The sequence below is a fragment of the Apodemus sylvaticus genome, chromosome 4 (assembly GCF_947179515.1).
Source record: "Apodemus sylvaticus chromosome 4, mApoSyl1.1, whole genome shotgun sequence".
In the NCBI taxonomy this organism is placed as follows: domain Eukaryota; kingdom Metazoa; phylum Chordata; class Mammalia; order Rodentia; family Muridae; genus Apodemus; species Apodemus sylvaticus.
In genome coordinates this window covers 27,900,361-27,972,449 of record NC_067475.1, presented here as the reverse complement: position 1 = coordinate 27,972,449, position 72,089 = coordinate 27,900,361, and positions in this window count along the sequence as shown.

The window sequence follows — 72,089 nt, the reverse complement described above, 5'->3', positions numbered from 1 at the left end:
GGTGGCAGTTTCCTCTCAGCCTTCACTTTTTGCTCATATGCAACCCGAAAGTGAGCCACACACTGAGTTACGGATTATTCAAAGATTTTCATATGAATAGTCACCCATTGTGTGCTTTTAATTGCTCAGGTTATATGTAAGACTTCAAGACAAGCTTTTTCCTCAAAGCACCTCACTCTCCATCCTTTTGTTTCTTCTATTTTGTTCTGAGTTTTTTCCCTTGACATGAGTAGCTGTGCCTAATGCAACTCCCCTTCAGTCATCTTTTGGAAATACCTTCCACTAGTTGTCTCATCATTGGTAGACATGCAAGTTGGATGAAATAAAGGTTAAGTTTTTCAACTTAAACTTCAACAACTCTCCAACAGCTCTAAAGAAGCAAGGACAATGCTTTGACATTGCAGTCTGGTTTGCCATATTGATATTAAACACTCTTAGTGAGAATTTGGCCTATGATCCTCAAGATGACCTCAGAGCTAGGCAGTAGGAAATGAGGTGGATTAACATATTATAAAACTCTCTGACTTACATTCCTATGGCCTTTCTCCCTTTGATTAAGTGCCTACCTATCCAGGCAGTATAGGCACGCAGTAGTCTCAGAAGTTATGATACATTTTCTTACTTATTCCATTCATTCTTTGAGACTCAAGACTTAGAAATTCTTGCTCCAACTTTAAAATTGACATTTATTATAAATATTTAAAGTATTTTGGTTTTGTCTTTTAATTGACTTTGGTTTGTGAATATCTACTTTAGAGCCCAGTGATGTTTCCATACTGAGGATAGTTATTATGTCAGAGAATGGTTGCAATTAAATGGCTGTCAAACAAAAAGTGGTTTGTTAATGTTGGAAGTCAATGAAAGGGATAGTAATAAGATAGAGAATGTGTTTACAAAAGGCATTCTAATTGCTGTAACATTGCATCCAGGGTAAAATATTTAAAAAATCAATAACAGATTGCAGTGGGCCTGCGGGCCACTGATTTTGATATATACCACTATTAATCTGGGACTAATGTTTTAATGTCATCTGTCCCCTCAATACCATTCACTTATAATTATAACACTTTTATAAGTGTTATACACACAACAGTTTCTTTTAGTGGATTTAATTTCTAGCATTTAGGATCATTACTCACTAATATAAGAGATACTTTAAAAAATCTTCACTTAGCAACCATAGTCAATCTGATTGCCAAGGTCACTCTAACAGGCAAATTATACACTGGAGAGCCTCCTGGAAGGAATGGTTCCATTACAGATGAGATGGAGACCACTAAAGAAAGGCACTACCATTCAAAATGCTGAATACCACTAACCTTAGGGTGCCCAACCCCAATTGATATATCTATAACACAACTCTTGCACCTAAAGTTTAGAGACCATGGCAGAAGAGGGGACAGAAAGATTTGTAAAAGCCAGAGGGCCTGAAAGTCTACTGTGAGATTGTATCTCCAGATATAACAAAGAAGCCACATGAACTGAATCTCTACAGTATATACTCATAACCAAGACTTGAACAACAGTTGACATGCCACACAAGGTAACACCCTAGATAAGGAACTATAGCCAGTCAATGATTGCTGTGAGAGAGGGAATGAATCTTGGTTCAAGTATGTACGCAATTTGCTATCCAATACCAAGTGGTCAGCCCTAAGATCATTGCATACCAATGACACTAAGTGGACTCAAAGGTTGCATTTATGTGCATGTATATGTGCACCAATGATACTTTAAAAAAATAACAAAGAGAACAATAGAGATGGTACATTAAACCAGGGGTAGAGTTTAGAGATAGAGGAAAGGAGAGTGGAAAGAGAAAACAGTGTATGGTTATAGAGGATTTAAGACGATCAATAATATTTTGTACATACATGCAAAAAATTCCATAATGAAAGCAATTATATTGTACAGTTAATAAGCACTAATAAATATAAAAATATTAAAGAGATGCAAATGAGGAGCAACTACATGAAAAAACGATGAACATATTAAGCTTTCAGAAGAACGCAAATCAAAACTATACTGGGATTCTATCTCATCCTATACACAGTGGCTAACAAGAAAACAGAGCACAATAAGTGTAGGAAGATTTGGTGCAGAGTTATTTAGAACACTGTTGGTAGGCATATAAAGTAGTGTAGCCTTTTTAAATCAGCTCAGAGCTTGCTCCATAAACTAAAAATATCATAACTTAGGAAACACCAATGTTCCAGCAAGGGCTTAGGTTGTAGCTCAGTGGCATGGCCTGCGATTGATTAGTATGCCTGATGTCCTGAGTTTGACAGCTGCTACTGAGAAAAGGGGAGGCTCAAAATGAGGCTTCTATTGTGTGTAAATTTTGGGACCACTGTAAAGTCCAAAAGTAAAATCAATGCAGAGACCACCTGCACAATTGATTAGAGAAAACAACACTTAACTCATGCCAAGTAGGAGCATCGTGTATATTTTTCTCATCAAAAGTGATTTTTATTAATTACTAATGTTGGAGCCCAGCTCACCATGGAAAGCGCTACCTCTGGGCAGGTGGTCTTGGTTGGTATAAGAAAACAGGCTGAGAAAGCCCTGGGAAGCAAGTTAATAAGCAGTATCCCTCTACGGCTTCTGTTTGAGTCCCTGATTCCAGCTTCCTGCCTTAAGGTACAGCCCTGTCTTACCTCAGTGCTGTGGAAGTGTCCAAAAATAAACCCGTTGTTCCTGAAACTGCTTTTGGGCAGAATGAGACACTACAGCAATAGAAACTCTGACTAAGACACATGCTAAATTTAAAATGCAAGTCAATTTGTCTGAACTGACCTGGGCCTATAGAGCTTTATAATGAGTATACTATATTAAATAACTATGTTATATATGACAATAATTTTTAGAGTCAAAGATGAAAGACATACTGGGTAATTATTAGATATTTCTAATGGCACAGCTCACCATGATTCCTTTCCTTCAGGAATGATATTTGTCATTTGTTTAGCTGCCCTCATAATTAATGGAAATTACTGAAATATGTTGCATAGAGATTAGGAATAAAAAAAATGCCCAAAGTCTTCGTTTCTGTATAGTATTATATTACTGCAACTCAGTGTAATAAAGCCAAGTGAGTAAATGAATAAATCAATAAGACGACAGATAAAGATAGAAGTGTGAGATATTTTTGGAAGAAAGTAACAAAAAATTGTCATTATTAGTGGACAGTGTTAGTACACCCACAGAAAACCCAAACAGAATTTATAATTTGCTGTTATTTAGTAAATAATACATTTGTATTACTGTATGCAAAATGATGTTATACTTCTAAATATGAGTATGAGAGAGAAAAAAATTATTAAAAGGGAAAAATAGATGCTACCTTAATCATAAAATGTTAAAAAAAAACTTTTTTCATATTTTTATTCAATATATTCTTTATTTACATTTCAAATGATTTCCCCTCTCCTGGATGCCTCCACCCTGAAAGTTCCATAAGCCTTCTTCCCTCCCCCTGTTCCCCAATCCACCCCTTCCCACTTCAAAACAAATTTTACAAAACATCTCTATACTAAAATGTATATAGTTCTATACTAAAATGTAACATAATATGTAATTTAAAGGACCACAACTATTTAATATGGTATACCTTTAAGGATAGTGAAACATATCACAAAACTTTTAATTCTCTCAAATTGATTAATGTCTTTATGTATGAAGTTATAGCAAATACATGGACGTATGAAATACATAAAGTGTCCAGTTGGCAGGAGGCAAATGTTGAGGTTGGCAGGACGCTTCAGTATGATATTTTGCTGCATCTGCTAGACAAAACAAACACTATGTCTCAACATGACCAAGTACAGGAAGACACACAAAAGGAACTTAACTCACTGCATCAGGTGATCTCATGAGCATCATCTTAGTTAGGGGGTCTAATGCTGTGACAAAACACTATGACCCACAAGCAAGGTGAGGAGAAAAGGGTTATTTGACCCATACTTCCACATTGCTGTTCATCATCAAAGGAAGTAGGGACAGAAATGCAAACAAGGCAGGTTCCTAGAGGTAGGAGCTGACATTACGGCACCCAGGGCTACCACCCCAGGCATGGTACTACCCACAATAGGCTGGACCCTATTGATGACTAATTGAAAAATTGGCTTACAGCTGGATCTCACACACATTTCTCAACTGAGGCTCCTTCCTTTCTAGTGACTCTAGCTTGTGTCAAGTTAACACAAAACCAGCCAGTACAAGCTTTGATCCTCGTGTGAGGTCTCACCCAAAAGGCTCCAACTTCCCTCATCATTGTAATGGGGCTGGGTTTCCAAAGGAGGATTTTAGGGAACACATTCAGATCAGAGTAACAGATAAACTTAACACGTTTTCAGTTACATTTCTGACACATTGTAGCCAAATATAGGTGGATTATAAAATTCACACCAAGAAAATTATGAAGAATAAACACACCAGAATAGAGACTAAAGAAAGACATTCACATGTCCATTCTCCTGCTTTACAATGGCGAGAAAATGAGTCTAGTCAAAAAACAGTGGCAGGAAAATTTAGCATATAAGTTGATGAGAAACACAAATTTGTAATTAGGTATGGAAGGTACAATGATTGATGCTTTAGTAGAAAACAGGTGGTTGTGATCTTGGGATAAATAATCTTGAAATTTTAGCTCAAATTTTTAACTGATTAAGGTAAACAGAAAGTGGCTGTTATATATGATCTGTTTAAATGATTTTAATGGAGTGAAAAATTTGCAAAGTGAAATGTGGTGTGTATGTGAGTGTTTGTGTGTGTGTGTGTGTGTGTGTGTGTGTGTGTGTGTAAAACACATGTTTTATGATACATATGAAAATGAATAAAGACAATATCAAAATGTCAAGTACCAGTTTCTTCATTAGAGGTTTCTCTCAGATTAGAAATAAAGGTATGAAATGTGTTCAAATATAGATTAAAACACAGATGACTACCTGCTCACCAGCAAAGTTACATCAGCAAAAAGAGAAGGTAGCAAATGCTAGTAAAATACTAAGCAGCTAAATTCTTTTAAACCTGGTGAAGACTGATATTTATTCAGCTGCATTGGGAAATAAGGATGACCTACTAAAGTTTTGCCTATCATAAATGATTCAGTAACGTCACAGTATTTTATACACATGGAAAATTCATAACCATAAATATATGTCCCAAACAACTGAAATTTTGCCCATTGTATGTATGTTTATATGTATGTATGTATGCATGTATGTTTGTATGTATTATTATTATCATCATCATTATTATTTTATTTCTATGTTCTATTGGACATGTTCTGTGTTCTATTGGACAATGGCCATGTAAAAACTAGCTAAAATAAAGCTAGATACTACTGGATCACACAACATATGTACACAGGCATGCACACTGTTTGGAACTCAGCATTACAAAACTTTCTTCCCTACTATTAAAGCCCTAATTTTAGGATCAGGGAGTGCATTCAGCGGGTAAGAATACAACCTTGAGAACCAGAGTTGAATCCAGAGCTCTCACAAAGCAGTCCAGCATACTTACCTGTGCCTGTGACCCCAGAATCTGGGGCAGAAATAAACCAATTCTGAGAGCCCTGTGGCTTCCGGTTCAGTGAGGAATCCTGTGTTAAGGCAAAGAAGTGGAGAGCAACAGCAGGAGAAATGTAATATCTTGTTCTATGTTCTCCAGTCTCTACATGCTCACACATATGTGTATATGCCACCTGCATACACCATATATATATTCACATATGCACATATATATGTTCACATATGCAAATAAATAACTTGTGTCAAACACATATTATGAATTTTCAAGTTATTTCTGAAATTTAAAAAAGATTTAGTACATAGCACAGCTAAGCAATTTTTGACACAACTATAAAATGTTTACCAAACATATATTAAAATGCTAAAGTTTGATAAATTTCCTAGTTGGGTTTCTATGATGTAATAAGTACCATGAACAAAAGCAACCTGGGGAAGAAAGGGTTTATTCGACTTATGCATCAGGATTACAGTACATCATGAAGAGAAATCAAGCCAGGAACTCAAGCAAGACAGAGGCCAAGGAGGAGTGACCTGCTCCAATGGCTTTCTTAGCTTGCTTTCTTATAGAACCCAAGACCACCTGGCCAGAAGTAATACCACTCTCAGTGGGCTGGATACTCCAATATCAGTGACTGATAAAGACAATACCCCACAGAATTTCTTACACACCAATCTTAGAGAGACATTTTCTCAATTAAGATTCCCTCTTCCTAGATATGGCTAAATTTGTGTAATATTGACAAGAATTGATGGTACAAGAATAATCTACCCAGATGGACACACATGCACTTCAAGAGAAAGTCTTTTTTTATGTACACAGGTGCCTATTATGTAATATGGAATGGAGTAGAGAAAAGAAAAGTAGAAGAAACAATATTGAAATATGTGACTATTTCTTTTGATAAATGTAATGATCATAATCTAGATGACTACAAGAAAGAGATCCCAGAAGCTAAGCTGAAGTTCTCAGCTAAAACCTAGATTCTTCAAATCTATTTGTTAATAGTTTCTTGATTAACAGATTTTTATGGTCAATGAATTATATATAACTGGATATAGTGACTTTAGAACTCTTAGCCCCAAAGCTTAACATATATAATGAAGTCAAAATATATTAAAGTCCTAAATGAAGAGGAAGTGGAATTCAGATACACCAAAACCCAACCTAAGCCTTTTTTGCCTAAGAGACATTTGCAAACTCATTAGATATAGACTTTGGTTCTGATGACCTTCCAAGATAAAAAGGGATGCGCATCCTAATACAGACTGAAGAAGCAATGAGTCCCTAAATTAGAAATCAAAGGAAAACACTCACAGTTGAAGAAAAAGCCCCAAGGGAACCAACCACAGGCTGCGACTGTGTGCTCAGCCACATTTATGAGTCCCCATCCATAAAATGGTTTTAAAACAGTTCTCAACTCTGAATGCCTTCAGGCGAACAGCAGACATGCCCAGGCAGATCCTCTACAAATGGGTTTTGAAATGGTCAGCCCAGGGTCAATGATAGAGAGTGCATAGGAAAATAGGAAACCTTGCTTGAGAATGAACTGAATCGACAGCAGGAAAACAAGATAGGTGAAAACTCCACAGTAGAGGGGAGCACAGGTCACTGAGACAAACAAAACCCAATAGCAAGTACACATAAAACAAAAGAAAGGCTACAGAATCAGTGGAGGAAGGGCATTGAGCATTTGAGAGGAAATTGATTAGTAGTACTGAAAATAACTCTTCAGCATCAATTGAAAATAGAAAAATAATTTACTGAGTGGATATTAGAGCTCTTGAGTTTCACTATATCAGAATAGGAACCTTTGTTACAAGGAAATACTAGTTGAACAAATATATAATTTTGAAAAGCTCATGAAGTTTTAAGGAAACTGAAACTTACAGCTGACTTCTTGTAAAAATCTGTAAGTAGCTCTTGCAAGTATGACTTAACAGTCCAGTTTGGAAGCTCGATCACCTGGCCAAGGCACCACTCCCAAGGGAGCAGCTTACCTGAAGCCACAATTCGAGATAGGTGGAAAAATTATCCCTTTGATGATATACTATACCTTTATTTCCAAAATTTCTGCCTCCTAGCACAGTGCCCATAAACCACAGTGGACTGGGGCTCCCCACCTTTCTAAAACATGAATCACAAGGCACAGCTTTTCTTTCTTTTCTGTCTCTTTCTTTCAGATACTGAAGAACCTACAGATGCCTTTTCTGATACCTTGGGCTTTCACAGTTACTCCAGAGGCTCCCTCATCATCATGTGTCTGCTCATCCATCTTTATGGAACCTTAAATGTTATCACCATTTTCCTCCTCTACCCCATTCTTCTCTAGTCAGCCACCAAGATTTACAACTTACCTGACCTGGGAGTATTTCTTTGAGAGCCCTAATATTTCATTTAACTCCTTTCTTAAATTATTTTACAAATCAAACTAAAAATGTCATCAGATAATGTCTTTGGTCTGTAGAAAAGGTTTCCCCATCTTACTATTACTGCCTCTCAGATATACTGTAAAGAAGTAGAGTACCATGAATCTGCTCCTCTGGGCATTTCAAAGACTTGAGCCAAATGAAGCGAGAGAGCACAGGGATGGACTGGTCAGTCCCATTGCTCAAACCATGTGATACTCCAGGGTCTTTTAGTTTTAGTCTCATACCTATGTCTAGGCAGAGGTGCTGACTTAGGAGTTGACAAGAAGCAGGAACTAGAGCTTGCTTCTGATATTCCTAGCCTTTAGCATGGACATTCTTGGAACTTCTCTTTGCAGTTCCTACTGCATCTGACCAGTTCTTATCTTCTATTCTAATTACTTATGTGAAACCCAGATGAGAAACTGGAGCCTCCATATTTTCTCTACAAACTGGTTTGAGCATGCTTCATTTTTTGGTTGTTTGTACAATATTCAGCTAGGGTCAGAGTTCTAGGCTGTCTCTGCCAACTGTCTTCTTTCAGCTATTAGCCTTGATGTTATTTATTCCAATCTCTATGCTCCACCACATACATACCTATACACTATGTCTGTTATACTGCAGTAGGCACCCAAAAGGAAGTGCTTTCTTGGAGATTCTGGGTGCTGTTTTTTTCAATCTCTTGGGCCAGTGGCACCATCAGACAGCACAGAATAAAGAATCTTAGAGAGACCAAGAGGCACCATATTGATTATTGAACTAGCCAGGAAGCAAGCCAATAAGCAGCATTTCTCTGTAGTTTTTGCTTCAAGTTCGTGATTGATTCTTATTATGACTTCCCTCAGTGATATTCTACAACCTCAAAGTATAGGACAAATAAAACATTTCTTTCTCTAAGCTGCTATTGCACACAGGGTTTATCATAGCATCAGGAAAGGAAACTAGAACATTATACATATATACCCAGTTTATCGTCTGCCTCCTTCCCACTCAATAATATTTATTATTTACATAAATGATGGACACAGAGTATGTACCTAGACCTTTTATGTGGGAAGAAGGTAACTTATCAGAACACAAATTTCCCCAGCAGGTTCATTATATCAACCAATTGTGGCTTTCTCATTATTGTTGAGTTACTTGCAGTGAATAAGAAGCTCTGGGTGTATGCCCAGGAAGAAATTCGAATGGCTGAGAAGCACCTTAAGAAATGTTCAACAGTTCTTGGGGAATGCAAATCAAAACAACCCTGAGATTTCACCTCACACCAGTCAGAATAGCTAAGGTTAAACACTCAGGAGTCAGCAGATGTTGGCGAGGATGTGGAGAAAGAGAAACACTCCTCCACAGCTGGTGGGATTGCACGATGGTACAACCACTCTGGAAATCAGTCTGGGGGTTCCTCAGAAAACTGGACATGACACTTCCGGAGGACCCTACTATATCTCTCCTGGGCATATACCCAGAGAATTCCCCGGCATGCAATAAGGACACATACTCCACTATGTTCATAGCAGCCTTATTTATAATAGCCAGAAGCTGTAAAGAACCCAGATGTCCCTCAATGGAGCACTGGATACAGAAAATGTGGTATATTTACACAATGGAATACTACTCAGCAATTAAAAACAATGAATTCATGAAATTCTTAGGCAAATGGTTGGAACTGGAAAATATCATCCTAAGTGAGGTAACCCAATCACAAACGAATATACATGGAATGCAATCACTGATAGGTGGACATTAATTAGCCCAGAAGCTCTGAATTCTCAAGACACAATTAGCATATTGAATGATTTCCAAGAAGAAGGAAGGAGAGGGCCCTGTCTCTGAAAAGACTTGATCCAGCATTGTAGGGAAGTACCAGGTCAGAGAAATGGGAAGGGGTGATAGGGAAATGGGCAGAGGGAAGAGGGATTATGAGCCCAATGGGTTGGGGGGAACCGGGAAAGGGGAAAGCATTCGGAATGTAAACTAAGAATAGAGAAAATGAAAAAAAATTTTAAAATCACTTTTAAAATAACTACTAGGAATTGGTTGTTGTCAAAGCAAAAATTTTCAATGTCTTGTTTAATTTTTGAAATACAAATACATATCTCAAACGTTAGTTACACAACTTTTTATAAAGATCAATCTCGTGCCAAATACTAACAATTTATAGTTTAAAAAATTTAAACAATTTATAGTTCATCATTATTATAATTACCAGAAGCAAGCCAGAAGCTAACATTGAGAATCTCCACTTTTATCTTGAAACAATGATTCTCACAAAAACCAGTGATCACTCCTAGACCAGACTAGAGGACTGCAAACTCCAGTAATCTTCTGGATTACTGCATCCCATCCCCCTGCATCCACTCCTCTACTTTCCCCCTCTCTTAGAATTACAGGCATGCATGACCATACAGCTTTTTATATTTGAATGCTGGCATCCAAACTCAGAACCACATGCACATAAAGCAAGTGCTCCACTGAAGGGACCATCTCCCTAGGCTGAAATGTGTTCAAAAGCTTTGATACTTGTGAACATTTGTTGTATGGCTCCTTAAATTTCAATACCTATAATCAATACCTTCAGTTTATGTCAGGATAAAATATTGGGAAGCAAAATAATTAGAATCATTATATAATAACATGAAAAAATATGGCATATGGAAAAGGCTGTGGAATGTTATTGTTCAGACACATTGGATTAATGAGCACTGGTTTAATTAGTTGTTATTACCACAATGGGATATATCATGGTGAGATGCCCAGATGACTTCTGAGAATAATCAGCACCACTGAATAAAGTCTCTTATAAGCTAATATTTTTCTGTATTCTCAACAAAAGTATCAAAGCAAAATACTGGTTCATATAGTAAAACACATAAATATTTCTGTAAGCATACAAGGATGTATCGTATGGATGTAAATTTTAAAAAGAGCTTTGTGTACATTTACAACCTTTAATGCCTTTTGCCTGACAACTTTCAAATTTGTTGATTTCTCCTAAACTGTTTGGGGTGTTGCTGGCTTAGTGATGGTTTTCAAACTAATCCCCATGCTGATCTAAGCCAAATTTCTGATTCTGTTTGAGAGACACTAAGCAAATTAGGTGTCGATTGGGAAATGCTGCCATCCCAACTTGGCAGGATTATAGCATTCAGTGAGACCTGGATTCCTGAGCTATAGTTTTGTGCACCAAGCAGGGAGCTCATAGTACAAAGAATAGCAGTATAGTCTCACACAACTGCAATTACTAATGATAAATACATGAAAGATCCAACTAGCACTTGAATGTTACTCTGGTCTTTCAAAGTTGTCCTAAATGCAGCATATGCAGAAGTGAATTGGGCAGAGCAGCAACTAAATTTAGTATGTATGGAAAACTATGATCTCGATTAAGAATTGCGTATAGTTAATGTTATTTATTGAATAAGAGTTAAATAAATTTATTTTTAATGAGAGTAATCTACATTAATATCTATTAAGTTTGAAGTTAGATAAACAGGAAGAATATAACCATTTTAATGCAAATAGTGTATGTTCTCATATTGATAGTTTCTTTTCTATAAATGAACAAAATATTCCATGCCCAAGTCGCTAAAACAAGTCACTATTCCACTCAAAACTCATGTATTCAGTGCCAATTTATTTTATTGAATTATGTCACTCTAACAAACTCCATGTTTTCTTTGGTCCAACATTATTTTTTTAATTAAGGAATACTGCCCTTGACAAAAGGTGGTCAAAGAAATGTAAGACAGAAAATAAAAGATTTTAAATAAGTGACCCTGAGATCTAAATACCAGAATAATTAAATTTAAAAAATAAAACATACAGCGAAACAAAACTAAATTTCATACAAAGTTAGCTAGAAATCTCAACAGTTACAAAGCCACTTCTTTGAAATATTGAATAAACTTATGAAATGTTAGAATATTTGCATTTGTAGCTCAAGATACTAAGTTCTATATAAAAGAATGGGTGGGATTTTCTTCTAGGATATTAGATTTAGATAGTCATGAAATATATATAGTATTATTATTGTGTATTATTCACAATGTTATTGGTATTAAACATTTCAGTGTCACTTAGGATGAATTTTAATAATTGGTTTTTAATTATTGACTTGTCATCAACATGTCTTAGCTGCTAACTATTGCAAATACACTAATGTTACCAGTCTTACTGCATTTTATAGGTTACTTTTTCCCCTTAAAACTAAAGGATTGTGATAAATGTACACCAGCCATGTGTTCAGCTCTATCAGCCAGCTTCATGTTTTTGATAATTCTATTTTCATTATCATCATCATCATCATCATCATCATCATTTCCAGAAAATTTATCAGAGATTCATGGTCTTTCATGCTACTTTTCTAATGATTTGGGCACATCACGAATGTGTCATGTAGTAGGGCAAATTTAGTATATAAAGTGTGTGTTCTGACTACTCCAGACAAGCGTTTCTCCATCCCTTTCCTTAGTCAGCTTCCCTACTCACACCTTGTGCACAGCAAGATTGAAATTAAGCTAGTTGCCCATCCTAGAGTGGCCCTAATTTTTGAAGTCAAACGAAGAGTCATACCCCTGTCTCTAATTCAAGATGTAGTAGTGATCTATCTTAGTAGGAAAGCTTGCCACAAACTAAGAACATGCCCAAACTATACCTCTTGTGCCAACGAATCAGCCAGCATGACCCAAGTGTATACACGAGTAGAAATCCACAGTGAAATGCTGGCCACACTGGGAATAAAGAAAGGGATAGGTAGTATGGAAGAGAGATCAAAGTATCCACAGAAACCAGAATGAGGACCAAACTCTCTTAAATGATATGAAGACTGAGGCAGGCCAGGAAGCTACTGAAGAAAAAGCTGGACTTTAGCGTAGGTTGACTCATTCAACTTAACATAAAATATGAAGTCACCCAGCCAATGGAGAAGATGTAGCACATTATCTGGACAATTTTTCTAAGAGCATCAATGAAGGTGGTGTCGCTTAGCAAGACCATTTTACTGCAGATGAAACTAGAACAAGATATCAACTAGGGTTTTCATAATTAGAGAGAACTTTAGCTGGCTTCAACGTGCAAATACACTCTGTTACGTTTTGATGAGTTTAAATTGAAGTCAGTCTTCATTTTCTAAATATTCAGGGGCCTCTGAGAACTATCCTAAATCTACCCTCCACATTTTATATAAATGGAAAAGCAGAGTGAGGGTGATGAGTGCACATTGGTTTGCAACAGAGTCTACTAAATGTTTTATGCTTGAGGCTGCAGTGATTGCTAAGAAAAAACAGTTCCTTTCAAACTTTACTGTTCATTGACAATAGCCCTGCTTACTTGAGTTATCTATCAAAGCGTACAGAGATGGCCATTATCTTCATGGGTTGCAACATGGCAGCCTTTCCACAGCTCAGGGAGCAAAAAGTGGCCATAAATTTTTGTGCCTTTTTACTAAAGATATATATTTTCTAAAATGATAGTTGTCACAGAGAGATGTTTCCCCTGATGAATCTGAGCAAGCTAAATGCAACCCCTTCAGAGATGACTCATGATTATAGATGACTTGAGAACATTCATGCAAGGAGGTCAGAATAGTCACCTGGGTAGCAGTCATTGACATAAGCCAAGTGCAGAGATGCTGTGGGATGCAGGAAATGGCCATAGATCCTGTGTACCACTTAGAGAGGTGACTCAGTTGTTAAAGTCATGATTTTCAAAAGGTGAGGGAGACAAATGAGACATTGCTTCTTGTGAACAAGCAAAGGAAGTATTGTTTTTCCTTTTTACATTGCTTTACATTGGTTGGTTTTTGACACAGAGCTGACTGCAGAGAAAGATGTCATTGGCATTGTCAAAATGACAATAAATACAATATGAGATATGTTGAGTTTTTAAGGCAGCAGAAAGCTTTGAGAGAATTGACATCTCTGTTTAAAAGCCCCCCTCACTGTAGGCTAATGCACCCAGACAGCATCATCATGCTACACAGAATTAGTCATGAAAGAAAATCACTCAATAATGTTCTTACTTTAAGGAACTGCCAATAGCTGCCCCCAATTTGCTAACACTTATCCCGTCAGCACTGAGCAAACTCATGTCAGGGTTCTCCAGTAGTGAAAGTGTTCATAAGAGTTGCTGAGGGTTCAGAAAATTAACATTTTTTGGCAATGATTTTAAATTAAAATACTTTGGCAAGTATTTTAAATTAAAGCGCAGACTATATATAGCTACAGTGCCATTGACTACTTTGTTGACTATAGTGCAGTGTAAGTATGTCTTTCATGGAAAATAAAAATTGTGACTTATATTACTGCGCATTTGCTTTAGCAATGGAGTCTGAAATCGAATGTCAATATTCCTAAGATATGCATTTATTTCAACACAAAATGTTACATTTGATGTATTGTTTCTACCTTCTCTAAGTGAACCAAAACCTGGGTTCCTATTTGTCTAGATATTACCAATGTTTATTTAAATTCACTTTATTCTCATTAACAAACAGTATTTAAATGTACATGTTTTTAAAACACTGTTTTAGAGATATTCAACAATAGGATATTGGAAATAAAACAGCAATGTCTAACTTGACTATTTTCAAAGTGTTGAGCCTGTATTACTTGGTTATTTTGCTTTTCACCTTTCTCTTCTCCATTCTTTGTCAGCAGTTTCCTAAAACCAGGAACTGTCTTGCATTATTCATATTCAGTGAGATTAGCATATTTCAGAGGGGGTTATTAACTTCATAGCTCTGCTCTCTTATATGGGAGTGCAATTATGATCTTTGAACACTTGCATCACTCAAAATGTTCCTGACACCTCTTGCAATGTTTCTCCAGATGACTATGATATACTTTTACAATATTATTTCTTTTATTTTTAAGGTAATGATATAATTATATAATTTCCTCCTTCCCTTTCCTCCCTCCAAACTATACCCCTCTTTATTCTCTTTCAAACTTCTGGCCTTTTTCCCATTAATTGTTGTTTTATATATATATATACACATATATACATATGTATATGTATACACATATATATCATATATATACACATATATACACATACATATGTATATGTATACACACATATATACACATACATACATATGTATATGTATACACACACATATATATAATATATATTCCAAAATACATAAATATAACCTGATAAGCCTGTATAATGTTACTTTTGTGTATGATTTCAGGGCTCACCCTTGGTATTGGATAACCAATCAGTGAGCTCTTCCATGGAAAAGTCTGTTTCTCCCATTCTCTGCATCCCTTAGTTGTCTGCAGTTTTGTGTAGAGTTGAGGCCTCGTGGACTTCCTCCTATCCACTCTGGTATATCCATTGCTGTTGCCCTTCTTCAGCTCATGTCAGGCAGCCACACTGATACAACTTCATGGATATTACTTCTGACAGTGCTCAGAGATGGTTTTAGCTTCTCGAGAATACACCAAATCATAGAATAGGCACTTTTGTTTAATTTCCTTTAGATAGCATGAACCTTTCAGAGATACACCCACACTGTATCCATCAGACATTATTACATTTATTTCTGAGAGGTATTATTTTACATGTATAAATCATATTTTTCACTCACACTGCATTGACCATATGTATTATGATTATTGATAATATTTGCTCTTAACTTATGTGTAGATATATGTCTTTAATATGGGACAGATGCCTGTTAGACCCATTTTTTTTCTTATAGACTCTGACCCAGTTTGCAATAATGAAAGTCAATCAGTAGATAAAAATGTCACATTCACTAGTGAGACAGTTGTGGCTTTGATGGCATTTAAATATTATGGTCCAGAGCATAGTGAGTGGTCCTCCTTACACAGCACTGTGTTACAGAAGAGTGGTCCTCCATACACAACAGTGGATTACAGAGGAGTGGTCCTCCTTACACAGCAGTGTGTTACAGAAGAGTGGTCCTCCTTACACAGCAGTGTGTTACAGAAGAGTGGTCCTCCGTACACAACAGTGGGTTACAGAAGAGTGGTCCTCCACACACAACAGTGTGTTAAAGAAGAGTGGTCATCCTTATACAACAGTGTGTTAGAGAAGAGTGGTCCTCCATACACAACAGTGTGTTACAGAAAAGTGGTCCTCCTTACACAACAGTGGATTACAGAAGAGTGGTCCTCCTTACACAACAGTGGGTTACAGAAGAGTGGTCCTCCTTACACAACAGTGTGTTACAGAAGAGTGGTCCTCCACACACAACAGTGTGTTACAGAAAAGTGGTCCTCCTTACACAACAGTGGATTACAGAAGAGTGGTCCTCCTTACACAACAGTGGGTTACAGAAGAGTGGTCCTCCTTACACAACAGTGGGTTACAGAAGAGTGGTCCTCCTTACACAACAGTGTGTTACAGAAGAGTAGTCATCCTTATACAACAGTGTGTTACAGAAGAGTGGTCCTCCATACACAACAGTGTGTTACAGAAGAGTGGTCCTCCATACACAACAGTGTGTTACAGAAAAGTGGTCCTCCTTACACAACAGTGTGTTACAGAAGAGTGGTCCTCCATTCACAACAGTGTGTTACAGAAGAGTGGTCCTCCTTACACAACAGTGTGTTACAGAAGAGTGGTCCTCCTTACACAACAGTGTGTTACAGAAAAGTGGTCCTCCTTACACAACAGTGGATTACAGAAGAGTGGTCCTCCTTACACAACAGTGGATTACAGAAGAGTGGTCCTCCTTACACAACAGTGGGTTACAGAAGAGTGGTCCTCCACACACAACAGTGTGTTAGAGAAGAGTGGTCATCCTTATACAACAGTGTGTTACAGAAGAGTGGTCCTCCATTCACAACAGTGTGTTACAGAAGAGTGGTCCTCCATTCACAACAGTGTGTTACAGAAAAGTGGTCCTCCTTACACAACAGTGTGTTACAGAAGAGTGGTCCTCCACACACAACAGTGTGTTACAGAAAAGTGGTCCTCCTTACACAACAGTGTGTTACAGAAGAGTGGTCCTCCATTCACAACAGTGTGTTACAGAAGAGTGGTCCTCCTTACACAACAGTGTGTTACAGAAAAGTGGTCCTCCTTACACAACAGTGGATTACAGAAGAGTGGTCCTCCTTACACAACAGTGTGTTACAGAAGAGTGGTCCTCCTTACACAACAGTGTGTTACAGAAGAGTGGTCCTCCATACACAACAGTGTGTTACAGAAAAGTGGTCCTCCTTACACAACAGTGTGTTACAGAAGAGTGGTCCTCCATACACAACAGTGTGTTACAGAAGAGTGGTCCTCCTTACACAACAGTGTGTTACAGAAAAGTGGTCCTCCTTACACAACAGTGGATTACAGAAGAGTGGTCCTCCATACACAACAGTGTGTTACAGAAGAGTGGTCCTCCTTACACAACAGTGTGTTACAGAAGAGTGGTCCTCCTTACACAACAGTGGATTACAGAAGAGTGGTCCTCCTTACACAACAGTGTGTTACAGAAGAGTGGTCCTCCATACACAACAGTGTGTTACAGAAGAGTGGTCCTCCCTACACAACAGTGTGTTACAGAAGAGTGGTCCTCCCTACACAACAGTGTGTTACAGAAGAGTGGTCATCCTTATACAACAGTGTGTTACAGAAGAGTGGTCCTCCTTACACAACAGTGTGTTACAGAAGAGTGGTCCTCCCTACACAACAGTGTGTTACAGAAGAGTGGTCCTCCATACACAACAGTGTGTTACAGAAGAGTGGTCCTCCTTACACAACAGTGTGTTACAGAAGAGTAGTCCTCCCTACACAACAGTGTGTTACAGAAGAGTGGTGCTCCATTCACAACAGTGTGTTACAGAAGAGTGGTCATCCTTATACAACAGTGTGTTACAGAAGAGTGGTCCTCCTTACACAACAGTGTGTTACAGAAGAGTGGTCCTCCATACACAACAGTGTGTTACAGAAGAGTGGTCCTCCTTACACAACAGTGGATTACAGAAGAGTGGTCCTCCTTACACAACAGTGGATTATAGAAGAGTGGTTTTCCATTCACAACAGTGTGTTACAGAAGAGTGGTCCTCCATACACAACAGTGTGTTACAGAAGAGCATCCTGTGGAGCAAGCCCATTCAGTGGTCATACAGAATGGGGAGAAAGAGCACAGAGAACTGAAGTGTAGGATCTTTATTCACATGGATGAATTTTTTGTTGTTTACAATCCAGATGTTGCCTCCTTCCCAGTCTCCCCTCCCACAGTTCTTCATGCCATTCCTCCTCCCCCTTGTCTCCAAGAGAATGTCCCCCCACCACCAGGCCTACCCCCACTCTGGGACCTCAATCTCCCAATGAGGCCAGACCGGGCAGTCCTTTGTTAAATACAGTTCCAGGGCCTTGGATCAGCTGCCTGGTTGGTGGCTCACTGTCTGGGGGGCTCCCATGGATTCAGATTAGTTGAGACTGCTGGTCTCCTTATGGAGTAACCCTCCTTTTCTGCTTCTTCCATCCTTGCCCTAATTCAACTATAGAGGTCCCTGACTTCAGTCCAGTGGTTGGGTGTAAGAATCTGCCTCTGTCTCAGTCAGCTGCTGGTTGGGCCTCACAGAGGACAGCCATGCCAGGCTCCTGTCTGTAAGCACATCACAGCATCAGCAATAGTGTCAGGCCTTGGTGTCTTGCCACGAGATGGATCCCCAGTTGGGCCAGTCACTGGACCAATGTTCCCTCAGGCTCTTCTCCATTTTTGTCCCTGCAGTTCTTTTAGACAGGAACACTTCTGGGTCAGAAATTTTGACTGTGGGTTGGTAACACCATCCCTCCTCTTGAGGCCCTGTCTATCTACTGGAGGTAGACTCTTCGAGTTCTCTCTCTCCACTCTTGGGCATTTCATCTAAGGTCACTCCTTGAGTCCTGAGAGTCTCTCACCTCCCAGGTTTCTTGTACTTTCTAGAGAGTCTCCCCACTTCCCACCTTCTAAGCCTGCATATTTCCGTTCATTCTCCTGGCCCCCTGGGGCTTTTCTCCTGTTCCCCTGCCCATGCCTGATCTTGTTCCCCTTTTCCTCTTGCCCTCTGCTCTCCCACCCAAATCCCTCCCTCCCTCTGCCTCCCTTGATTATTTTCTTTCCTCTCTAAGTAGTATTGAAACATCTTCACTTGTTCTACCTAAAGACCCACTCTTGGGCCTTCAAAAGAAGACCCACTATGCCAGAGGGATACATGTTCTAGAATATTCATATTACCTTAATAGTCAGAAGCTGGAAACAACCAAGATGACCCAAACCAGAAGAATAAATACAAATGTGGGACATTTACACAATGGAATACTAATCAACTATTAAGAATATGGACACCATTATTTTTGCATGCAAATAGACTGAACTAGAAAATATGATCCTGAGTGAGGTAACCCAGACCCAAAAGGACATGGATGGTATATACTTAGTAATAACTGGATATTAGCCAAAAAGCACAGGAAACCTAAGATACAACCCACAGAATTTAAGAACTTTAACAAGCAGAAAGGATGGATTCTTTTAAGAGCCAAGTTGCCTTACTTTTTGGTTTGCAATTTTGTTTAATTGGTTGGGCAGTGGTTTTTGTTTTTCTTTAATTGACTGATTAATTTTGCTGTTTTCCTATTTTTGAGTAAGTTTAAGTTTTCAATTGTACAAATCAGCACCGTGGAAAGAGCATTGGCATTTGCAATGATAGAGCTTGGAAGTCTTATTAGGGCTCAGAGGTGGGCTGTTTGTTCTGAAAGAAATGTGTGGACAAGGGAAGCATGATGGATATAATTAGGACTGCCTTGATGAATTTCCCAGTTAATGAATTAGAATTAAGAAAATAGCAGAAGCAAACACAACATGCAAGGTTTCATCATTATACTGTATAAGCAGAACCAATGTCTGTGCTTAAATTGTCACGATTACCTCCAGTAGGCTTAAAGCAAGCCAGAGCCATCTAGAAGAAGAAATCTCTACTGAGAGATTGCCTGCAACCAGTTTGCCTGTGCACAGGTCTGTGGGGACATTTCATTGATTGACAGTGGGTGAGGGAGCTCATGGGACTCCTCATGGAAAGTGCCACCTCTGGAAAACTGGTCCTTAATTGTTAGGAAGGCTGGCAGAGCAAGCCAGAGAAAGCAAGCCAGTAAAGAGCATTTCTCCATGGCCCATATGTTAGTTCCTGCCTCAAGGTTTATGCCATGTTCTTGCCCTGACTTCCCTGAGTGAATATGTGTGTGTGTGTGTGTGTGTGTGTGTTACTGTGAGCTCTAAGATGAAATAAGCTCTTTTCTCCCCAAGTTGTTTTAATTACCATAGTTGTCAGGAGCCTTAATGGAACAAGCTAATATACTAGCATGTGATCATCCTGAAATGTCTGCTTCGGATTATTATATAATCTGTGACAGGTGAGCCCTCATGAAGCAAGGCTGTGAAGGACTCATTTCAGGAAAGATTCCTGCTATTAATATGGTTTCCTATTGTTATTAAACATATATAATAATCAATAAGTAATAGCACAACCCTTTGAAGCAGACCTCTGCAGATCCATGAAGATGTGCTGTTTTATAGTGATGCTCTGTAGACAAATAGATGAGTTAAGTTTTAATGATGATCCTATAAGAATTCCTAAAATTATATCTGTGATTATTAAGCTCTTTATACTGGGACTGTTATTAGGTCCTTTTCTGACAGTCAAAACTGCAATGAGAACTCCGCCAGTCTCCTAAGTGTCACAAGTAAATTGTTCTTAGATGGTAACCAGACTTTCTCCTATGCAGAGCACATTCCAAGAGGTTGTAAAACAATTAACCAAAGGGCCTAAAAAGGGAACTAGGATTTATTAGGGTTGCTCAGACAGAAGATAAAAATATTGACTGGGTTTATCTATACAAAACTTCAGTTACAAACTTACTTATGGTTTTAAACCTTAAATGACCCTGTGGAGCTGAGACAGGTGATGGATGTTTAGCTAGATAATTCCTTCTAATGGATATATATGTAAACGTTCTCTACTGTAAACTTCTATTTTAATTTATGATCTGATTTTTTGTGTGAACTTGTGATGAACTTTGTAACATGGGACCACGTATTGTGGAAGATGTTTAAGGACTGAGGACAAAGAAGAGTCAGAACTGAGGAACTGAGGTGAGAGGAACTGATCTGAAAGAGGAACTGAACTAAGGAGAAGTTTTTAGTCAGAAGAGAACAAGATTGGAAGGAGAATGCAAAGTGGAATAACTTAGAAACTATAATTTAACATAAAAAAAGAAAACTAAGAGCAACGTGCAGAATGCAGAGGGAAAGAGGAAAACAGAGAGCAGAAGGAGCAGGCAGGCTTCTCCTCACCATGGGACAGAGCAGGTCCCATGGTAAGGACAAGGCAGGCTTAGTCTTATTAAAAGGAACAAATCTTTTTTTCTTATAAACATGGTTTTAATTCATCTGGCATTGAAAGGATGGAGTTTTTTCTTTCTCTATGCAATAAATATTGGAGCTCATTTTTCATCCAGAATGAGTGAGTTCTTTCTGCACTGGTGCTTGGTCTTCTTTCCATATGCATATGTAAGTATGGATGTGTGTGTAAGTATGTAATTGTGAGAATGCATGCAAGCTGTATCCAACTGAATTTGTGTGGAAATGTATAAATGAGAACTCTGCATGCTTGAAGCTGTATATGAATTTATGTGAGATTATGCATATTAACTTATGTAAATGTTTTTTTTTCTTCTAGTGTTATTCTCTTCTCCTGGTTCCATAGAAGTTTACTGCTCCAAACTTCCCCCTAACCCTACAAGCCAAGAGGCCATCAGGACAATAGGGACAGGCTCTAGCAATTAATCCTTTACTTAATCTCCTGCTGTTTTAGGATGAGGTGCTAAGTGCCTGAGACTGCAGTCTCTGGGCTCAGAAGAACACAAAAGGCAGGTCAGCTCCAATAGCATAGTAACTTAGACTTAGATAAGTAAACTTTTTATTATACAGCAACCCTAAATATCTCATAAGACAAAGTCTTTCCCCAGAATTTCATAAGACCAAGTCTTACCCCGCCCCCATAGATGCTCTTCTCCCTCTACTGCATCAAGAAGAACCGACCGACAAGAAAGAAGACCACCACCCCCCTCTGAGGCTGGCTTGTAGCAATATTTATTATAGACTTCCTGAACAGAAAACCATTAACATAGGCATGAAGATCAGCAATTAATAAATCGCAGCTCATGAAACTGAAAAGCTTCTGAATAGAAAAAGACACTGTTATTTGAACAAAGTGACAGCTGCAGAGTAGGAAAAAAGTCTTTACCCACTCCACATCCAAAAAAGGCCAGTATCCAAACTATGTAAAGAGTTCAAGAAACTTTATATAAAAAACACACATGACACAAGTTTTAAAATGGAGTGCAGATCTAAATGGAGAATTCTCAATAAAGAAAGCTCAGATGGCTTAGAAACACTTACAAGTTCAATATCCTTAGCCACCAAGAAACTGAAAATAAAGACTACTTTGAAATTTCATCTTACACATGTCAGAATAGCTGAGATCAATAATACAAGTGATGACTCATACTGGAGAGGATGTAGAGCCAGGGGAACCCTCCTCCATCGCTGGAGGGAGTCCACAGCCACTGTGGAAGCAGTATGGTGGTTCCTCAGAAAGATGGGAATCAATCAACCTACAGAGCTATAAAATGTTAGGCGTATACCCAAAGGTCACTTTGTCCAACTACAGTGATTCTTGCTCAACTCTGTTCATAGCTGCTCTGTTTATAATATCCAGAAATTGAAAGCAACCTAGTAGTCCTTCAACAGATAAAAAGGGATAAAATAATGTACTACATTTATGTAATGGAGTATTTCCCAGCTGTTAAAGAAAAATGACATCGTGAAGTTTGTATGTGAATGGATGGAACTAGGGGGAAAAATATCTGAATGAGATAATCCAGGCCCAGAAAGAGAAATGATATATGTATTCACTTATATCTGGATTTTAGTCATTAAATACGTAATAATCAAGGTACAATCCACAGACCCAGAGAGGTGAGGCACAAAGAGAAGAACTAGAAGGCAGGGACACATAAATCTCCCTGAAAGGGGAAAAAAGAATCGATTTTATAGGTGGACTAGAGCCTTGGGGGAGGAGTGAGAGTGGGAGAACCAGGTGGGAAGGGAGAAGGAAGAGGGGATTGAGGGAGGGAATAGAGGGACAGAAAACTAGAAATGAAATGCCTTTGAGGGGTTGTATGGAAACCTAGTACAGTGGGAACTTCCTATAATTTATAAAGGTCATACTAATGAAATCTCCAAACAGTGATGGAGACAGAAACCCAATTGTTCACCTCTTGTCTCAAAATGAAGTTTCCAGTATTAGGACTAAGTTCCATCCTATTGAGTTGTTGGCAAGAAGTGTCCCATAGAAATCTCCCCAAACAACCCAGGTTGTTGCCAAGATAATAGGCTACTCTCTATAGACTAATAGTAGCAAAGCCCCATTGCTGAAGACAACACCCTCATAACAAATGGAGAGGTCCACCTGGTGCCTACACAGAAACTTCGCTCCTGTGTTCTAGTGTCTTTGGTATGTCACGGTACTCTGCAGGCTACCAAAAGAACAATGTAAGTACCAACCCAGACATAAAATCTTTGATTTGTCCTGACTGAAAAATATGTAGCACAAAACCTGTGGGAGTGATCAACTGATATCCAACTTGATTTAAGTCTCACTCCATAAGATCAAACCCATGCCCAATACTTATTCAGGGATCATCAAAAAAACTTCCCTCTTGTAGCAGATGGGAACAAATATAGAGGAGGCTCAAAGCAAGGCATTATGCAGAAAGAGGGGGGAAGGAGGGAGGGAAGGAGGGAAGGAGGGAAGGAGGAAGGGACAGAGAAAGAGAGAGGGAAAGTGAAAGAGAAAGAGATAGGGAGGGGGAGAGAGAGAGAGAGAGAGAGAGAGAGAGAGAGAGAGAGAGAGAGATATCTTGGATCACACAGCTGTAAATGGGAAGTCTCCATCAAGTCCTTCCCCTGAGAGCTGAGGGAACCCCACAAAGTGGAAGCAGAAAGAGTTGGGGAAACAGATTGGACAAAGAACACTAGGAGAACAAGTCCCTATAAAAAGAGCTCAGCAAAGCCTATATAAATGCACAAAGACTTAAGCAGCACGCACAGGGCCTACATATGTCTGTACTAGGTCTTCTGCATATATACTATAAGTTTAGTGATTTTTATGGGACTCCTGAATGTGTGCATGAGTGAATCTCTAGCTCATGTGTCTTCTCTTTGGGCTTTTTTTTTCTGTTGGCATGTGTTGTCTGACTTTCATGTGATTTGTTTTTGTTTGTTTTATCTTATTTTATTTTATTTTGCCATGTCTTGTTGTTATCCTTGAGAAGCCTGATTTTGTTTCTAATGAGAGACAGAAAGGAGTAGATCTGGATGGAAGAGGTGATGGGAGGCACTAGAGAGATACTGTATTCAGATTATATTGTATAAGTTAAGAATATATGTTTAGTAATAGGCAAAAATGAAATGAAAAAGGGAAAGAACTTCAAAGATGGTTTATAGTTCTCCCAAGTATTCTACTCAAGCCTGACTAGCTAGGGGAGTCGGCAGCTGCAGATTCTACATGTAATGCAAAAATACTTCCTCCCAGTGGACTGTTACTAATTAGTTTAATTTAGCCAAACACTGTCACCATCAACTATATTAATGACAATAATTAATTGAGGAGAAGAAATTAGCAGATGGGAAGCCACCATATGCTCATGTCATGCTCTTAATTGGTAAAAATTAAGTAATTATGAAACGGGAAGAAATGTTAATTTGTATGTCTATGGCATTTGAAATGGCTGCTTCTAGAACTGTGCTATTATTAATGGGAACTCTTCTATCTGTACCTTGAATTGTTAGGTATCAAGAGGAAACAACCAAAAAAAATAATAAAGTGTTTGCAAGTCTAACCTTATAGAGAGCCCATTTTCATGAACTAAGATGTACTAAATGCAGTCAAAGAATAGATTTATTTAGTGTTTCCTATTCTTGGTCTGAAGAAAGCAAGATTTGTACTTTGGAATGGCTGATAAAAGATATGATGCTAATAGAACTTCTTGGAGAATGGCTTGATTACTTTTGTTTGCTTGTTGTTTTGTTTGCTTGTTTTGTTTTGTTTACCAGGTAAAGTTGAGCATTAGGGCTGTTCAGAGCTCCAGCTATACTTGAACAAGATGCTAACAACATTCTGAGCTGAGTTTTTTCTTTGTACATCACTCAACTTCCAGTCTTCTGCACTGGAAGTTGCTTCATCTTAACACTGGAGGATAGTATTTTTCCCTCGTTTGACTAAGGACATCAGCTCACAATAGAAGACCATTTCATCTGCTTTTTTCATTCCTGAACATGAATTCTACAAATAGAAGATATTTTTCAAATAGTATAAAAATAAAGCTAGCTAGTAACAGTAAACATTGCAATGACCTTTAAAACAATTTCACTTCATGTTTGTTTCTTTCCATAGTACCTGCTTTGCATAAAAAATTAATGATTTTTCCAAGCCATTTTTAATGGTGAATCAATTGTATTAGAAATTCTTATTCTCATGTATTATTAACACTTAAAAAACTACCCAAAGCACTGGCTTTTCAGTATTGGATGACTTTGGGTAATATTAATTATCAAATACTATCAGTGATTGTTGCTCATTAAGACAAGAAACTACATTTTCATTACTACAATATGTGCCTTTGAGGCAAAAAGAAATTGGATATTTTTACTTATCAAGAGATACAAAATGATTCAACAACTACTCTGTCTGTTAGCCCATACAAGTTAAAGTCCATGTTATTTACATGTATCATTTCAGCTGTAATGATTTCATGCAAAGGCTCATTAAGTCAACAGAATGAAATGATGCTGTTGATTAAAGAAGGTTCTATGTATTTGTATGAACTTTTCCTGAAAACAGTTATCAGATTAGAATTGAAGAATGACTTTTAAACTCATTTTATTCATTAGTGTTAGTGTCTGTGTGTGTGTCTGTGTGTGTCTCTCTCTGTGTGTATGTATGTATGAGGGTGCATGCATGTCATGGAGAATATTTGGCAGCCAAAAGGCAAGACTGTGGAGTTGGTTCTCTCCTTCCATATTTATGTGGGTTGTAGGGATTGAATTCAGTTGGTCTAGCTTAGCCTATTGAGCCTGACATTTTAAAAGTGACAAAAAAAGTCCTTTGACAATGCTGGCATCTGAATATATACACATGAAAAGAAACAATCTTATTTTACCATGTCTATTGATAGGGGGAGAAGGCAGAGGGGATAGCTCCTAATAGGTTAAAACACAGCATTGTTTGCCAATGTACCTGCAAAAACAACTTTATAGCGATTCCATTTACTGAAACTAACAAACAACTTGAAGATACAAGGAAGAGAAACTCATTGTTCAGGTTGTCTTTCAATCAGAGTAAAACTGTTCAAATTAGAATATTCATGGTCTCTGTTACACTGATGCTAAGCACACTTGGCTTTCTAAAGTTATCTGGCATAAACCCAAGGAAGTAGGAAATAGTCAGGCCAAACAAATAGAAGACCAACAGGGCATTGTGGTTGGAATGTTAGGTAGCAAATCTGCTAATAAAGGGCTAGGGTATAGATTAGCTGGTAGAATGCGTAGCATGTAAAGGACTCTGGTTCTGTCCTCAGCATAACATAAACCAGATGTGGCCATGTGACTATAATGTCAGTGTTGGAGATGTGGAGGTAGCAGGCTCAGAAGCTGAAGGCAAGCCTGGGAGAGGTAAGAGCCCATCTCAGAGATTGGTCTGGTGGACAAATAAGGAAACAAAAAAAAATTATCAATACTTGCTTAATTTAAATATGTATAGATTCATTTAAATAAATACAATATAATACAAAAATTATATAATCGCATATACTTTCCCAAAAAAACCCCACATCATTTTCAGTAAATTTATGCTTTGTTTTCCTAAGTGAAATGCTAGGCAGAAGTGACATGATGACCAGAGCAGGTAGGCAATGTTCAATTTTATCTCAAAAATGCAAAGAATGTGTGCGTAACTTCCACCACACATAAACACATCTGAAGTTTGAAGGAAATAATTTATTAAATTAATAGGTTAACTTGATTTCAAACTGAGGAAATCTTATTTTGGAGCCATTTTCTTAAGGTAAGATTTTAATTGTGGCATTGATTCATTTATTTATATTTATTTATTTTAATATTGGCTTATTTCAGTTATTTCATATTAACACTTCTTCATATGTAGTTTGCATATATTTTCTCAAACTTCATAGGGTGCCTCTTTATTCTGTTGAATGTTTCCTTGGAAACATACAGAATCTCTCAAGTTTAGTATCATCCTGTATGCCTAATTTTGCTGCTATTGTCTATGCTTTGGGCATTGTATCTTAAAAAAAAAAGTCACTCAGGATAAGTCTATACCATCTTAAATTTTTAATAAAATATAAGATAAAGTATATTTTCAATAATATAGTACTAGATACATAAGATATGCAAATTGTGACATCAATTAAAATAGCTAAATATATAATCAGTTCTATTCCACTAGCGAGCCCTGATGAAAACCAGCTGTGTTTTGGGATATTGCGGTCCTAGGATGCTGCAATGACAGACCTGATCCTGTGATTTGGGAGGATTAGAGGAGTGCTCAGAGTCCTCAGAGCTCAATGGTCTGTTCACAATAATTTTATTATTATTTGTGCTGACGTTGTCTTAGTTCTAACATTTCCTTTTTCATATCTGAATTATACATCAGAATTCCAGCTAGCCGTAAAGCAGAATGAAACCCTTTCAAATGCAAGGAAATGGGCAGAACTTGAAATCACTGTGTTTTGTGAAATAATACAGACTCGGGGAGATAAGTATTGCATGCTTGGCGAATATGTGCACTTGCAGGCAGTGGGCAGAGATAACAACAAAGTAGGAGAACGATTAGAAAAGAGAACAGATTCAAGGAGCAGAGGAGCCAGGACAGGGGAGAAGGACGGAGGGAAGCTTGAGACAAGCAGTTTTTATCCGTGGATGAGTGCGTCACAATGGAACCCACTATTCTACACAATCAGTATATACTAATAAAATATGAAACAAAATAGGAAGGAGAACAGCCTCCCACAAGCACTTAGAATAACTGGTAAATATCTGGTGCATGCTCTCCCCATTCAAACTTACATATTTTTAGCATCACACCTATTTAGTGGAGATGATGCATAAAATAGAAGTAATAATGTTGTGTTTTTTTCCCTTTGGGCCTATTTTCTCTACACACTAAATGTTTTCCATAACCCTTGTCCAGTGATATGGCATTACCATAACAACCCACACCAACTAAACTTTGAAGTGGTTCTGATATTTGCAGTGAATTATATTTGATTATTCTAGGACTTTGCCAAGGCTCCTTTCTGAGAGAAATAAATTGGGTTGAGTTCTGTGTGTCAGGTCAATGTTAACAAGGTCATTCTCTTTCTATTTCCTGCATGTTTTCCATGGAAAACCAAATCAAATTTCTAGTAGTTGCAATTTTTTCCATATCTTTCAGAGGTTATGCAAATATACACATATTAACTTGGCAAAGATGTATTTATTATATATGATATTCTAAACACTACTATATGTATGGAATAAAAATAGATGTAATCTCCAAGGTCCTGTAATTAAAATATAGCAAAGAAATAGACATAGAATGCAAATCCTGGAAACCTCTACAAAGTAATTGGGACATTGTAGAAATCAATGTAGGTCTACTTAGTTGTAAAAAATTCTATCTCCCGTAAAGAAAACCACATTCTACTTGAGGTTAAACACAATTAATAATAGTCTAGTAATAGATTTAAAAATAAATGAAATATTTGAGCCCATGAATAATTTCACTTCATAGAGACTGAATAATTACTGAGTAGTACCATTTATTAAATGTGCATAAAACATTTCTAGAAAATAGTCATTGCCTCTTCTGTTTTGTACAGTGAATATATTTAAGAAAACCAAAAAAGACCTAAACTTTCATTATCTCTGTGAAATCTGATTTCTTACCTCTCAGATACCAAAATCACCTTAGCAGCACTTAAACAGTGAGAGTATTTGAACATTTCTGATTTCTGTATTCCTCTCCATGGATTAATTCTAATAACAATAATTCTTGGTGATGTATAATGTGTAAGAATGAGTATCCTCTCCTCTTTCTCTTCTTCCTCTTCATCCACATCAGCATCCACGTGCTACTTTCTATATATTTATTTTCTCAATCTTCTCCTCCTCCTCCTCTTACTCCTCCTCTTCTTCTTTTTCTCCTTTTTCTCCCTCTTCTTCTTTTTCTCCTTCTTTTTCTCCCTCTTCTTCTTCTTCTTCTTCTTCTTCTTCTTCTTCTTCTTCTTCTTCTTCTTCTTCTTCTTCTTCTTCTTCTTCTTCTTCTTCTTCTTCTTCTTCTTCTTCTTCTTTTCTCCTTCTCCTTCTCCTTCTCCTTCTCCTTCTCCTTCTCCTTCTCCTTCTCCTTCTCTTCTCCTTCTCCTCCTTTTCCTCCTCCTCCTCCTCCTCCTCCTCCTCCTCCTCCTCCTTCTCCTTCTCCTCCTCCTTCTCCTTCTCCTCCTTCTCCTTCTCCTCTCCTCCTCTCCTTCTCCTCCTCCTTCTCCTTCTCCTCCTCCTCCTCCTTCTCCTCATCCTACTACTTCTCCTTCTCCTCCTCCTCCTCCTCCTCCTCCTCCTCCTCCTCCTCCTCCTCCTCCTCCTCCTCCTCCTCCTCCTCCTCCTCCTTCTTCTTCTTCTTCTTCTTCTTCTTCTTCTTCTTCTTCTTCTTCTTCTTCTTCTTCTTCTTCTTCTTCTTCTTCTTCTTCTTCTGCCTCCTTCTCCTCTTCCACTTCTGCTTCTTCTGATTCTTCAATAACTGTGTTATGGTTAACCAATGTATAAAAATTGGGCATCTCTTAATGCCATGACCAATATTAATAAGTCCAAAAATACCACTCACTTAAATCAATGTACACAGATACATTTGCAAGCATACTTGCATGTATAAGTAAACCAACAATTAAAGAATATAAACAGAAGAGCAGAGCTTTATCTATCAATTAGTAGTCTCAAGTCATATCACTCTATTCTCTTTGTCAATTAAAAAATCAAAATGCTATGCCATTTTCTTTTGATGTTTATGAGATTAATTAGTGAATCCTTCAGCTGCCAGAATGCTGGGAGCATTTATTTTTTCATTAATTAATTTATTTATTGACATTACATCCCAATCACAGACCCATCTTCCCACCCTTCTGTGCAAGCTACTCCCCCACCTCCTTCTGCAAACTACTTCCCCACAAAAAGGGAACCCCCCTGCCCTGTACCATACATGACACACCAAGTGTCTGCAGGACTGGGCACATCTTTTGTCCCACTGAGGAACAAAGATGGAGCAGTGACTGAGGGAATAGTCAACCAATAACTGACCAAACTTGAAACCCATCCCTGACACTATTAATGATACTCTGTTATACTTGCAGACAGAAGCCTAAGAGGATAGTTGTGTCCCCTAAGAGGGCCCACCTATCAGCTGACTGGAAATCCACAGCCAAACATTGTACAGATCTTGGGGGAGTCTTGTGGAAGAGTTTGGAGAAATATTGAGGGATCTAGAGGTGATAGGAATTCCACAGGAAAACAAACAGTCCTCTAACTTGGACCCTTGGGGGTTCCCAATGGACTGTAACCACCAAACAAAGAGGATGCATGAACTGGACCTCGACACCTAGCACACAGGTTGCAGATGTGTAGCTTGGTTTTCATGTGGGTCCCCCAACACTGAAACAGGGACTGTCCCTGACTCTGTTGCCTGCCTACAGATCCTGTTCCCCTTACTGGGCTAGGAGCCATTCTTCTTGCCAACTCATTCTTGACTTCCTGGTCTGCTCAACTTTCTCATATCTCTTTGTCTTTAGGTTACCATTCCTAGGTATTTCTACATTTCTTCTAGAATACCCAAGAGTATTATTTCCTGGTGTTCATAGTAATTTCAGGATTATCTGTGCTTTTGTTGTACTATTTGTAAGGTCTTTTTCACTTCTGACTTCAAGTGTCTTTATTTCTTCTTTTGTGGATCTAACTAGTGTCATCAATTTTACTCATCTTTACAAATAACCATCACCTTCACAGCCTTTTGAAAATTTGCTTTCTTTCTTTTGTTTGGTTAATTTCAGCTCTGCTAACTGCCCTTCCCTCTGCTTATTTTCTCTTCTTTTTCAAGTCCATTGTACTACAAAAAACTAAGTTGTGCATTTGGGAGCTTTCTTCTTTCATGAGATACCTGCTTGTTCCCCTTGCATAAGTGCCAGTATGTTGCAAAAAAAAGATTATACATAACTTAGAAATAACATGAGCAAACTAAACAATACACTATGATGAGCTAATAATCAAAATATGCAGGGAATTCAACTCCACAACAAGAAAACAATTCAGGTGAAAAAGATCTGAAAACATATTACTTTCTGAAAGAGAGACCTGGATGACTCACACAAAGAAAAATATCAAATATCCATTACTCCTGATCATTGGCAGTGTGCAGGTTAGTTAAAACCAGAATGAGAGTGCACCTTATCTATTAGAGTGGCTATTAAAAAAATACCCAGTATGAATCAAATGTTGACAGAGATGGGGGTAGGGCAGCACTTATGATGAAAATATAAGTTTGTATAACTATGGTGTAAAATCATCTGGAGATTCCTTAAAGACTCAGAAGATAATTTCTACAATTGCAGCAGTTTATAAAAGGAATTATGTGTGTCCAAAGTAGATCTACACTTGTTGTTCACTTCAGCAATATTCACAGTGACTTAAAAATGACGATTAACAGACCAATGAATGAAATAAATGTAGTATAATTCACTATGAAATATTACTACACGTTTGTCAAAAAGGAAAAACATGACATCATACATAAACTGAGAATGTTGTGGCAAGTTACAAAAGTCTGGTTGCCAAGGACAAATTTTGATATTGCATCACATGTGATTTACATATGAATCTAAAATCATTTGTCTCATACAAGCAGAGAGAAGAAAGGGGGTTATTCAAGGAAAAGCTGTAGAATTTAAGTTCCCTTGTTTCTTTGCTTGGTCCCTTCTTATCCTTATCCACTGAAATATCACTGTGGCTCCTAAATAACTCAGCCTAAGTCATCAATATCACACGTATATTTGGGGATCAAACAGATTTCATGAAGTATTCAAGATACTTCCATACACAACAGAATTGAGATAAAGCAGCAAAAAAGAAAAGCAAAGAAAAAGAAAAGTAGACTATATCCTGATGAACAAAATTCACATGACTTTTCATTATGTTGAGAGAGCCCTGATAAATGGTCCCTGTCTCCTACATCACCCCAGGACTTGCATGAAATGAATAAATACAATCACTTTAGGAAATGACTAAATATAAGCTGTTGTGAGTCATATCCGGCTAGACTGGATACTGCTAACCCCTGGAACAGGCAAGTGAACCCTAGAGCTAGGGAGCAGCCCTGCTATACATCAAATGTACCATGATCATAATGTCTACTGGCTTCCACATCATCTATAAAGGACAACACTGTAAATTATTTTGCCTTTAGGACAATAATGCAAACCCAATGTCAGAGTCACAGCTATCTTTTTCTATCATCATTTTCTAGGTCCTATGAAATATATTAAGCATTTGCATTTGAAAGACTACTGCTGGGTTATTTTATTGTGAAAGATGAACAATGCCAGGATATTTAAAGGCAAGACATTTTTACATAATGCATGTGTACACATACATAAGCATTTTTCATTTTATTTAAAATTAGAGATAATCTAAAACAGGCATATTTCAGTACATCTATTCTAATGGAATAGGCATGAATCTGCACACAATGAATATTAGCTCCTTCAGTTCTTATAGAACATGCTTTCTTCAGTAAGGCAAGATTTTTGTTGTTTCACACACCTTATAAATGCATAGTGGCTTACCTTACAGCAAGAACTCATGCTTTCTTCCCAAGTGCATATGCTGATCATTGACCCATCCTCATTTTAGAAATGAGGAAACAGAAGCACAAATACGCGACATTAATAAATTGTTGATTTGAGCTCTCAAGATATTGACTCTAAAGATGGATTTTTATTATCTAATCTGTGAGTCTATATTGTAATTGGATCAGAATAAAAGTATAACATTACTCTGTGGGGGAGAAAAGCTTGAAAACATCTATCTTCCAGCAGAGCTATTAAGTGTCAAGGAATCCTTATAACCATGGTAGGAACAAGTCAAATTCAATTACAAATTGAATATATCGGTTTAATTTTTAACTATTTCAAGCATAGTGTGCTAATCTCATCTAGTATTGTGATCTCAGCTTCTCTCTCCCACCATGCATTTTCTTTTTTGTTGTTTATTTTTTAAATATTTATTCATTCATTATATGTAAGTATACTGTAGCTGTCTTCAGACACACCAGATCAGGGTTTCAGGTCTCATTACAGATGATTGTGAGCCACCATGTGGTTGCTGGGATTTGAACTGAGGACCTTCAGAAGAGCAGTCAGTGCTCTTAACTGCTGAGCCATATCTCCAGACCCCCACCATGCATTTTCTTTGGCCTTTTGTATAAGACATTGGATTTGATAAATTTGTAAGCGTCACTTCTCCATAAGACAATAAGGTCTAGATCAGAAACATGTCTCTTTCATGACTGAACACAGTGGGAAGACAGTGGCCATTTTGAGACAATGGTATTTTGTCCTTTTGATGGTGTCCATTGCCTTACAGAAACTTTGTAATTTTATGAGGTCCCATTTGTCAATTCTTGATCTTAGAGCATAAACTATAGGTGTTCTGTTCAGGAACTTACCCCCCTGTACCAATGTCCTCAAGGGTCTTCCCCAGTTTCTTTTCTATTAGCTTCAGAGTGTCTGGCTTTATGTGGAGGTCCTTGATCCATTTGAAGTTGAGCTTAGTACAAGGAGAAAAGGATGGATCAATTCGCATTCTTCTGCATGCTGACCTCCAGTTGAACCAGCACCATTTGTTGGAAAGGCTATCTTTTTTCCATTGGATGTTTTCAGCTCCTTTGTCGAGGATCAAGGGGCCATAGGTGTGTGGGTTCATTTCTGGATCTTCAATCCTGTTCCACTGATCTGCCTGCCTGTCACTGCACCAATACCATGCAGTTTTTAACACTATTGCTTGAAATCAGGGATACTGATACCCACAGAATTTCTGTTGTTGTTGAGAATAGTTTTAGCTATCCTGGGTTTTTTTGTTATTTCAGATGAATTTGAGAATTGGTCTTTCTAATTCTATGAAGAACTGAGTTGGGATTTTGATGGGTATTGTGTTGAATCTGTATATTGCTTTTGGCAAAATGGCCAATTTAACTATATTAATCCTGCCGATCAATGAGCATGGGAGATTTTTCCATTTTTTGAGGTCTTCTTCCATTTCCTTCTTCAGAGTCTTGAAGTTCTTGTCATACAGATCTTTTACATGTTTGGTAAGAGTCACCCCAAGGTACTTTATACTGTTTGTGGCTATTGTGAAGGGTGTCATTTTCCTAATTTCTTTCTCAGCCTGCTTATCCTTTGAGTATCCTTTGCTTGAGTTGATTTTATAACCTGCCACTTTGCTGAAGTTGTTTATCAGCTGTAGGAGTTCCCTAGTGGAGTTTTTTGGGTCACTTAGTTACACTATCATATCATCTGCAAATAATGATAGTTTGACTTCTTCCTTTCCAATTTGTATCCCTTTGACCTCCTTATGTTGTCTAATTGCCCGAGCTAGTACCTCAAGTACAATATTGAAAAGATAAGGAGAAAGGGGGCAGCCATGTCTAGTCCCTGATTTTAGTGGGATTGCTTCAAGTTTCTCTCCATTTAGTTTGATGCTGGCTACCAGTTTGCTGTATATTGCTTTTATTATGTTTAGGTATGGGCCTTGAATTCCTGTCCTTTCCAAGACTTTAAGCATGAAAGGATGCTGAATTTTGTCAAATGCTTTTTCAGCATCCAATGAAATGACCATGTGGCTTTTTTCTTTGAGTTTGTTTATGTAGTGGATTGCATTGATGGATTTCTGTATATTGAACCAACCCTGCATTCCCGGGATAAAGCCTACTTGATCATGGTGGATGATCGTTTTGATGTGTTCTTGGATTCGGTTGGCAAGAATTTTATTAAGTATTTTTACATCGATGTTCTGCACTGAAACCATCTGGTCCTGTGCTTTTTTTTGGTTGGAAGACTTTTATGACCCCTTCTATTTCTTTAGGGGTTATGGGACTGTTTAGATGATCTATTTGGTCCTGATTTAATTTTGGTATTTGGTATCTGTCAAGGAAATTGTTATTTCCTCCAGATTCTCCTGTTGTTTTGAATATAGGCTTTTGTAGTAGGTTTTGATGATTTTTTGGATTTCCTCAGTTCCTGTTGTTATATCCCCCTTTTCATTTCTAAGTTTGTTAATTTGGATACTTTCTCTGTGCCCTTTGGTCAGTCTGGCTAAGGGTTTATCTATCTTGTTGATTTTCTCAAAGAACCAGCTCCTGGATTCATTGATTCTTTGTATGGTTCTCTTTGTTTCCACTTGATTGATTTCAGCCCTGAGTTTGATGATTTCCTGTCTTCTACTCCTCCTGGGTGAATTGGCTTCTCTTTGTTCCAGGGCTTTCAGGTGTGTCATTAAACTGCTAGTGTATGCTCTCTCCATTTTCTTTTTGGAGGCACTCAGGGCTATGAGTTTTCCTCTTAGCACTGCTTTCATTGTGTCCCAAAGATTTGGGTATATTGTGCCTTCATTTTCATTAAATTCTAAAAAGTTTCTGATTTCTTTCTTTACTTCTTCTTTGGTCAAGGTGTCATTGAGTAGAGTATTATTCAGCCTCCATGTGTATGTGGGCTAGTAGAAAGTACAGTTGCATAAAGTTTCCTCTAATAAAATATAGCTCTATATCCTTTTTGGTGGAATTATTTGACCTCAGGCCTGGCAAGACAATCTCCTTTCTTGTATTTAGTCTCCAGTATTCACTTTCTCAGAAAACACCACTGTCTTTTCTCCATCCTGCTTCCTGGCACACTCGCACATAAAATGATGGAAGTCAGGAGATGATGCCACTGTTTCTCAGAGACCAGATAAAAGAACCAAAGAAACCTAGTTCTATGTACTTGTCCAGGAAAAGACTTGTCTTTATTCAGCTGTATGCTGGTGGCCAGAGCCTCGAAGTAGTTAAGGTTTTGCTTCCCAAGAACTTGACTTTTCTCCTTGAAGAGACTAAAAGGCCAAGTCTGCTATATCTTCAGACATCCTTGAGATATTCTTACTTTTCCTTATGCAATATTGCTGGATTAATCTCCTGCTGACTTTGTCCCATTGCCACTGTACGATAGCTTTCCATAACTTTGTTTCATTTTTCTCAAAAAAACCCCACCTGTATATAATATAAGATGTTGTACTTTATAGTAAGCTTGCTTGGCATAAAATAGTGCTTGCATCCGAATCCAAGAACACATCAAAACGATCATCCACCATGATCAAGTAGGCTTTATCCCGGGAATGCAGGGTTGGTTCAATATACGGAAATCCATCAATACAATCCACTACATAAACAAACTCAAAGAACAAAATCATATGGTCATTTCATTGGATGCTGAAAAAGCATTTGACAAAATTCAGCATCCTTTCATGCTTAAAGTCTTGGAGAGAACAGGAATTCAAGGCCCATACCTAAACATAGTAAAAGCAATATACAGCAAACCGGTAGCCAGCATCAAACTAAACGGAGAGAAACTTGAAGCAATCCCACTGAAATCAGGGACCAGACAAGGCTGCCCCCTTTCTCCTTATCTTTTCAATATTGTACTTGAGGTACTAGCTCGGGCAATTCGACAACATAAGGAGGTCAAAGGGATACAAATTGGAAAGGAGGAAGTCAAACTATCATTATTTGCAGACGACATGATCGTCTACCTAAGTGACCCAAAGAACTCCACTAGAGAGCTCCTACAGCTGATAAACAACTTCAGCAAAGTGGCAGGTTACAAAATCAACTCAAGCAAATCAGTGGCCTTCCTATACTCAAAGGATAAGCAGGCTGAGAAAGAAATTAGGGAAATGACCCCCTTCACAATAGCCACAAACAGTATAAAGTATCTTGGGGTGACTCTTACCAAACATGCGAAAGATCTGTATGGCAAGAACTTCAAGACTCTGAAGAAGGAAATGGAAGAAGACCTCAAAAAATGGGAAAACCTCCCATGCTCATGGATCGGTAGAATCAATATAGTTAAAATGGCCATTTTGCCTAAAGCACTATACAGATTCAATGCAATACCCATCAAAATCCCAACTCAATTCTTCACAGAGTTAGAAAGAGCAATTATCAAATTCATCTGGAACAACAAAAAACCCAGGATAGCTAAAACTATTCTCAGCAACAAAAGAAAATCTGGGGGAATCAGTATCCCTGACCTCAAGCAATACTACAGAGCAATAGTGTTAAAAACTGCATGGTATTGGTACAGTGACAGGCAGGAGGATCAATGGAACAGGATTGAAGATCCAGAAATGAACCCACACACCTATGGCCACTTGATCCTCGACAAAGAGGCTGAAAACATCCAATGGAAAAAAGATAGCCTTTTCAACAAATGGTGCTGGTTCAACTGGAGGTCAGCATGCAGAAGAATGCGAATTGATCCATCCTTGTCTCCTTGTACTAAGCTCAAATCCAAATGGATCAAGGACCTCCACATAAAGCCAGACACTCTGAAGCTAATAGAAAAGAAACTGGGGAAGACCCTTGAGGACATCGGTACAGGGAGAAAGTTTCTGAACAGAACACCAATAGCGTATGCTCTAAGAGCAAGAATTGACAAATGGGACCTCATAAGGTTACAGAGTTTCTGTAAGGCAAAGGACACCGTCAAGAGGACAGATCGGCAACCAACAAATTGGGAAAAGATCTTCACCAATCCTACATCAGATAGAGGGCTAATATCCAATATATATAAAGAACTCAAGAAGTTAGACTCCAGAAAACCGAACAACCCTATTAAAAAATGGGGTACAGAGTTAAACAAAGAATTCTCACCTGAAGAACTTCGGATGGCGGAGAAGCATCTTAAAAAATGCTCCACTTCATTAGTCATTAGGGAAATGCAAATCAAAACAACCCTAAGATTTCATCTTACACCAGTCAGAATGGCTAAGATTAAAAATTCAGGAGACAGCAGGTGTTGGAGAGGGTGCGGAGAAAGAGGAACACTCCTCCACTGCTGGTGGGGTTGCAAATTGGTACAACCACTCTGGAAAGCAGTCTGGCGGTTCCTCCGAAAACTGGGCACCTCACTTCCAGAAGATCCTGCTATACCACTCCTGGGCATATACCCAGAGGATTCCCCACCATGTAATAAGGATACATGCTCTACTATGTTCATAGCAGCCCTATTTATAATTGCCAGATGCTGGAAAGAACCCAGGTATCCCTCAACAGAAGAGTGGATACAAAAAATGTGGTATATCTACACAATGGAGTACTATTCAGCCATTAGAAACAATGAATTCATGAAATTCTTAGGCAAATGGATGGAGCTAGAGAACATCATACTAAGTGAGGTAACCCAGACTCAAAAGGTGAATCATGGTATGCACTCACTAATAAGTGGTTATTAACCTAGAAAACTGGAATACCCAAAACATAATCCACACATCAAATGAGATACAAGAAGAAAGCAGGAGTGGTCCCTGGTTCTGGAAAGACTCAGTGAAACAGTATTTGGCAAAACCAGAACGGGGAACTGGGAAGGGGTGGGAGGGAGGACAGGGGAAGAGAAGGGGGCTTACGGGACTTTCGGGGAGTGGGGGGGGGCTAGAAAAGGGGAAATCATTTGAAATGTAAATAAATTATATCAAATAAAAAAAAAAGACAAAAAAAAAAAAAAAAAAAAAAAAAAAAAAAAAAAAAAAAAAAAATAGTGCTTGCATAAGACCTCCAAACCACATATTTCATCTTCTTTACCTTACATCCTTGTATCCCATTTAGGACCCTGTCGTTGGAAGATTACCTGCTGTTTCAGGTCAGCATAGCATTTTAATGCATAGCATGATGAGAAAAGAAAATAAAAATACTGGTCAAAGACTTTTATATCAATGAAAATAGTATTCAGTATTGACAATGTAATAAAAATACATTGAAGTTAAACAATATTGGTGTATGATCACAGGACCTAGATTACCAAGCACAATCAAAGCATCTGAAATATTTATTTTATAATGAAAAGAACAAAAGACGAAAGAGAATGAAACACAACAGAAACGTGAAGTTTGTATGTGCTTACAAAATAAAATGCATTTATATCCATTAAATATAAATAAATAGGAAACATTACACTGTTTCATAATTTTCATAACATACATTAACATAATATTCATGACATTTATTGAACAAAGGGAAGTGGAGGAATATAAAAATCTGTATGGTTACCAGGATCCTATACTTGAGAGAGTGGTAAGGGATGGTGTCAAGTATGCTAGGAAATTTTAAGTATGCATATTGTAACCCTTACAGGAACAATTCAGTATTGTAAAGAATTATAGCTAGGCCCTACCAGTCTGCACCTCCACTGGGGCTGATTGGAGTGTCTGCTCTTTTCAACACACCACAGTCTGCAGGTCTCTCAGGAGATCTTCTGGAGCCCAGGGCCACAAGTCTCCTAGAAGATCTGCTGCAACCAGGGCACAGGAAGCAGGTGCAAGACAGAGATACTGAGGCCACACAAGAGATAACCAGATGGCAAGAGGCAAATGAAAGATCATAAGCAACAGCAGAAAATATTCTTTGGTATCATCAGAACCCAGCTTTCCCACCACAGCAAGTCCTGGATACCCCAACACACCTAAAAAGTATGATGTTGACTAAAATCCCATCTCATGAAGATAATAGTCATTTATGAAGGATATGAAAAACTCATTTAAACAAATACAGTAAAACACAGTTAAACAGGTAGAAGCCCTTAAAAATGAAAAAAATAAACCACTGAAAAAAAATACAGGAAAACAATGTAAAAGTTGAAGGAATTTAACAAAGCAGTCCAAGACATAAAAATAGAAGTCAAAAAAATAAAGAAATCACAAGTGGAGGCAACCCTGGATATGGAAAACCAAAGAAAGAGATCAGGAGATACAGATTCTAGCATCACTAACAGAATACAAGAGATAGAAAAGAGAATCTCAGGCATGGAAGATATGATAGACGATATTGACCCAACGAACAAAGAAAACACAAATCATAAAAAGCTCCTAACCCAAAACATCCAGGAAATCCAGGACACAATGAAAAGACCAAACCTAAGAATAATAGGAAAAGAAGAGAGTGAAGATTCCAAGTTCAAAAGACCAGAAATCATCTTCAACAAATTCATAGAAGAGACCTCCCATCTAAAGAGATGGCTGTAAATGTACAAGAAGCCTACTGAACACCAGATAGATTGGACCAGAAAAAAAAATCGTCCCATCACATAATAATCAAAACACTAAATGCACAGAACAAAGAAAAAATATTAAAAAGAAGTAAGTGAAAAAGGCCAAGTATATATGTAAGGCAGACCTATCAGAATTATACCAGACTTCTCAGCAGAGACTCTAAAAGCCAGAAGATCCTGGACAGATATCACACAGACCCTAAGAGAACACAAATGCCAGCCCAGGATACTATAACCTGCAAAAGCTCTCAATCATTATAGATGAAGAAACCAAAACATTTCATGATAAAACAAAGTTTAAAATATATATATATCTGTTACTTCAGCTATCCAGAGATATCTAAAAGGAAAACTCCAACACAGGAAGGTATCTATACCAAAGAAATAAACAAGAAATTAATAATCTTACAGCAAGCCCAAAAGGAGACAATCTCAAACACACACACACACACACACACACACACACACACACACACACACACAATACCACCTCTAACAACGAATATAACAGGAACTAACAATCATCAGTCTTTAATATCTTTCAACATCAATGGACTCAATTCCTCAATAAAAAGACATAAGCTAACAAATTGGATACTCAAGCAAGATCCACATTTTGCTGCATACAACAAATATACTGCAATGATAAAAATGGACACTACCTCAGAGTAAAAGGCTATAAAAAGGTCTTCTAAGCAAATGATCCCAAGAAGCAAGCAGAAGTTGCCATTCTAATATCCAATAAAATAAATTTTCAACCAAAAGCTATCAAACCAGACTGGTAAGGATACTTCATATTCATCAAAGGAAAAATCCACTAAGATGAACCTTCAGTTTTGAACATGCACCAAATGCAAGGGCACCCACATTCATAAAACAAACTTTACTAAAACCAAACCGCACATTAAAACTCACACAATAATAGTAGAATGCGTCAATGCCCCACTCTTGCCAATGGACAGGTCATTGAAACAAAAACTAAGCAGAGGCAGAGTGAAAATATTTCATTCATCCTCACAGAGGGGAGATCAGTCAAAAATAACTATAGAAAACTTAGATTATTTTCTTTTGTGTTTGCATACTTAAACCTGCTGCTCTATCACCCACCTCAACGAAGGCCATGATATCCAGGGAAGCCTTCTTCACCGTTGGCTTTTGACCTGTGAGTGACCTGAGTAGTTGGAAATGGGAGTCCTCCAGGAAAAAACCCACAGAACTCCTCAAAGACATACAGGGTGGAGGCTGGAGAGTCCATGGGAGAGAAGCCAAACACAGATAAAATATGGAATTTTATAAAATCTGGAACAAACGTAGAAACCAGTTCCGCAATAATGACAGAAAGCTGATCGGGTTTGAGGCTGAGAAGCAGAGAAACACAGAAAGAACCAGAGCAAATAGTTCTGGGTGATGGGCGTGCTCACCATCTTCTGGGGTTCTGTTGGTTTGCCTGTTTGCTTATATTTAGTTAATTTTTACATGTCTAAGTATTTGACTTGTGTGCATGTAGGTGCTCCTTGTGTGTGCCTATGGTTGGTTATGAGCTATGGATGCTTATGTACAGATGGAGTGTACCAATGGATGGATATGGATGTGGAAGCTAGTCATAGAAGCTGTAGAGCCCTAGACATAGAAAGACACAATAGTGTCTGCCAAATGGATGTAAATTAGCCTCCCCCAGGAATCCCCCAGGAACGAGTTCCCTAATTGGTAACCCAATGCAAAGTGGTCAGCCTTGAAGCCATAGACACACGAACAACAAAAAATGGAGTCAGATAGTTATATTCATACATTTACTCACACCTGTGTATGTAGTGTGTGTGCGTGCATGCATCTGTGTGTGTGTGTGTGTGTGTGTGTGTGTGTGTAACAATTAAGTAAAATCTAAACTATAATTCAAGTTTCAGGGAGCATGGGAGGGGTTAGGAAGAAAAAGGTAAAGGACACATGATAAAATTATATTTAATTTAATTTAACTTAAAATGTATTTAAAAGAGAAACAATTATTGGCTTCAAAGAAATAATAGGTTAAAAACTCTTCTATATGTAATCTAACATAATTATGCTTTAAGTATAAAGACAAAATGGTAAAGCAATACATATTATAAAATTAGAAAAGTACAAAAAAAGTTGTCGATTATGTGTCATTCTTTTAGGTAAACAAAATGATAAACTAACAGGGCCTATTTCATCATAATCATAAGTAATTACTGACATAGTACATATTTTAAATGCATCAACAAAAATTTACAGTTTTTAATATGAACTTAGTATAATCAACAAGATAGATCATGTGCTAGCTAGAAAAATAAATGTCAACAATTCAGAGGGTTATATAATTATAATAATTGAATGAGAAGGATCAGAAATAATAGATATTATATTTTAGAATAATGTAATTTAGTAGAATTCTCTGACAGAAATGTTCTATGACAAAGTACCCCATCTGCAAGCCAAGGAAATAAGTTTGAACATTGTTCATAGACTTCTGTCTTTATAACTCTGAGAAAAGAATCATCTTCTGGTTGCTCACTGATGGGAGAGTTAGTGAATGAATGAATGAATGAATGACATCTCCATTTTTCTTTTGTTGCCATCATTTTGAGATATGGTCTCACTTGATGACCTAGAATTTAGAAGCTAGACCAGGCTAGCCTTGGACATGGTAATCGTCATAGCTTAGTCTTCTGAGTACCATTTCAGGATACTCAGCCCAGCTATTATGGATTGGAGAGCTGTGCAGTATAGGTATAGCCCTTTACCTATAATTTAAATCAGAGAAATCTTTCCTGAAGCTAATATATGTGTGTATGTGTATACGTATTTGTGCTATATTTTTATATAAAATAAGTTAAAACAAAAATTTCCAAAAAATTAGTATACCTTTAAAATTTTCAAAAAACAAAAAAGAATATTTGTTTTATCATTTGCTTAGCATAATTTCATCTATCTCTTTATTTGGATTGTTTAAGCTTACAAATAGTAATTGACTATCAACTGTAATTTCATTAGTTTCTTGATGTTTCTCTGTGCTTGTCTTTACATCTAGAGATACCATCACAGAATATAAACCACAACAGTGGATTGATTCTGGAAGAGTCTTTATGGGCTGCACACAGATGTGCTACTCAGATGGTTCCTTTACATATTATTGTAACTAGTAAGATTAAACATAATGTTTCATCTAAGACAATCACCTGCAAATATCTCCGGGTTTAGTAGATAGCAGTCTGGAAGTGTGATAAAGTATGATTTGGTTAACTGTAGTTTCATTATGGTGCATTTTCTGAAGTTTTAGATAAGATAAAATCCTGTTCCAATGAGGTTGTGGTTCTCATATATAACGTGAGATCTGAAATTCCTGACTTATGATGAAACCAGAACTCACAATTTATTTAATGCACTGCTTCCTAAGAAAACATATTTTTATGCTTCTCTGTAGCCTTTGTCAAGAATTGTTAACTTTTATTTTAAATATTTATCTTCTAAATTACTAGATTACTAGTAGTAATGTGATTACTAGACTCTTATAAAAATAATATTTTTAATAAATATATGGATATGATGCCTTAGAGAAACATGAGTAGTGAAATACTAGTTAGTAGTTTGTATTTTTTTAACTTTTGGGTGGAATTGATATAAACTTTAAAACTGGTTAATATGATGAAAATTAAGAAGTTTTTAAGACAGGGTTTCTGGTGACTATGTGAATCAATGTTTTAGGAATTTAATTAAAATATAATATTTAGCCAGGCAGTGGTGGTGCATGCCTTTAATCCCAGCACTTGGGAGGCAGAGTCAGGCAGATTTCTGAGTTTGAGGCCAGCCTGGTCTCAAAGACTCACTCAAGAGTGAGTTCCAGGACAGCCAGGGCTACACAGAGAAACCATGTCTTGAAAAAAAAAAAACACAAAACAAAACAAAACAAAAAACAACAACAAACTTTGATATTTCAGAGGTCGCTAACATATGTATCCTTTCCACAAATATTCTTCCTTTCAATGTAGAATTATAAATTGCTAAAATTTATCTGAAAAAACACATTTTTCTACCTAATATTGAGAAGGATGAAAGAGGCACTTACAGTATTAAGTATCGGTCTCCCCGACTCTAACATGCTGCCTTTTGCCCCATCTTTAGAGTACTGAGTCACCTCACATCTGTGACTGCCTTACATTTCCCAACTTCCCTTTAATTGTTATAATGACCTAAATTTATCTAAATTGAAGTGGGTATCACCAAAGGTCAAACTGTGTTATTTTGTAAAGAATCCTTTTGTCCTAAAAAATACTTCTTAGACCATTTCAGCTGGTTTTATATACAAAAAAAATATGCTTTAAAGTTAACTGAATTTACTCTCTAGATGGATTAAAGCATAGTATCAAGATTTAAATCTAACATTTTCATGTTTTCAATGGGAAATGTAAGGTTTGAAACTGGTCTTCAATTTCTAACATTTATAAATGAGTGTATTGCCCTTTATTTATGTATAAAAGCACATGTGGCACCTCTTTGACTGGTTTTTACAGGCTATAGATTACACACAAGGATCCACGTGGCTGGCCAATAGTCTATTCTGCATAATTAATTGCATCCTTGTTGCAATTCCGTGTTACATCATCATTCATTCATCTCAGCTTCATCCCTCTGTCGGGAGATCAGCCAAGCACAACCCAGAAGACAGTGTAGTGGACCTTCATGGCAACCTCAAAGATAAAAGATGTATGTAGCGTCTAACTAGCTCCTAATCTTCTGATCCCTGACTCTTGTTATTGAGTTCACTGTGTAGTGTCTTCTCTGGGATGGCAGAAGGGTGCGCTTCAGTAGGTAGAATAACACAACTGTTATACAGTATCACTTCTGAAACAAGATGCTGACTCCTGCAGCAAAGCACAGGTGAGGCTCCCAAGATACCTGGAGTCTCTCACAGAACTTGTGCCCACCTCCTGATTTACAGCAAGTGTGGATGGATGTTTGCAGACTAAATTCACCGAATTTTGAAACAATTTGTTACACAGCAAAAAGCAATTAATTTAAAGAACATAGAGATGTGTCTTACGTGCTAATACTATTAAACAGATTAATAAATCAGTTCTTGGTTTTTCTGAAGTCGTGTTTTTTTTCACTCCATGTTATTTTATTGCAGCATCCTTTCTCCTGGGAACAGCACTAGGTTCCTTGGATTATCAATTTGCTTTTGAATTTTCAGTTATTAAGCTTATCTTTCACACTTGTCCATCAAAATCTTGCTTATATAAAGTTTCAGTGCTGTGAATTTCTCGGCTTTTTAACATTCTTCTGCCATTTCTCCTCACCGCTTTGAGCTCATGTAGGATTGGTGTAGCGCACTGCCTTGTGTTTTTGAGTCAGTAAGGGATATTTCCTTTTACACCCTAACTGTTGAGATCGTCAAAAGCAAAAATAATGCAATGGCTTTTTTTCTTTTCTTTCCATTCCATGTGCGTGAGCATGCACATGCATGCCCAATGCCTGCCGAATGGAGTCATTTGTGACAGAACAGAAACTCAACAGATATAGTTGGAAAGCTAGGTGTCCCATAGCACTGGGCATTCCAGGTAATATCACACATTGAACTACTGTTTTGTGTTTAATATTATTGTAAGCACCATATGTTTATGAACTCATTTCTATTGCATAACATTCTTCTGCAAGTTCTACGACTATAGTCCAATTTTGCAGATGAAAAAAATTGAGCCATAGAGAGGCAAAATAACTTGAAAGACCAGGTACTGAGCCACCTTTTAATAACATAACATAAAAATTACAGTCATATCCCTTCTATCCTGTATGACTTTTAAGCCTCCTCCACAAACTACATCTTCCTTTCTTTAATCTTCTGGGTTTTTTTTTTTAATGGAGAAAATAAAACAACCAACTACAAAATTAAAACCTCAGTGACTTGTAATGTGAACTCTCAGTGAGTTAAAAAGCACAGAATAATTGTCTTTGGAGTGCCCAGCCAGAAATGGGACATCCATACCACACTCCTCCTTTGAAGGCTCAGGGCACACTACAAGATTCCAAAGACCCAGAGACCCTGTGGACGACTGCAGAAACAGAGTCTTCTAGACATGACTAGTTGCTGCCCAAGAGCAAACCAGTCAGCACTCTAGCAAAAAGTGGGGGATGTTAAAGACCATTTAACCACACCCTTGTTGTCCTGAACCATGTCTGATCTTTATACCGTACACATCCCTTGTCCAATGAACTTTAGACTCAAAGCTGACATCGGTAGCATTTGAGTTTCATTTGATTAACTTTAAGGCTAGCCAGATTTAGTATTCCCTCATTTCCCAAACTCCATGATATATATCAAATATTTTATTTAAAGGAGTTTTCTTATGCTTATGCATAATGAAAACATCCAGCTCAAATAGCTCTTGTTTTTACTCTATGATATGTATAATGAGAATCAAGTAATGTATTTTTGCCACCTCATCAAATATGACATTCCAATATAAGAAACCAGCAATTATTATGTATTAACAAGTACTATTTAACAAAAATATGACACAAACATTTAAAATACATGTGATGTCCTCATGGACTAGTCACCAGACCCCTTTGACACTACACTAGATTTCCTATTTAATGGAATCTATCTGTTCCTTTCCAAACAATTGGTAAATTCCTATTCCTACTCTGAGCTCTCTTTTAAATTGCATTCTTAATTTAGCTATGCTCACCAGTTCTGGAGGTCTAATGGCAGTTTCTAAGACGCCATTTTCACACATGAACTCTTATGACTTTACCAGTCTCTTCTTCCTGCTTGTCATGCGTGTTTCTTTAAAAATCCTAGTGTCAATTTAATGTGAAGATAGACCATAAGCCACTATTCTCTACCTTCCAGTGATTTTTCCATCTCTCAGGATAAGATTCAAAATTCTTCTGGTACCTTTGAAAAAGGAATTTATTATATTATTTTTTCACACAACACATCTCAACCGCAGCCTCCCCTCCCAGTCCCTCATTCCCTCGTGTCCCCCAGATTCACTGCTTCTCCATTTCCCTTGAAAAAAAGTAGGACTGCCAGTGATATCAACCAAACCTGGCAAAACAAAATGCAATAAGACATATATCCTCATATATTAATATATGCGATGAGCATATACTCTTCTATGAAGGCTGCATAAGGGAACCCAGTAGATGGTTAAAAGTCCTATGAGTGGACATAAGAGTCAGAGACACGCCCACTCACATTGATAGGAGTTCAACAAAAGCCCCAAACTAAGGGACCACAGTGAGTGAGCACAGAGGGCCAGCTGCTGAGTCATACGGGCTTCAGTCTCTGAGAGCCCCAACGAGCCCTGATTAGTTGATTCTTAGGCCATGTTTCCTAGCATCCTTGATTCCTCTCGCTCCTCCCATCCGTCCTCTCTCTCTCTCTTGGGCCGAGTTGCCTGAGCTCTGCCTGATGTTTGGTTGTGGGTCTCTGTATCTTCTCTCATCAGCGTCTGGAGAAATAGAAAGGATAAAGTGGGTGGAGGAGGGATAGAAGGATTGTTTATAGGGGATACAGAAATAGGTGGATCTCTAGGGTGATATGGATACGTATGGCAGTGGAAACTTCCTGGAACCTATAAGGTTGACCCTGGGGAGGATGTCTATTCATGGAGGATGTGGAGCCTGAGCCAAGCCAGCCATCTTCTGTAACCAGGGCAGACTCCCAGTGGTGCGACTGGGACATCAACCCAGCCGTAAAGTCCATGACTCTCAACCTGCCAGGTTGGAGTTGCCAAACGATGACTGCTTTGTCTTGAAACACAAACCACCAGAGAGAATGTGTGCCTGACATTTCCTGGATGGCCAGGATCATGAAGCTATGTGACTCGGGGATGTAAAAAGGCAATGAAATTATTTCTAATGGCATGCTGCTATGCTTATAAGATGGGTGCCTAGCCCAGACCTCTAGTATCTTAAACGACAACACATGATCTTGCCTGCTATTTTTCACTCTGGTGACTTCCTCATCTGCTATCAGCTTTGCCTCTTACATGCCACCTTATTTTTTGAGAGCCTTCCGTATCAAGTTACTTAAAGTAATTTTAAATTTAAAGCCATTAGTTCATCAGCTGAAGTTGTGTTGTTTGTCTTTTAAACAGCTATGCTTCTTCCTCATTTACTAAACTTGAAGATGTTTTTGTGTTTTAAATTTTTGTTTGCCCCTAAAGTGTGTGTACGTTTCTGTAGATGTATTATTTTAACAATTTACATTCTATTTTCACACTTTGTGAAGCCTTGCTTAGGGTAAACATGTCGATGTTTCTTAGAATATGACAGTCTACTACTCCAATAAACCTACTAGCTTCCCAAAAGAAAAATACCTCTATGCTCTGAAAAGAATAATCAACCTTTAAATAGCAAGCAAGTTTATTTAAGTCTAATTGGTTAAGAAAAAATGTGAGTCATACAAATCTTGACTATGATTGTATAGGAAATTTAATAATGATGGCAGTTTTTGTCAAGATAATAAAAGGACTATGGAAAATGTCCAGAGACGCATTTAAAACAAGCCTGCCATACCAACTCTTCAGTATCCAACTTCCCGATCACTATCTACAAGGTCTGCCATGTTGATTGTGGATGATTTTCAGTCAAGGTTATGCAGACCTCACTGACTGGTATAAAAAGGCAACCATGACAGATAGAAGCAAATCCCAGTGATGTTTTAACACACACCCTCCCTCGTTGCAAGTTTTCATATTCAGGAGTTACTGAGTTAATTCTGGTGAGGAAAATTGCACTAGACTTTAGAAGCAAGCTAAGAAAGTTCTATGAATCTTCTCAACTATAAAATTAGGCTTCTGGGGAAACCAGGAAATGGGACAACATTTGAAATGTAAATAAAGAATATATCTAATAAAAATAAATAAAAATGCATGTCATGTTAAATATAATATTACTTACTGTCCAAATATTAGGAAAGTAATGTTTGGTTAATAGTGGAGACTCACTCAGATAAAATCTACTTAATAAAAGTAAAATTGTTGATACAAAGAGGTGATAGCATTGATGCTAGAAAGAATTGGCATTGTGTCCTGAACTTTTACATCAGCATAACCTTTATTTCACATATTCTAACTCTGGAAATAGCTAATAATATGAAAAGCGTCTTTTTTATTAAATTGGCTCTGATTTAGCTGTAGACTTGGGGATATAATACTTTATTACTAACTACTCATATTAAAGTGAACATTTTACATGAGACTTATAAAGGGAAACTATTTTGAATGTAGAATGAAGTAAACAATAGAATAACACATTTCATCTTCCAAATATTTTACCTTTGAATGCATAGTACTTCCTTACATCCATGCTCAGAAGTAATGTATCTGCAACAAAAGCAAGGCCTGAAAATAAGTCTTCACATAAGTTTTTACTGATGTGAAATGGCCCAGCTTAACCCACCCACCCACAGCCTCGCCTCAAATCTGCCTTAAGAGGAAACATGCAGAAAGTGAATTGGATTTCAGGATGCATGGGGGAAAAATCCAGTGTTCCTTATTCACACATCTTCCCACAGCAGCTGTGGCATGCAGGAAAAATGCAGCAGATGGCTTGTTGGTGGAAACAATGTCACAGGGAACATAGTGCTTTAATTTGTGTATTGTTGTCAACAGGAAAACTAAGCTGCTGTCACAAAGAATGTGTAGAATGTACAAAATGAAAAGAAAGGAAGAGAGGGGGGAGGAGAGGGGACAGGAAGGGGAGGGAGAGGGAGGGAGAAGGGGAGGGAAAGAAAGAGGGAAAGGATCAGAACTCTGCCTCCCGCCAGTCAGTTACCAGGGCTCCATATTGGTTCTCGGTCGCCAGAGAAATCAGACTGAGGTACGCAAATATAACCCGAGACCAACATCGCGGGGGTCTAAGCCCAACGGGTGTTGGCCTGCATCCAGGCCCTGGGCTGATCGGAGGTCCACCGGGGTGCAAACCCGGCCAGGAGGTTTTTTTCCTCCCGGGCCAGCGCGCGCACCACCACCATTTTGCCTGAGGGAAGCCAGGGAGACCTAGCAGGCAAAACCAAACCGGCTAACAGGCATAGCTTGAGGCGGACATAGCAGGGGTCTCAGACGGTCAGGCCCTGGACTGCCCCCAGGGCCTGGGCTGCTCGGTGGGCCATATGTGTGCCGACCCAGCCAGGAGCTTGTTTGCCCGGGCCAGCGCGCACCGCCGCCATTTTGCCTACAGGAAGCCAGAGAGACTAGCAGACAAAACCAAACCAGCTAACAGGCATAGCCCAAGGCGGACATAGCAGGGGTCTCAGACGGTCAGGCCCTGGACTGCCCCCAGGCCCTGGGCTGCTCGGTGGGCCATCTGTGTGCCAACCCGGCCAGGAGGTTGTTTATCCAGGCCAGTTTGCGCACCACCGCCATTTTGACTACCGGAAGCCAGAGAGACCTAGCAGGCAAAACCAAACCAGCTAACAGGCATAGCCCAAGGAGGACATAGCAGGGGTCTCAGACGGTCAGGCCCTGGACTGCCCCCAGGCCCTGGGCTGCTCGTTGGGCCATCTGTGTGCTGACCCAGCCAGGAGGTTGTTAGCCCAGCAAACTCTCCCAGCACTCTCAGGGAACTCGCGCATGCCACCATCCTAGCCACCTGACACACCCAATTAACACCCACAGCTGAGGGGAGCTTTGTACCAACATTGGCCTGCCAGGCTTTTGCCTAGACTCAGGGCCTGAGCAGCTAGGCTAGCCTTGTGTGCACCAACCCGGTTGGGAGTTCTGCTGCCCAGATCAGCCTGGGCGGCAGCACCACATATCCAAGTCCTGCAAGTGGCTAGCTGGGTTTCCGGGCGGCCAGCTGGGAGAAGTCAGTGTGCTCCAGTGAATCTAGCGGGCCCCAGCGGGAGCCTTCGGGTACCTGCTTTGGGATCTGAACAGCCTGGGGAGCAGCACCCTGTCTACAAGCAGCGCAGGAGGTAAGCTGTGTACCAGAGGCCAACTGGGAAGGGGCAGCTTGCACTGGTGAGTCCAGCACTGACAAGAAAAACTAACACCAGTGAGAACTAGATGGCAAAAAGCAAACGCAGGAACGTCACTAACAGAAATCAAGGCAATATGGCAACATCTGAACCCAATTCGCCTCTACCAACATGTCCTGGATACCCCATCACACCAGTAAAACAAGATTTGGATTTAAAATCACTGGTCATGATGCTGGTACAGGAACACATGAAGGACACACTTAAAGAAATTCAGGAGAAAATGGATTAAAAGTTAGAAGCCCTTGCAAGGGAAACACAAAAATCATTGAAAGAAATCCAGGAGAATACAAAAGCCAACAAGGAGGAAATGCAAAAAACACTAAAAGAAATACAGGAGAACTTTGATCAACAGGCTGAGGTCATGAAAGACGAAACACAAAAATCTCTTAAAGAAATACAGGAGAACTTTGGTCAACAGGCTGAGCTCATGAAAGAGGAAACACAAAAATCTCTTAAAGAATTACAGGAAAACACAAACATGCAAGTGAAGGAGCTAAGCAAAACCATCCAGGATCTAAAATCAGAAGTAGAAACAACTAAGAAAACTCAAAGGGAGACAACTTTGGAGATAGAAAGCCTTGGGAAGAAATCAGGGGACAGAGATGCAAATATCAACAACAGAATACAAGAGATAGAAGAAAGAATCTCAGATGCTGAAGATTCCATAGAAACCATGGACTCAACAGTTAAAGAAAATGCAAAATGCAAAAAGCTTGTAACCCAAAATATCCAGGAAATCCAGGACACAATGAGAAGACCAAACCTAAGGATTATAGGCATAGATGAGAGTGAAGATTTACAACTTAAAGGGCCAGCAAATATCTTCAATAAAATTATGGAAGAAAACTTCCCTAACTTAAAGAGAGAGATGCCCATGAATATACAAGAAGCCTACAGAACTCCAAACAGACTGGACCAGAACAGAAATACTTCCCGTCACATAATAATCAAAACACCAAATGTTCTAAACAAAGAAAGAATACTAAAGGCAGTAAGAGAAAAAGGCCAAGTAACATATAAAGGAAGACCTATCAGAATCACAGCAGACTTTTCACCTGAGACTATGAAGGCTAGAAGGTCCTGGGCAGATCTCATGCAGACTCTAAGAGAACACAAATGCCAACCAAAACTACTATATCCAGCAAAACTCTCAATCACCATAGATGGAGAAACTAAGATATTTCATGACAAAACCAAGTTTACCCAATATCTATCCACAAACCCGGCCCTAAAAAGGATAATAGGAGGACAACACCAATACAAGGAGGGAAACTTCACCCTGGAAAAAGCAAGATAGTAACCTTTCATCAAACCCAAAAGAAGTTAAGCATTCAAATTTAAAAAATAACGTCAAAAATGATAGGAAGTAACAATCACTATTCCTTAATATCTCTTAACGTCAATGGACTTAATGCCCCAATAAAAAGACACAGACTAACTGAATGGATACGTAAACAGGACCCTACATTTTGCTGCTTACAGGAAACACACCTCAGGGTCAAAGACAAACACTACCTTAGAGTAAAAGGCTGGAAGACAATTTTACAAGCAAATGGTCTCAGGAAACAAGCTGGAGTAGCCATTTTAATATCAGATAAAATTGACTTTCAACCCAAAGTCATCAAAAGAGACCCTGAGGGACACTTCTTGCTGGTCAAAGGAAAAATACAAAAAGAAGAACTGTCAATCCTGAACATCTATGCCCCAAATGCAAGGGCACCCTCCTTCGTAAAAGAAACTTTATTAAAACTAAAAGCACACATTGCACCTAACACAATAATTGTGGGTGACTTCAACACTGCACTTTCCTCAATGGACCGATCAGGAAAACAGAAACTAAACAGGGACACAATGAAACTAATTGAAGCTTTGGACCAATTAGATTTAACAGATATATATAGAACATTCTATCCTAAAACAAAAGAATATACCTTTTTCTCAGCACCTCATGGTACCTTCTCCAAAATCGACCATATAATTGGTCACAAGACAGACCTCAACAAATATAAGAAGATAGAACTAATCCCATGCCTCCTATCTGATCACTATGGAGTAAAAGTGGTCTTCAATAGCAACAGAAACAACAGAAAACCCACATACACGTGGAAACTTAACAATACTCTACTCAATGATACCTTGGTCAAGGAAGAAATAAAGAAAGAAATTAAAGACTTTTTAGAACACAATGAAAATGAAAACACAACATACCCAAATCTATGGGACACAATGAAAGCAGTGCTAAGAGGAAAACTCATAGCCCTGAGTGCCTCCAAAAAGAAAATGGAGAGAGCATACATTACCAGCTTAATGACACACCTGAAAGCCCTAGAACAAAAAGAAGCTACTTCGCCCAGGAGGAGTAGAAGGCAGGAAATCATCAAACTCAGGGCCGAAATCAATCAAGTAGAAACAAAGAGAACCATACAAAAAATCAACAAAACCAGGAGCTGGTTCTTTGAGAAAATCAACAAGATAGATAAACCCTTAGCCAGACTGACCAAAGGGCACAGAGAAAGCCTCCAAATTAACAAACTTAGAAATGAAAAGGGAGATATAACAACGGAAACTGAGGAAATCCAAAAAATCATCAGATCCTACTACAAGAGCCTGTACTCAACACAACTGGAGAATCTGGAGGAAATGGACAATTTCCTTGACAGATACCAGATACCAAAATTAAATCAGGACCAACTAGACCATCTAAACAGTCCCATAATGCCTAAAGAAATAGAAGGAGTCATAGAAAGTCTTCCAACCAAAAAAAGCACAGGACCAGATGGCTTCAGTGCAGAATTCTACCAGACCTTCAAAGAAGAGTTAACACCAATACTCTTCAAACTATTCCACAAAATAGAAAAAGAAGGAACACTACCCAATTCCTTCTATGAAGCCACAATTACGCTGATACCAAAGCCACACAAAGATCCAACAAAGAAAGAGAACTTCAGACCAATTTCCCTTATGAACATCGATGCAAAAATACTCAATAAAATTCTTGCCAACCGAATCCAAGAACACATCAAAACGATCATCCACCATGATCAAGTAGGCTTTATCCCGGGAATGCAGGGTTGGTTCAATATACGGAAATCCATCAATACAATCCACTACATAAACAAACTCAAAGAACAAAACCACATGGTCATTTCATTGGATGCTGAAAAAGCATTTGACAAAATTCAGCATCCCTTCATGCTTAAAGTCTTGGAGAGAACAGGAATTCAAGGCCCATACCTAAACATAGTAAAAGCAATATACAGCAAACCGGTAGCCAGCATCAAACTAAATGGAGAGAAACTTGAAGCAATCCCTCTGAAATCAGGGACCAGACAAGGCTGCCCCCTTTCTCCTTATCTTTTCAATATTGTACTTGAGGTACTAGCTCGGGAAATTCGACAACATAAGGAGGTCAAAGGGATACAAATTGGAAAGGAAGAAGTCAAACTATCATTATTTGCAGACGACATGATCGTCTACCTAAGTGACCCAAAGAACTCCACTAGAGAGCTCCTACAGCTGATAAACAACTTCAGCAAAGTGGCAGGTTATAAAATCAACTCAAGCAAATCAGTGGCCTTCCTATACTCAAAGGATAAGCAGGCTGAGAAAGAAATTAGGGAAATGACCCCCTTCACAATAGCCTCAAACAGTATAAAGTATCTTGGGGTGACTCTTACCAAACATGTGAAAGATCTGTATGACAAGAACTTCAAGACTCTGAAGAAGGAAATGGAAGAAGACCTCAAAAAATGGGAAAACCTCCCATGCTCATGGATCGGTAGAATCAATATAGTTAAAATGGCCATTTTGCCTAAAGCACTATACAGATTCAATGCAATACCCATCAAAATCCCAACTCAATTCTTCTCAGAGTTAGAAAGAGCAATTATCAAATTCATCTGGAACAACAAAAAACCCAGGATAGCTAAAACTATTCTCAGCAACAAAAGAAAATCTGGGGGAATCAGTATCCCTGACCTCAAGCAATACTACAGAGCAATAGTGTTAAAAACTGCATGGTATTGGTACAGTGACAGACAGGAGGATCAATGGAACAGGATTGAAGATCCAGAAATGAACCCACACACCTATGGCCACTTGATCCTCGACAAAGAGGCTGAAAACATCCAATGGAAAAAAGATAGCCTTTTCAACAAATGGTGCTGGTTCAACTGGAGGTCAGCATGCAGAAGAATGTGAATTGATCCATCCTTGTCTCCTTGTACTAAGCTCAACTCCAAATGGATCAAGGACCTCCACATAAAGCCAGACACTCTGAAGCTAATAGAAAAGAAACTGGGGAAGACCCTTGAGGACATTGGTACAGGGAGAAAGTTTCTGAACAGAACACCAATAGCGTATGCTCTAAGAGCAAGAATTGACAAATGGGACCTCATAAGGTTACAGAGTTTCTGTAAGGCAAAGGACACCATCAAGAGGACAGATCGGCAACCAACAAATTGGGAAAAGATCTTCACCAATCCTACATCAGATAGAGGGCTAATATCCAATATATATAAAGAACTCAAGAAGTTAGACTCCAGAAAACCAAACAACCCTATTAAAAAATGGGGTACAGAGTTAAACAAAGAATTCTCACCTGAAGAACTTCGGATGGCGGAGAAGCATCTTAAAAAATGCTCAACTTCATTAGTCATTAGGGAAATGCAAATCAAAACAACCCTAAGATTTCATCTTACACCAGTCAGAATGGCTAAGATTAAAAATTCAGGAGACAGCAGGTGTTGGAGAGGGTGTGGAGAAAGAGGAACACTCCTCCACTGCTGGTGGGGTTGCAAATTGGTACAACCACTCTGGAAAGCAGTCTGGCGGTTCCTCCGAAAACTGGGCACCTCACTTCCAGAAGATCCTGCTATACCACTCCTGGGCATATACCCAGAAGACTCCCCACCATGTTATAAGGATACATGTTCTACTATGTTCATAGCAGCCCTATTTGTAATTGCCAGATGTTGGAAAGAACCCAGGTATCCCTCAACAGAAGAGTGGATGCAAAAAATGTGGTATATCTACACAATGGAGTACTATTCAGCCATTAGAAACAACGAATTCATGAAATTCTTAGGCAAATGGATGGAGCTAGAGAATATCATACTCAGTGAGGTAACCCAGACTCAAAAGGTGAATCATGGTATGCACTCACTAATAAGTGGTTATTAACCTAGAAAACTGGAATACCCAAAACATAATCCACACATCAAATGAGGTACAAGAAGAAAGGAGGAGTGGCCCCTGGTTCTGGAAAGATTCAGTGAAACAGTATTCAGCAAAACCAGAACGGGGAAGTGGGAAGGGGTGGGTGGGACGACAGGGGAAGAGAAGGGGGCTTACGGGACTTTCGGGGAGTGGGGGGGCTAGAAAAGTGGAAATCATTTGAAATGTAAATAAATTATATCGAATAAAAAAAATTAAAAAAAAAAAGAAAGAGGGAAAGGGGAGGGGAGGGGAGGGAGGGGAGGGGACAGGAAGGGGAGGGAGAAGGGCAGATGGAGGGAGAGGGGGAAGGGCAGGGGGAGGGAGAGGGAGGGAGAAGGGGAGGGAAAGAAAGAGGTAAAGGGGAGGGGAGGGGAGGGAGGGGAGGGGACAGGAAGGGGAGGGAGAAGGGCAGATGGAGGGAGAGGGGGAAGGGCAGGGGGAGGGAGAGGGAGAAGAGGAGGGGGAGAAGGAGGGAGAAGGGGAGGGGAAGCAGGGGGAGGGGAGGGAGACCTTACAGGCTGATCTGTCTGTCCCTTTGGAGGAAATGGTTGGTGACACTTGAACTCCCCACAAGTTCTTTGCTCTGCATACTGCACATGCTCTCTAGGAGCTTGCCTTTTTCCACATGGCTAAGTCTAGCTTTCTTCTTCCATGTCCACCAGAAGTATGGCCCGTATTAAAGGTGTATCTCTGCATCTCAGAAGATCCAAATTAAAGGTGTGCATTTCCACTTCAAATGACTTAATTAAGAAAATCTCTCACAGATGTGCCCAGACACTTGAGCTAATTCCAGATGTAGTCAAGTTGACAATCAAGAAGAGCCATCATGCCACCCTTCCTCATGTACTTAACCACATAAATAATTCAGGAAAACAAAATCTGTATACTTATGAAAGCAAGGGACGAAGTCATAAATTAGGAGAAGGTGGGCTGGAAGAGGATTTAAATCTTTATAGAGAAGAGAGGGGGTTAAAAAGTCATGATTTGCAGCTTCCAAAGGAGGAGAGCGACCAGCAGTCCTCCCCAGCTATGACGCCTCTGAGTCACAACAGCAGCCAGCCCAGCACCACAACCCTGATCACGCAGTAGTGGCACATATGCCTTGGCAAAGAGCTCTGTAATTCAGACTTCAGACCAGCTTAACAGGATGGAAGTCAAACCAAAAACTTAGACAACTCCCCAGACAGAATAAAATCATCAATGTTGGAGGAGACCCTACAATGGTTGCTTTACAAAACTAATTCCTAACTACATTCTAAATGTATGTTCTTATATCCACCGATCAGTGTAGTCTCACCTCACATCAAGGAAGTGTCTCTTTGCAACAGATGGAGGCCATTGCAGAAGACGAGAACCAATCTAAATCCACATTTGTGGACCCCTGTCTCAGTGAATACATCTAGAAGGCAAATCCTGCACTTAAGGTTCAGGGGACATTGTGGAAGCAGGAGCTGAAATATTACAAAAGACCGAGGAACGGAGAGTTCACTGTAAGATTGGGTCTCCTAGAAAGGTCAGAAGCTATACCCATAAAGACTCAGCAACATGACTATCTGAACACGGGCTATGCAAGGAAAATAAGAGTAGACATGTTAATATAGACAAGAGAAAGTCCAGGAGTCCTCAACTCCACATAAGAAGCTACAGGCAGTTAAATGATTCTGAGAGGGGGGTGTCGGTGTCCAGAATCACCTCACAACCACATGTACACAGATCTCAGTCAGACAGAGATAATTTATTGAGCATATGCCCCTAAACTGATCAATCAGGGCCACAGTCCAGACATGAGAGCTGAACTGTGACATTGAATTAAGATCCTCCAGAGCTTTTGAAGCCTGAGATCTATAAACATCTGTGCCAAGTTATTCCACCAGTCAGGATTTGGGGACAGGGAGATTTCTTAGGAACATGTCTTTGTTGTGCACTTATCCTGCTCCCATTCAGTGGAGTATCCAACTGAGGCAGGGGACTTGCCTTGTATAACATTCAAGTCTTAACTTGTGAGTTTCCAGCAAAGTCTTGGAAATTTAAACTTTTATTCGACTCCCCCCCCACACTCAAAATGAAAGTCTTATTCTAAATAGGTGCATGTCTCTCTTATGTTGGGGCCCATCCCAGGGTTAGCTTATAAACACGAATTCCGTCAAAGCTCATATACAGGTGCAGAAAGTGCTGCTGGGTGGTTGGTTTACATCCAAGCTTACTAGGGCTAACTATACAAAGAAGTTCTGACTTGTGTTGTGTTTTGTTTCAAAGAATAGGAAAGCACAGAACATCCTAGTAATAGCAGTAAAGGCTAATGAGAAAGTTTCCTTATGGTGTTAGTGAGAGCACAAAATGGCAGCCTACGTGGGTAACTGTTGCCTGTTATCAACATTACCTGTTATCAACTCTTACCTGTTATCAACATTACCTGTTGGAAAAGTGCTCAGCACAGAGGGGATTCAAACAATGCTTATTATGTAACAGTTCCTTTGTAATAATGTCCTGTGCTAAAAAGAAAGATTAAAAATTAGTAGACATAAGTGTGCCACTGGCCTAAGACTCTGTGGTCCTCCACATTCACAATTTAGACAGTAACGATAATCCATGTTATAGAGGGAACAAATTAAGCCAGAAGCGTTAATCACACAGGAGTTGTCTCCTCAGTGGAGGAAATGTATACCTGTTCTCCACCCAGAGGGCCAGGTTTGGATGTTGTTCTAAAAAAACGAAACTTGTAATCTTTGCTTTCTGTATAGCCAAAGTGCACCTAAATCTTCCAGATTATTTATCCAGATTCTCCCTCCCTAGACCTTTAGCTCTGTTTTTTAATCAATAGAGCCTATTCTTCAGAAAGATGTCACACCTACTTTATAGCCTGCTGATCTCTGTGATATCTCAGTCAGAGTCCACCCAGATCCTAGGCCCCTAAACTGTAAAACCCATCTTCGTGGTAGAGGTCACAAGAACTTTTCAAAAAAATTTCCATATGGTCATGCCATAGCGCCATTGTGCACATAGGATTGAGATAATTGCGACCAGAAAACTTTTTTTTTTCCAAAATTGTCCTGGAATTAAGTATGTTTAAAATAAACTGGACTCCAGAAGTTTGAAGCAGTCTAAGTCAGACTGAACCAATTTTCTTTCTTACTTCACACGAATGGTTTCATTGTGAGCCACGACACTTGGAGGATCCCAACAGCATGTCACAATAATGGGTGCCCATACATGAATGACCTATAGGCCTGCCTGTCATAAAGAAGAGGCTAAACCATCTAAGGCAGGCTGATCGTGAAAAGCCTAAATATACACTGACAGCTCTTGGTTATGTTGCTTATTATGTGATTATTCATATGTTTGCAAATCTCATATTAGGCAAGATGAAATATATTGTAGGCAGAAATGCCACCAAAAAATAAATTTGTCATCGGGTTATAGTTTGGTCTTCATGAGCTTGTAGAAATACAGCCAGGCACACCTTCAGAAAGTCAGAAGTCGGGCCCCTCATTTTGGTATGCTGCTTTGACTTACTCTAGCATCACAATAGAGCTCATGAAACAACTACAAAACTCAGTGTCTAAAGTAACATTTCAATTCTGTGATTGCTTATAAGGCAGCATGGAATGAGTGTTTCTAGAATAGACAATAATAATTATTCCAGAAAATGAAACACCAAAAAAGAAGGCACTCAAATAGGTGTCAGCCAATGGCCGAAAACTCCAGAAAAAAATTTTTTATTTTTTAATTATATATTTTGATTTTCTATATTCTTTGTTTACATTCCAAAGAAAAAGATTTTTAAATTATTTGTTTCAGTGGGGCATGGGAGGGGGAACCCTCTCAGAGGCAAAAGGGAGAGGGGATGAGATGAAGAACTCTTGGAGGGGAGACCAAAAGGGAAGCAACATTTGGAATGTAAATAAATAAAATAATTTAATAAAAAAGAAAGAAACAAAGAAACAAAGAAAAAAACAAAGAAAAATTGTTATTTTGTGCTTAGTGGATGGGTAGGCAGGATCTTGTGGAGAACTCTAGAGTGCTGGCACCCGATCTCCTGGAATTAGAGTTGGAGGCAGTTGTGAGTCCGGATGTGCATGCTGAGAACCGAGCCTTGGACAGTCGCAAGAGCAGCAAATGCTCTTAAACATTAAGCCATTTCTCCAACCTATTAATAAAGATTTTTAACACATGTGTGTAAATGGTAGAGGTTACCGAGAAAACAGGTAGAACATTACTTAGAATGAGCAACAGATGGCAAAAGTAATAGAACTAATCTTTGAGAAATATGACCCGGTCTAAGGTGACAGTGTCAGCCTGCACATTTCTAAAGGGAGGAGAAATGGGATACTATGTAACTGCTTATAGAATGGAAATTCTCCAAGCATGCCATTTGGTGTGGAATCAGTTGGACACAAATATTTGGAGGGTCCTAATGGTTTTATGGATTTAAAGAAGTAATTTAAAGTAAAACAACCAAAAGCATGAATATTACATCTGGTTATTTTTAGCTAATATAATAAAATAGTACTATTTATATGTGTTTTAGATTCAAAATTATTCTCTATTATTAATTAATACTATGATTCTCATTTTACAGCCGAGAACACTGAGATATGGGAAAGATTAATGACTTATTTAATATCACATTTCTGTATAGTGGCTAAATACTAACATCACCTGTGACTTGATTATCAATCATAACCATATAACTTTCTCAACACACATCAATAGTTATAGATACCACAAAGCACTGCTTATTCACCATTATTAAAATTCTAAATGGTACACCTTTTTACTAATTATAATTAATAATTTGTAAACAGGACCACAACTTAACATATATAAACCTTTTTTATTACTTCTTATACAATGTATTTCAATTGGCTTCTTTTGTGATATAAGTTGTTTTATTGAGTGTAGTAGAAAAAGAGAGAAAAATCCTCAGAAGGAATCTCTAGTCTGTGAAGCACAATTCATGAAAATCTCTGAAATAAAATGTCTTAACTTGACACTGAGAAATTTGAAAAAAAAATGTTCTTTCATAAGCAATAACATAGAAGTTGATGAAAATATCAATTATAATCAAAGTAAAAAGGCAGAGAAGCAGACAGCACACTCTCAAGCCTCCTATGAGTCAGTGTGGACCTCCAGGGGAGGCCAGGGTCAGAGGCACAGCACATTTGGACGGGTGTGTATTAAGTGGCCAGAGGTGACCCTGTGAAGGTCAGTGAATAGCAGGAATAGATGCAGCACAGGAAAGGAAAAAATGAAAAACACATACATCTATTTTAGTTTTTTGGTTTTGTGTGTTCAGTTTTGACATCACCTGTCTCTCTGTAAAACTTGGTTTACATGAAGTTATTACTTATTTTTAACAACAACAACAGCAAAAAGTCACCATAAAAAATTTGAACTGCCTGTAAGGAAAATTAAAATCCTAAGGCTCTAATACTCAGGGAACAGTAACCTGCTCAAAAATCCAATGGCTTGCTCAAAGGAGATGAAGAACATGTCCTCTCCATATATTATGTGCCCTGTTTTAATCCTGTTCCCACAAGTTTAAATTCTTGCCATGGAAATCATAATTTAGCTAAGCTAATTACAAATCGAGCATATGGAACCAAGTGACTAATTATCTTAGGAAGTATGCCTGAATGTTACCTAAGGCTTAATGGATTCTAAGAGTCCCCACGATGCCACTAATTGACTCTTAATTAATTACATCAGTATCTGCTATCTTTCTAGGTTAAAAAGTAATCTCAGGGAAGTCATTGTTTAAGAAATACGTTTAATAAGAAAGGACATTTATTTTAAAAAGCATCAAAGAGTTTTTCTTTTTTTGGAGTTTCTTCTTTTAATCTACTATATGTCTGAACACAGAATACAAAAGAATCAATTCACTTCTGTGGACCAATGTCCTTCCAAAGTTATTGAGTCCTAAATGCCAAACCAAAATAGTTCACCATAGACTCAATGAAAATGTTCTGTTCTAAAGGATGTTCTGACTGGTAGTAAATTTAATAAAGTTTAAAAATGTCAAGATGTTTTAATTCTGTCTGTATCTCCTAGAATATAATGTGTTAAAAATTTAATATCATAAGACCATTCTTTTCCCAGTTTGGGGGTCTTAGCATTAAAAATTTTACAAAACAATCAAAATCAAGACTGTCCATCCCTCTTAGGGGCTGAAACAATTTATCTAAATTATAAATTTTTAGAAAGCTATTTCATAATATGAGTTTCAGAGGTTCCCAATCAAACAGCTTCTTTTGATGTCAGACAATCAGGATTCCAAGAATCCAAGATAAACCAACTGTAGTATAAAAAATAAAGTATAAAAAAGCAGTAAAATAGCAATATATTACTTATGTGATATTTGTTTGTACTGGTGAATTTCCATTCCTGTGATAACATACGATGACCAAAGGGAACTTAAGGAAGTGAGAGTTTATGTAGGTGACATTTTATGGAAATTTTGATAATCACATAAGTTTTGTGAACAAGAAATGACCAAAAATTAACTCAAAATCAAGCATGTAAAGAATATAAAATGCTTCTGTCAGAATTTACCTGTGATGCTCAGTATGGCTTTTCTGAAACCCCGAGTGTGAGCACACACTGTTGCTCAAAGCTAACTAAAGATGAATTTAAACAGCTTAGCTTGGATCTGAGACTACTCTATTCAATGAATCATGGTATTTTGTCGTGTGTATACAATTTTCTTCTCTTAAAAGAACAAAACAGTTTAATTATTGAAAACTAGGACTCTTTTCTTAGTATCATTCCTCAGCATGTATAAAGTTAATATATCTTTGGATTATATTATGATGGAATGTTTTGTTTTTAAAAGTGCTATTTCTGTTGTTCACTTGAGTCTTTTCTTTTTATTGGATACTTTATTTATTTACATTTGAAATGTTATTCCATGTTTTCCCTCCAGAAACACCCTATCCCATCCCCACTCCTCCCGCTTCTATGAGGGTGTTCCCCCACCCACCAACTCCTGCCTCCCCTCCCTGGCATCACCCTACACTGGGGCATCAAGCCTTTTCAGGACCAAGGGCCTCTCCTCCCATTGATGTCCGACAAGGCAATTCTCTGCTACATATGCAGCTGGAGCCATGGATCACTCCATGTGTACACTTTGGTTGGTAGTTTAGTCCCTAGGAGCTCTGGGGTGTCTGGTTGATTGATACTGTTGTTCTTCCTGTGGGGTTACAATCCCCTTCAGCTCCTTCAATCCTTTCTCTAACTCCTTCATTTGGGACCCGTGCTCAGTGGTTGGCTGTGAGCATCTGCCTCTGTATTTGTCAGGCACAGATAGAGCCTCTCAGAAGATAGCTATATCAGGCTCCTGTCAGCAAACACTTCTTGGTATCTGCAATAGAGTTTGGATTTGGTGTCTGTATATGGCATGGATCCCCAGGTGGGGCAGTTTCTGAATGGCCTTTCCTTCAGTCTCTGCTCCACATTTTGTCTCCGTATTTCTTCCCTTGAGTATTTTGTTCCCTCTTCTAAGAAGAACTGAAACATCCACACTTTGTTCTTCCTTCTTCGTGATCTTTATATGGTCTGTGAGTTTTATCTTGGGCATGCCGAGCTTTGGGGCTGATATCTACTTATCAGTGAGTGCATACCATGTGTGGTTTTTTTTTTTTATGTGATTGGATTACCTCACTCAGGATGATATTTTCTAGTTCCATCCATCTGCCTAAGAATTACATGAAGTCATTGTTTTTAATAGCTAAGTAGTACTCCATTGTGTAAATATATCACATTTTCTGTATCCATTCCTCTGTTGAAGGACATCTGTGTTCTTTGCAACTTCTGGCTATTATAAATAAGGTGGCTATGAACATAGTGGAGCATGTGTCCTTGTTATATATTGGAGCATATTTGGGTTATGTGCCCAGAAGTATAGCTGGGTCCTCAGAGCTAAACAGAGAATTCACAACAGAAGAATCTTGAATGACCGAGAAACACTTAAAGAAATGTTCAAAGTCCTTAGTCTTCAGAGAAATGCAAATCAAAATAACACTGACACCTTACACCAATCAAAATGGCTAAGATCAAAAACTCAAGTGACACCACCTGCTGGCTGGGATATCCAGAAAGAAGAATACTCCTCCACTGCTGGTGGGTTTTTAAAACTGGTACACCCACTCTGAAAATCAATCTGGTGGTTCCTCTGAAAACTGGAAATAGTTCTACCTCAAGACCCAGATACACCACTTTTTGGCAAATACCCAAAAGATGCCCCACCATGCCACAAAGGGCACATGCTCCACTATGTTTATACTGGCCTTATTTCCCAGAAGCTGGAAACAACCCAGATATCCCACAATGGAAGAATGGATATACAGAAAATGTGGTTCATTTACACAATGGAATACTATTAAACTATTAAGAACAAGGACATCACGAGTTTTACAGACAAATGGATAGAACTAGAAAATATCATCCTGAGTAAGGTAACTCAGACCCAAAAGGAGGGAGACAAGAGAGAAGCCCAGATGTCCAGCAGAATGAAGGGAAATATACAGCCTTGAGGATGAGAGGTGGGGGGTGGGATTCTTTAGAAAGTACCAGAGACCTGGGAGGTAAAAGACTCTCAGGACTCAATATGGGGTAACCTTAGCCAAAATGCCCAACAGTGAGGAGAAGGAGCTAGAAGAATTCCTCTCCAGTAGAGAAATAGGGCATCAAGTGGAGGGATGGGGTTATCAACCCACAGCCAAAACTTCTGACCCATAAATGTTCCTGTTTAAAAGAACTGCAGGGACAAAAATGGAGAAGAGACAGAAAGAAGGTCCATTGACCATCCCAATTTGGTATCCATCTCATGGGGGCCTGACACTATTATTGATGCTATGATATGCTTACAGACAGGAGCCTAGCATGGCTGTCCTCTGAAAGCTACCCATACTCCACACCAGTAGCTGAGACAGATGCAAATACTCACACTCAACCATTGGACTAAAGCTTGGAACCCCTGTGGTTGAATTGGGGGAAGAATGGAAGAAGCTGAAGGGTAGAGTCACCCCACCAGCAGTTTCAACTTACCTGAACCCCAGGGAGCTCCCAGGGACTGAGTCACCAAGCAGGTAGCATATACCAGCTCTTCTGAGGCCCCTGACACATATACAGCAGAGGACTGTCTGGTCTGACCTCAGGGGGAAAAGATATGCTTAATGCTCTAGAAACTGAGGCCCCAGGGAAGAGAGAGGCCTGGTATGCCACACTGACCACAGTAGAATCTGTGTGACAAGTACTACAGACTGAGGCACTAGACTTCAAAAGAAGGAGGTCGCCTGGACCTGGTTGTGGAAATCTCAACTGGAGCAAACATATTAAGCAGTACTACTCATAGCAACTTTTCTATTTTGTTTTCTTTTATTCCTTGTCTTAGTTACAGGTTCCTAGTAGTCTAGACCATGATCTTAAGCAAGAATAATAAGTGTAAAACCATCCCTAGAAATGTGTCACTAGTATGACCTTATCTCCGAGAAAACCAATGCTTTACTTTTCTAATCATTTACAAAATTATTATGATAAATAAAATCTTTCCCAACAATAAAATTTCATATGGCTACATGTGTATCATCTGAGGTGGGTTTTGGTATGTGGTAAAGAAAGCCTTAATTAGAAAGAATTAAAATAGTTTAAATTTATGTGTTGAAGATTTATAAAAAAAAATTAGACATTAGATGTTAAATAATAATTAACCATATGGGGCTGGAAACTTAGCTCAGTGGTTAAGAACACTGACCACAAAGATTTATTAATCTGTTCTTGGGAACATGCCACTAGCCTTGAACAACCGCCCTATTGAATGCATTCTTTTATAATTGTTATATTTTGATGATTTATATTATTAATAATGATGTTAACTGTTCTGTTTGTGATTCACTGAACATACAGTTTCAGAGTTGTAATGCTAGGGTGATTTTTGTAGTTTACTGTGCAAAATGATTTTTGTTGGTATTCGTGATTGTTTCACTGGATAGTTTCTAAGAGTTGTTATGTTTGGTTTTATGTATAAAATCCCCTGCTTGAGAGCTGCAAAATACACTCAGATTCAGACTGCCTCTCTGTTTGTTTTGGTTTGTCACCACTGAATCCTTACCGACCTGGACTTCGAGGACCCTCATCCCAGGGACCCCCATACCTGGCTAGGGTGGTCTGTAGTACTGGTAGGGGGGAATTCCCCATAGGAGTCAAGGGGGAAGAGGAATGGGATGAGGAACTGTGGAAAGGGGGACTAGGAAAGGGGACAATGGCTGGAATGTAATTAAATTTTATAATAATAATAATAATAATAATTCAAAAATGCTCTATATCACAATCTAGTCACAACTAAATTCCGTCTATTAAAAGAATTAAGCACACTCATTTAAATATATAAATTTGCTTTGTCTGAAAATATAATAAAATTATATGTGTATCAAGTAGTCATACTGACAAAACTGATGACCAGAACCTACCTTTAAAGAAATCATAATCTTACTGTGATACAAGCCTAGCTAATCAACCCATTCTTTAAGAGACAATAATGAAGCAAATGCACACATTCTTCATGGAAATCTTTCAGTGATTTCATGGGAACATATCATCTGATTTTTAAAATATTTATGTTGTGAGAGTGCTTTGCCAGCATATATGTAAATACACCACATACATGCAGTACCTGAGACCAGAAGAAAGCAGTCAACCCGCTGGAACTGGAGTTATACAGTGTTGCCAGCTGCTGTGTGAACAACCAGGTGCTGGTAACTGAACTTTGGTCTTCTGCTAGAGCAAGCGACAAGTGTGCTCAGCCTTAGAGCCATTTCTCAAGCCCAAATAACCCATTTCATAAATGAAAAATTCAGCAGGTGAAGAGAGTAAGTTGTAAGTCCTTCTTCTGATTGACAATGTACTACATTGTAATGGGGCAGAATTATTTTATTGCTAAGTCTTAAATCCTATATCACTTAATACTGATAGCAGTAGTAGTGGTGTGGATAATAGATTAGGGCTTAAATTTATTTAACTAGTACTTGATCTTGTCTGAACTCTATGCCATTTATCTGGGTGATTGGGTGATTTATTATGCTATATGAGCTTTGTTGTTTCAGAAAAAAGAAAGAAGGAAGGAAGAAAGAAGGAAGGAAGGAAGAAAGGAAGAAAGAAAGAAAGAAAGGAAAGAGAGAGGGATGGAGGGAGGGAGGAAGAGAGAGAGGGAGAGAGAGAGAGAGAGAGAAAAAAAGAAAGAAAGAAAGAAAGAAAGAAAGAAAGAAAGAAAGAAAGAAAGAAAGAAAGAAAGAAAGAAAGAAAGAAAGAAAGAAAGAAAGGAAGGAAGGAAGGAAGGAAGGTTGGTTAATAATGCATTCATCATTTTGCACATAAAATTTCATAAAATTTAAGTCAATTTCCTATTTGTTTCATGAATGATAAACTATGGATAAGCAGAGACCACATCTATGTATGTAAGGATTCACCTGTGTCTAAGACACTGCCTCTGAAGAGCAACCCCTTTGAATTCTTATTTCAAATTCCATTGTTATCCTTCTGTATTAGAATACTCTCATAATGTCCTTCTATGTATATGCTTTGAATTTTCTCTCTCAAATAATTCAGCTTAAGCCTAATAGATAGAAATATTTCCAAACTTTAGTAATGAATCATAGCTGAAAAAACAAATTGTTGAAATCACTTACTAATACATGATTCATGATGCTCTCTATTGCTTCTACTTAAAGTTTTTATTTATCTATGATTCTTTTTTAAATGTCACAAAGTTCCTCTGTGAGAGCATATTTGACTTACTAAGAATTTATGAGTACATTTAAAATAGCAAAAATGCATGGCATTTGTGATAATGAATCATAAGTCAATGAACTTATTTTTATAGTCATTTCCTCTCAAAATTATTTGACTGCACATATTTAACTGCTCAAAATTACAGGATGCCTTCTTCCATGCTTTTCTCTTCTTCGTGCCTAGAAAAACTGAAATCTTTTTGTTAGTCTTGGTCAAATTTAGGTTTTCTATATGGCATGCTTTGATACAAGGAAAAAATCCAGTAGGAAGGCCATATGCTTTACAATGAAAATGTAATTATATTATAGGGAGCAACCCAGGTTTAGGGCACCGTTTCTTCATAAATGAGGATAAAATATAGCCACAGGATCACCATGACACTGAAAAGCTGTAATGCTGTGGCTCTCCACACAAAGTCAGGCAGCTCAACCATCTAAGACTCTCCTCATGACAACAACCCTGGAGTCTTGAAACTTTCATTTTTTGCAGATATATAACATTTGTATGCTTCCTGAATTTCAAAGATACCGTTTTCTATCAAAAGGTTCAATAAGACAAAAATTCAATTAATAAAGATGGTCATAGGAGAAATCCAATATAATCTATATTGCTGAGAATCTTGTTTCCCCCCACTGTATCTTCATTGCTGGAGAAGTTGTATTTCAAAATAAAGAGCAAACCACATCTCTTTTGAGAGTGACAAAGACAGGAGACAGAAAATGGTTAGACATCTTAGGGCAGGAACTCAGAGAACAGGTTCACAAATGTCCTCGGTTCTCCTACCAGGAATTTAAAAAGGAATCTCTGTCCCCACCTCTTCTTCTCCCTAACTTCTACCTGGAAGTTGTCCTTTAAGGTCTGGCTGAGACTCCAGTCCAGACACTGACCCCTTGTGATGAACACCTTTAGAACTGGAGATCTAGGATATCATGGTGTTGTGTGTTGGGCCTATTCTCTTGTCTCAGGCCATCTCCTAAATGACTTGTTGGGAAATGTTAATAAGATGTTAGTAGTAATTAGAATATAGTCCTGGAGCCCACTTAGAGAGGATATTAGAACTCTGCCCAGGTCCATTAAGGACAAGTTATTTCCTCCTAGTCAAAAGACTGAAATCTACTTGGCTCCTGTAGAAACATAGCATTCTGACCTATCCATAGATCATATACCATTTTCTCCTCCCTTGGGGTTAATCCAGCTGGACTTGTCAATTATGAGACCACCCCTCAAAAGCTGCCGTACTAAGTGTGGTCAAAGGAAAATGATCTTCTTAATGAGATAATGCATTCACCCTTTCTGGAATAAGTACCCATCCCCATCCGTGCTGCTGTACAGCTCTCTACATGGTTGGCTTTTCTGAGTCCTATGTCAGAAAAGAATAACTGTTTTTTCTCATTGTGTTTTGCCCTTAAGATTCCAGCCAAAGCATAAGCGTGTTTGCTGTGGTACAGTGGGCTTCCTCCCTCTGTCTCTGAAGCTGCCCCCTTTTCTCAATAGGCAATTGCCCTCTTCACTTGTTCAGTGTGACTGCAACACACATGTAGGTCATGTGTTCTCTCTTTCTCCTCTCCATAACCCTCCTGCCAACCTGCCTTCCCTGTTATCTTAAACTGATAAAATTGTCCTCGAGCTTCCTAATGAGTACTAAATATAGAAATATAGAAAAATAAGTATAGAAAAATATATAGAGAAAATTTATATATATTTATATATAAATTTATATGATATATTATTTATATATATTATATATTATACATATAAATTCATATAATATATAAATATATATATATATTATATATAATAAATATAGAAAAAATAAATATAGAAAATTTTCCATATTTAATGAGTATTAAATATAGAAAATACAATACTACAGATGATCAAGGCTGTTTTTCTTTTTAGGATTTCTGACTTTCACATAATATAATCATGCATTTTAAGCATAATGCCCTTAAGGTTAGGATATATACTATTTTGTATTAAATATTTCACTTAACAAGTCTTTGAAAATGGCTTTTTATTAACACACACATACATATATATGACTTTCATTTCCTCTCTTTAGTACACATACATTCAAATTAATGGAATCACCTTTCTTAAATTAGCCTCACCTATTAAGTTCTAGTATACTGGATTGTGTTGTAAGATATGTTATGCATTTTCATATCAGTATTGATAAAGAGACTAATCTTCAATCTCTTGAATTATTATTGTCAGTCTGTTGCATGAATATTTCTTACATAAAATATGTAGAAGATTGTCATCTTTTTCTTTGCTTTATCAACATTTAGTTTACCTATTTTTTTTTTTGCTATCAGTTTTTAATGGTTTCATAGAAATATTTGGAAAAGCATTCTGAGAAAGCTCATTTTAAGAAAGAGAGAAACAATCGGGTATCTGATAGTTTTGCTTACATTTAAAATTTTCAAAATAGTTGGTAATTCACCTTTTTTAAAGCTAAGTTTAATTATTTAAAATGACTTGCATTTTATGCTTTTCTATGTCAAATTTAATCTTTACCTTAACAGAAGTAATTTCATTCTCTATATATTCTCTTGTGTCATGTCATTCCTGTAAACTCATACACACTTCCCACAACCTGTACAGCACCCCAGAAGGTCCATAGATGTGTGCCACGATCTCTTGTTTTTCAAAAGTCACATCCACAGTATGTAGAATAGCATTTTCTATCTTATTGCAAATATATCCTCTATGAAAGGCCAGAGTGCAAAGCACTTATCAGATTCTCTTTGGGGCTTGTGACAAAAGAAAATTAGGCATTTCAGACTGTGGTTTATGTTTATCCTTCACCTGTGCATACTGAGCTTTGAAACAAAGACTCCTCTGAAGTATCTGTTCTCTACTAAGCCTCTAGGATTTCATCACCGCACAGTTCTTTACAGCCTCCAGCATTTTTCTATTTTTGTTTTCTTAGTTCAGCACACAGTTCCAGACAGTGATCCTGTCCATCCATTCCTTCTTTTAGGTCCTGACAATTTAAAGCTCAGCTTTCTCTCTGATAAAAACCACCCATTTCATAAATTCATGTGATTGCTCCTCCTGCCATCCATTGCATTCCAAACCTTCTCCTGATCAATACTTGTTTTTCTCAAGATTATATTCTCAGGAAAGGATTCCAGTTCCAAGCCTGTTTTAAATTCATGTCTTTCTGTTTCCAAAGAACCCTCTCATATTCTAAAATAGTACATATCACATGACAAAGTCAGATGTTGATTCATCTTAATTTTGTCCGTCATCATATTAGTCATTCGTATTGCTGTGTTGACACACTTCCTGAGCCAAACAATATAAGGGAAGGAAGAATCAATTTATATGTCAGTTTCACAGAGGCCCTACTATTCAAGTAAACATTTCAGTAGTAGAACTGACTGAAGGGACCCCTTGTCTCATGGTATATATGAAACAGAGAGCAAAGGAAGAAATGGAGAGCAGGTAAAGATACATGGTTACATCTTCTAGGAGCTACTCCCTTCAACTGAATTCTACCTCCTAAAATTTCTAGAACCTTCTACCTGTAAGCAAATCATTAGCAAGTATATCTGTAGGGAATAGTTCATACTTAAGCAACAAATAGTAACATAAACTCCTCAAGGAGTAAGAACACATTATTCTTAAAGGTATATAATTATTATAGGATGTGTTTGTTCATAACTTCAGTT